Here is a 72089-nt window from a genome sequence, read left to right on the forward strand (position 1 = left end):
TAGTGTATTTGAGTTTGTTCTGTCGTTTCTGGATGATTTAATTGAAATTGCAACCAACTTTCTATGGCTTGTTTTAGATATAGTGATATTTGAGAGATTATTTCATTTCAAATAACTGAAAGTGAGAGGTTGTAATTTGAATAAAGGGGGGAATTGCCATTACTGAACATGTGGTGATTAGAACAAAAGATTTTACTCTTGACTTTGGCGAATATTATCGCGCGGCAGTGTCCTAATGCCTGCGCGCAGTGGACTATTGGCATCGTTCGCCATAGCAGGCTGACATTAGATTAGAACATAAGATTTCACTATTGACTTCAGCGACTATTATTGCGCATAAAGGGCCGGCAGTGTACTTTTGCGCGCACATTGTGCTTTTGCCTGCGCGCAGTGTGCAGTTGCATCCGCGCAGTGTACTATTGGCCTCGTTTGCCATAGCAGGCTAGCATTAAATTATAACACAAGATTTCACTCTTGACTTCAGCGACTATTATTGCGCATAAAGGGCCGGCAGTGTACTTTTGCGCGCACATTGTGCTTTTGCCTGCGCGCAGTGTGCAGTTGCATCCGCGCAGTGTACTATTGGCCTCCTTTGCCATAGCAGGCTAGCATTAAATTATAACACAAGATTTCACTCTTGACTATGGCGACTATTATTGCGTGTAAAGGCCAGCAGTGATCTATTGTTTTGGGCGCGCAGTGTATTATTGCGGGCGCACGCAAAGTGTATTGTTTTTTGGCGTACAGTGTGTTTTATGGGCGCGCAGTGTATTGTTTTGGGTGCGCAGTGTACTGTTTTGGGTGCGCGGTCAAAAAAAAAGAGAAGCAAAGCATCCCTTCCGATAGCCGACAGAGGAGGCCTCCGTAACGGGCCAATCGGGGTGGTGGGGAGATGGTGTCCAATCAGCAGATGCCACTGCCGGCTTTATACATTTCACATGGGCATTTCGAGGCTATACTCCGACTGTCTAAGAATGAAGCTAGCGCCATGGCCAGAACCAAGCAAACCGCTCGCAAATCCACCCGTGGCAAAGCCTACAGGATGCAGCTCGCCGCCAAGGCTGCGCGCAAAGTCAACATGTAAGGAAAATCGTTGTGTACGAACCTGGGATATTTACGTTAAGGATTATGTTTACCAATCGATGACAGTATTGACTCAATACGGGGTTTAATTTCCGCTATCCGTAGCCGTTCAAATGTCTGACATATAACCGTGCTCGAGAAAACCACAGGTAGCATAATGTATTTCATCAGATTTCGTGCGTTTCTGTGTGAAAAGACACGAATTTATGTGCTACTTAATTCGTGCGAAAAGACAGCAATTTAACACACAACAACCATGAACGGATAGCCTATTTTTCTTTATTTTCTTTATTATGGCTAATTAAACGTTATGAATATACAGAAATGTTGTCTTTATTTAATAATGTTTCAAACATTGTAGTTGTATGCCTATGTACTGTTTGAGATTTTCTGAACATCATTTGTGAGAAAATACACACATTTACGTGCAACTTAATTCGTGGGAAAAATTGTTTTATTAATGCTAACGCTGTTTTCTATGCTTGATTTCGATTAATACTTTGGGATACTGGTGCACTTTTGGTCAGAAAGCCCCCTTTTCCGTGTAGGCAACAGTACACGATTTTCTTCATAATGCATTTCATATTTCGTAGAGTCTAAATTACACAATTTTCTTCATTATTCATTTAATACATGTTAAAGAGGTTAATGTAAAAATAATGAAATATGTCGGCTTTCACTTATGGCACTTCCAAGGCCTTTCTATTGTGGTTATGTCAATCATATTATATACTTAGGCTATTGTAACGCGTTCAACCAGTTAGCAAGTCAGAAATGTTCGTTTCCTAGTACCGACTAGCACTTGAATGCTGTATTATGCCAACTTCACATTCTCGTGGAAAATGGGAAGTTGTAACTCCCACATGATTGTGTTCAAGTGGTTTTGAAGTCGGAACAATTCTTAAACCAATAAGATTGGCAACAACATTTTCACTATTTCTCACTTGTAATTCCTACTTGGAGGGTCATTCAAGTGAAACTTCCCAGTCGGAACTAGGTATTTCCGATAACTCTGATAGCACCCTGAACACGACATTAATATGTGTGATCGACAACAGTAGGGTCTGGGTCCCGGCGTGTCCAGTCCCCATACCCATTCCATAGGAGTGAGTGTCAGTAGTCTACTATATGTCCGTGCTATGTGAAGTAAGTATGGTGATTATTATTAAGGTTCTGGTCGTCTGAGATACCAACAAGTAAGGCTATACAACATACAATATCAATAAATATATATTTTCTCCTATTAGTGTATTTGAGTTTGTTCTGTCGTTTCTGGATGATTTAATTGAAATTGCAACCAACTTTCTATGGCTTGTTTTAGATATAGTGATATTTGAGAGATTATTTCATTTCAAATAACTGAAAGTGAGAGGTTGTAATTTGAATAAAGGGGGGAAATACCATTACTGAACATGTGGTGATTAGAACAAAAGATTTTACTCTTGAGTTTGATGAATATTATCGCGCGGCAGTGTCCTAATGCCTGCGCGCAGTGGACTATTGGCCTCGTTTGCCATAGCAGGCTAGCATTAAATTATAACACAAGATTTCACTCTTGACTTCAGCGACTATTATTGCGCATAAAGGGCCGGCAGTGTACTTTTGTGCGCACATTGTGCTTTTGCCTGCGCGCAGTGTGCAGTTGCATCCGCGCAGTGTACTATTGGCCTCGTTTGCCATAGCAGGCTAGCATTAAATTATAACATACGATTTCGCTATTGACTATGGCGACTATTATTGCGTGTAAAGGCCAGCAGTGATCTATTGTTTTGGGCGCGCAGTGTATTATTGCGGGCGCACGCAAAGTGTATTGTTTTTTGGCGTACAGTGTGTTTTATGGGCGCGCAGTGTATTGTTTTGGGTGCGCAGTGTACTGTTTTGGGTGCGCGGTCAAAAAAAAAGAGAAGCAAAGCATCCCTTCCGATAGCCGACAGAGGAGGCCTCCGTAACGGGCCAATCGGGGTGGTGGGGAGATGGTGTCCAATCAGCAGATGCCACTGCCGGCTTTATACATTTCACATGGGCATTTCGAGGCTATACTCCGACTGTCTAAGAAGGAAGCTAGCGCCATGGCCAGAACCAAGCAAACCGCTCGCAAATCCACCCGTGGCAAAGCCTACAGGATGCAGCTCGCCGCCAAGGCTGCGCGCAAAGTCAACATGTAAGGAAAATCGTTGTGTACGAACCTGGGATATTTACGTTAAGGATTATGTTTACCAATCGATGACAGTATTGACTCAATACGGGGTTTGCTTTCCGCTATCCGTCGCCGTTTAAATGTCTGACATATAACCGTGCTCGAGAAAACCACAGGTAGCATAATGTATTTCATCAGATTTCGTGCGTTTCTGTGTGAAAAGACACAAATTTATGTGCTACTTAATTCGTGTGAAAAGACAGCAATTTAACACACAACAACCATAAACGGACAGCCTATTTTTCTTTATTTTCTTTATTATGGCTAATTAAACGTTATGAATATACAGAAATGTTGTCTTTATTTAATAATGTTTCAAACATTGTAGTTGTATGCCTATGTACTGTTTGAGATTTTCTGAACATCATTTGTGAGAAAATACACACATTTACGTGCAACTTAATTCGTGGGAAAAATTGTTTTATTAATGCTAACGCTGTTTTCTATGCTTGATTTCGATTAATACTTTGGGATACTGGTGCACTTTTGGTCAGAAAGCCCCCTTTTCCGTGTAGGCAACAGTACACGAGTTTCTTCATAATGCATTTCATATTTCGTAGAGTCTAAATTACACAATTTTCTTCATTATTCATTTAATACATGTTAAAGAGGTTAATGTAAAAATAATGAAATATGTCGGCTTTCACTTATGGCACTTCCAAGGCCTTTCTATTGTGGTTATGTCAATCATATTATATACTTAGGCTATTGTAACGCGTTCAACCAGTTAGCAAGTCAGAAATGTCCGTTTCCTAGTACCGACTAGCACTTGAATGCTGTATTATGCCAACTTCACATTCTCGTGGAAAATGGGAAGTTGTAACTCCCACATGATTGTGTTCAAGTGGTTTTGAAGTCGGAACAATTCTTAAACCAATAAGATTGGCAACAACATTTTCACTATTTCTCACTTGTAATTCCTACTTGGAGGGTCATTCAAGTGAAACTTCCCAGTCGGAACTAGGTATTTCCGATAACTCTGATAGCACCCTGAACACGACATTAATATGTGTGATCGACAACAGTAGGGTCTGGGTCCCGGCGTGTCCAGTCCCCATACCCATTCCATAGGAGTGAGTGTCAGTAGTCTACTATATGTCCGTGCTATGTGAAGTAAGTATGGTGATTATTATTAAGGTTCTGGTCGTCTGAGATACCAACAAGTAAGGCTATACAACATACAATATCAATAAATATATATTTTCTCCTATTAGTGTATTTGAGTTTGTTCTGTCGTTTCTGGATGATTTAATTGAAATTGCAACCAACTTTCTATGGCTTGTTTTAGATATAGTGATATTTGAGAGATTATTTCATTTCAAATAACTGAAAGTGAGAGGTTGTAATTTGAATAAAGGGGGGAAATACCATTACTGAACATGTGGTGATTAGAACAAAAGATTTTACTCTTGAGTTTGATGAATATTATCGCGCGGCAGTGTCCTAATGCCTGCGCGCAGTGGACTATTGGCATCGTTCGCCATAGCAGGCTGACATTAGATTAGAACATAAGATTTCACTCTTGACTTCAGCGACTATTATTGCGCATAAAGGGCCGGAAGTGTACTTTTGCGCGCACATTGTGCTTTTGCCTGCGCGCAGTGTGCAGTTGCATCCGCGCAGTGTACTATTGGCCTCGTTTGCCATAGCAGGCTAGCATTAAATTATAACACAAGATTTCACTCTTGACTTCAGCGACTATTATTGCGCATAAAGGGCCGGCAGTGTACTTTTGCGCGCACATTGTGCTTTTGCCTGCGCGCAGTGTGCAGTTGCATCCGCGCAGTGTACTATTGGCCTCGTTTGCCATAGCAGGCTAGCATTAAATTATAACACACGATTTCACTCTTGACTATGGCGACTATTATTGCGTGTAAAGGCCAGCAGTGATCTATTGTTTTGGGCGCGCAGTGTATTATTGCGGGCGCACGCAAAGTGTATTGTTTTTTGGCGTACAGTGTGTTTTATGGGCGCGCAGTGTATTGTTTTGGGTGCGCAGTGTACTGTTTTGGGTGCGCGGTCAAAAAAAAAGAGAAGCAAAGCATCCCTTCCGATAGCCGACAGAGGAGGCCTCCGTAACGGGCCAATCGGGGTGGTGGGGAGATGGTGTCCAATCAGCAGATGCCACTGCCGGCTTTATACATTTCACATGGGCATTTCGAGGCTATACTCCGACTGTCTAAGAAGGAAGCTAGCGCCATGGCCAGAACCAAACAAACCGCTCGCAAATCCACCCGTGGCAAAGCCTACAGGATGCAGCTCGCCGCCAAGGCTGCGCGCAAAGTCAACATGTAAGGAAAATCGTTGTGTACGAACCTGGGATATTTACGTTAAGGATTATGTTTACCAATCGATGACAGTATTGACTCAATACGGGGTTTGCTTTCCGCTATCCGTCGCCGTTTAAATGTCTGACATATAACCGTGCTCGAGAAAACCACAGGTAGCATAATGTATTTCATCAGATTTCGTGCGTTTCTGTGTGAAAAGACACGAATTTATGTGCTACTTAATTCGTGTGAAAAGACAGCAATTTAACACACAACAACCATAAACGGACAGCCTATTTTTCTTTATTTTCTTTATTATGGCTAATTAAACGTTATGAATATACAGAAATGTTGTCTTTATTTAATAATGTTTCAAACATTGTAGTTGTATGCCTATGTACTGTTTGAGATTTTCTGAACATCATTTGTGAGAAAATACACACATTTACGTGCAACTTAATTCGTGGGAAAAATTGTTTTATTAATGCTAACGCTGTTTTCTATGCTTGATTTCGATTAATACTTTGGGATACTGGTGCACTTTTGGTCAGAAAGCCCCCTTTTCCGTGTAGGCAACAGTACACGAGTTTCTTCATAATGCATTTAATACATGTTAAAGAGGTTAATGTAAAAATAATGAAATATGTCGGCTTTCACTTATGGCACTTCAAAGGCCTTTCTATTGTGGTTATGTCAATCATATTACATACTTAGGCTATTGTAACGCGTTCAACCAGTTAGCAAGTCAGAAATGTCCGTTTCTTGGTACCGACTAGCACTTGAATGCTGTATTATGCCAACTTCACATTCTCGTGGAAAATGGGAAGTTGTAACTCCCACATGATTGTGTTCAAGTGGTTTTGAAGTCGGAACAATTCTTAAACCAATAAGATTGGCAACAACATTTTCACTATTTCTCACTTGTAATTCCTACTTGGAGGGTCATTCAAGTGAAACTTCCCAGTCGGAACTAGGTATTTCCGATAACTCTGATAGCACCCTGAACACGATATTAATATGTGTGATCGACAACAGTAGGGTCTGGGTCCCGGCGTGTCCAGTCCCCATACCCATTCCATAGGAGTGAGTGTCAGTAGTCTACTATATGTCCGTGCTATGTGAAGTAAGTATGGTGATTATTATTAAGGTTCTGGTCGTCTGAGATACCAACAAGTAAGGCTATACAACCTACAATATCATTAAATATATATTTTCTCCTATTAGTGTATTTGAGTTTGTTCTGTCGTTTCTGGATGATTTAATTGAAATTGCAAACAACTTTCTATGGCTTGTTTTAGATATAGTGATATTTGAGAGATTATTTCATTTCAAATAACTGAAAGTGAGAGGTTGTAATTTGAATAAAGGGGGGAAATACCATTACTGAACATGTGGTGATTAGAACAAAAGATTTTACTCTTGAGTTTGATGAATATTATCGCGCGGCAGTGTCCTAATGCCTGCGCGCAGTGGACTATTGGCATCGTTCGCCATAGCAGGCTGACATTAGATTAGAACATAAGATTTCACTCTTGACTTCAGCGACTATTATTGCGCATAAAGGGCCGGCAGTGTACTTTTGCGCGCACATTGTGCTTTTGCCTGCGCGCAGTGTGCAGTTGCATCCGCGCAGTGTACTATTGGCCTCGTTTGCCATAGCAGGCTAGCATTAAATTATAACACAAGATTTCACTCTTGACTTCAGCGACTATTATTGCGCATAAAGGGCCGGCAGTGTACTTTTGCGCGCACATTGTGCTTTTGCCTGCGCGCAGTGTGCAGTTGCATCCGCGCAGTGTACTATTGGCCACCTTTGCCATAGCAGGCTAGCATTAAATTATAACACAAGATTTCACTCTTGACTATGGCGACTATTATTGCGTGTAAAGGCCAGCAGTGATCTATTGTTTTGGGCGCGCAGTGTATTATTGCGGGCGCACGCAAAGTGTATTGTTTTTTGGCGTACAGTGTGTTTTATGGGCGCGCAGTGTATTGTTTTGGGTGCGCAGTGTAATGTTTTAGGTGCGCGGTCAAAAAGAAAGAGAAGCAAAGCATCCCTTCCGATAGCCGACAGAGGAGGCCTCCGTAACGGGCCAATCGGGGTGGTGGGGAGATGGTGTCCAATCAGCAGATGCCACTGCCGGCTTTATACATTTCACATGGGCATTTCGAGGCTATACTCCGACTGTCTAAGAATGAAGCTAGCGCAATGGCCAGAACCAAGCAAACCGCTCGCAAATCCACCCGTGGCAAAGCCTACAGGATGCAGCTCGCCGCCAAGGCTGCGCGCAAAGTCAACATGTAAGGAAAATCGTTGTGTACGAACCTGGGATATTTACGTTAAGGATTATGTTTACCAATCGATGACAGTATTGACTCAATACGGGGTTTGCTTTCCGCTATCCGTCGCCGTTTAAATGTCTGACATATAACCGTGCTCGAGAAAACCACAGGTAGCATAATGTATTTCATCAGATTTCGTGCGTTTCTGTGTGAAAAGACACGAATTTATGTGCTACTTAATTCGTGTGAAAAGACAGCAATTTAACACACAACAACCATAAACGGATAGCCTATTTTTCTTTATTTTCTTTATTATGGCTAATTAAACGTTATGAATATACAGAAATGTTGTCTTTATTTAATAATGTTTCAAACATTGTAGTTGTATGCCTATGTACTGTTTGAGATTTTCTGAACATCATTTGTGAGAAAATACACACATTTACGTGCAACTTAATTCGTGGGAAAAATTGTTTTATTAATGCTAACGCTGTTTTCTATGCTTGATTTCGATTAATACTTTGGGATACTGGTGCACTTTTGGTCAGAAAGCCCCCTTTTCCGTGTAGGCAACAGTACACGATTTTCTTCATAATGCATTTCATATTTCGTAGAGTCTAAATTACACAATTTTCTTCATTATTCATTTAATACATGTTAAAGAGGTTAATGTAAAAATAATGAAATATGTCGGCTTTCACTTATGGCACTTCAAAGGCCTTTCTATTGTGGTTATGTCAATCATATTATATACTTAGGCTATTGTAACGCGTTCAACCAGTTAGCAAGTCAGAAATGTCCGTTTCTTGGTACCGACTAGCACTTGAATGCTGTATTATGCCAACTTCACATTCTCGTGGAAAATGGGAAGTTGTAACTCCCACATGATTGTGTTCAAGTGGTTTTGAAGTCGGAACAATTCTTAAACCAATAAGATTGGCAACAACATTTTCACTATTTCTCACTTGTAATTCCTACTTGGAGGGTCATTCAAGTGAAACTTCCCAGTCGGAACTAGGTATTTCCGATAACTCTGATAGCACCCTGAACACGACATTAATATGTGTGATCGACAACAGTAGGGTCTGGGTCCCGGCGTGTCCAGTCCCCATACCCATTCCATAGGAGTGAGTGTCAGTAGTCTACTATATGTCCGTGCTATGTGAAGTAAGTATGGTGATTATTATTAAGGTTCTGGTCGTCTGAGATACCAACAAGTAAGGCTATACAACATACAATATCAATAAATATATATTTTCTCCTATTAGTGTATTTGAGCTTGTTCTGTCGTTTCTGGATGATTTAATTGAAATTGCAACCAACTTTCTATGGCTTGTTTTAGATATAGTGATATTTGAGAGATTATTTCATTTCAAATAACTGAAAGTGAGAGGTTGTAATTTGAATAAAGGGGGGAAATGCCATTACTGAACATGTGGTGATTAGAACAAAAGATTTTACTCTTGACTTTGGCGAATATTATCGCGCGGCAGTGTCCTAATGCCTGCGCGCAGTGGACTATTGGCATCGTTCGCCATAGCAGGCTGGCATTAGATTAGAACATAAGATTTCACTCTTGACTTCAGCGACTATTATTGCGCATAAAGGGCCGGCAGTGTACTTTTGCGCGCACATTGTGCTTTTGCCTGCGCGCAGTGTGCAGTTGCATCCGCGCAGTGTACTATTGGCCTCGTTTGCCATAGCAGGCTAGCATTAAATTATAACACAAGATTTCACTCTTGACTTCAGCGACTATTATTGCGCATAAAGGGCCGGCAGTGTACTTTTGCGCGCACATTGTGCTTTTGCCTGCGCGCAGTGTGCAGTTGCATCCGCGCAGTGTACTATTGGCCTCGTTTGCCATAGCAGGCTAGCATTACATTATAACACAAGATTTCACTCTTGACTATGGCGACTATTATTGCGTGTAAAGGCCAGCAGTGATCTATTGTTTTGGGCGCGCAGTGTATTATTGCGGGCGCACGCAAAGTGTATTGTTTTTTGGCGTACAGTGTGTTTTATGGGGGCGCAGTGTATTGTTTTGGGTGCGCAGTGTACTGTTTTGGGTCCGCGGTAAAAAAAAAAGAGAAGCAAAGCATCCCTTCCGATAGCCGACAGAGGAGGCCTCCGTAACGGGCCAATCGGGGTGGTGGGGAGATGGTGTCCAATCAGCAGATGCCACTGCCGGCTTTATACATTTCACATGGGCATTTCGAGGCTATACTCCGACTGTCTAAGAATGAAGCTAGCGCCATGGCCAAAACCAAGCAAACCGCTCGCAAATCCACCCGTGGCAAAGCCTACAGGATGCAGCTCGCCGCCAAGGCTGCGCGCAAAGTCAACATGTAAGGAAAATCGTTGTGTACGAACCTGGGATATTTACGTTAAGGATTATGTTTACCAATCGATGACAGTATTGACTCAATACGGGGTTTGCTTTCCGCTATCCGTAGCCGTTCAAATGTCTGACATATAACCGTGCTCGAGAAAACCACAGGTAGCATAATGTATTTCATCAGATTTCGTGCGTTTCTGTGTGAAAAGACACGAATTTATGTGCTACTTAATTCGTGCGAAAAGACAGCAATTTAACACACAACAACCATAAATGGATAGCCTATTTTTCTTTATTTTCTTTATTATGGCTAATTAAACGTTATGAATATACAGAAATGTTGTCTTTATTTAATAATGTTTCAAACATTGTAATTGTATGCCTATGTACTGTTTGAGATTTTCTGAATATCATTTGTGAGAAAATACACACATTTACGTGCAACTTAATTCGTGGGAAAAATTGTTTTTTTAATGCTAACGCTGTTTTCTATGCTTGATTTCGATTAATACTTTGGGATACTGGTGCACTTTTGGTCAGAAAGGCCCCTTTTCCGTGTAGGCAACAGTACACGAGTTTCTTCATAATGCATTTCATATTTCGTAGAGTCTAAATTACACAATTTTCTTCATTATTCATTTAATACATGTTAAAGAGGTTAATGTAAAAATAATGAAATATGTCGGCTTTCACTTATGGCACTTCCAAGGCCTTTCTATTGTGGTTATGTCAATCATATTATATACTTAGGCTATTGTAACGCGTTCAACCAGTTAGCAAGTCAGAAATGTCCGTTTCTTGGTACCGACTAGCACTTGAATGCTGTATTATGCCAACTTCACATTCTCGTGGAAAATGGGAAGTTGTAACTCCCACATGATTGTGTTCAAGTGGTTTTGAAGTCGGAACAATTCTTAAACCAATAAGATTGGCAACAACATTTTCACTATTTCTCACTTGTAATTCCTACTTGGAGGGTCATTCAAGTGAAACTTCCCAGTCGGAACTAGGTATTTCCGATAACTCTGATAGCACCCTGAACACGACATTAATATGTGTGATCGACAACAGTAGGGTCTGGGTCCCGGCGTGTCCAGTCCCCATACCCATTCCATAGGAGTGAGTGTCAGTAGTCTACTATATGTCCGTGCTATGTGAAGTAAGTATGGTGATTATTATTAAGGTTCTGGTCGTCTGAGATACCAACAAGTAAGGCTATACAACATACAATATCAATAAATATATATTTTCTCCTATTAGTGTATTTGAGTTTGTTCTGTCGTTTCTGGATGATTTAATTGAAATTGCAAACAACTTTCTATGGCTTGTTTTAGATATAGTGATATTTGAGAGATTATTTCATTTCAAATAACTGAAAGTGAGAGGTTGTAATTTGAATAAAGGGGGGAAATACCATTACTGAACATGTGGTGATTAGAACAAAAGATTTTACTCTTGACTTTGATGAATATTATCGCGCGGCAGTGTCCTAATGCCTGCGCGCAGTGGACTATTGGCATCGTTTGCCATAGCAGGCTGACATTAGATTAGAACATAAGATTTCACTCTTGACTTCAGCGACTATTATTGCGCATAAAGGGCCGGCAGTGTACTTTTGCGCGCACATTGTGCTTTTGCCTGCGCGCAGTGTGCAGTTGCATCCGCGCAGTGTACTATTGGCCTCGTTTGCCATAGCAGGCTAGCATTAAATTATAACACAAGATTTCACTCTTGACTTCAGCGACTATTATTGCGCATAAAGGGCCGGCAGTGTACTTTTGCGCGCACATTGTGCTTTTGCCTGCGCGCAGTGTGCAGTTGCATCCGTGCAGTGTACTATTGGCCTCCTTTGTCATAGCAGGCTAGCATTAAATTATAACACAAGATTTCACTCTTGACTATGGCGACTATTATTGCGTGTAAAGGCCAGCAGTGATCTATTGTTTTGGGCGCGCAGTGTATTATTGCGGGCGCACGCAAAGTGTATTGTTTTTTGGCGTACAGTGTGTTTTATGGGCGCGCAGTGTATTGTTTTGGGTGCGCAGTGTACTGTTTTGGGTGCGCGGTCAAAAAAAAAGAGAAGCAAAGCATCCCTTCCGATAGCCGACAGAGGAGGCCTCCGTAACGGGCCAATCGGGGTGGTGGGGAGATGGTGTCCAATCAGCAGATGCCACTGCCGGCTTTATACATTTCACATGGGCATTTCGAGGCTATACTCCGACTGTCTAAGAAGGAAGCTAGCGCCATGGCCAGAACCAAGCAAACCGCTCGCAAATCCACCCGTGGCAAAGCCTACAGGATGCAGCTCGCCGCCAAGGCTGCGCGCAAAGTCAACATGTAAGGAAAATCGTTGTGTACGAACCTGGGATATTTACGTTAAGGATTATGTTTACCAATCGATGACAGTATTGACTCAATACGGGGTTTGCTTTCCGCTATCCGTCGCCGTTTAAATGTCTGACATATAACCGTGCTCGAGAAAACCACAGGTAGCATAATGTATTTCATCAGATTTCGTGCGTTTCTGTGTGAAAAGACACAAATTTATGTGCTACTTAATTCGTGCGAAAAGACAGCAATTTAACACACAACAACCATAAATGGATAGCCTATTTTTCTTTATTTTCTTTATTATGGCTAATTAAACGTTATGAATATACAGAAATGTTGTCTTTATTTAATAATGTTTCAAACATTGTAATTGTATGCCTATGTACTGTTTGAGATTTTCTGAATATCATTTGTGAGAAAATACACACATTTACGTGCAACTTAATTCGTGGGAAAAATTGTTTTTTTAATGCTAACGCTGTTTTCTATGCTTGATTTCGATTAATACTTTGGGATACTGGTGCACTTTTGGTCAGAAAGGCCCCTTTTCCGTGTAGGCAACAGTACACGATTTTCTTCATAATGCATTTCATATTTCGTAGAGTCTAAATTACACAATTTTCTTCATTATTCATTTAATACATGTTAAAGAGGTTAATGTAAAAATAATGAAATATGTCGGCTTTCACTTATGGCACTTCCAAGGCCTTTCTATTGTGGTTATGTCAATCATATTATATACTTAGGCTATTGTAACGCGTTCAACCAGTTAGCAAGTCAGAAATGTCCGTTTCTTGGTACCGACTAGCACTTGAATGCTGTATTATGCCAACTTCACATTCTCGTGGAAAATGGGAAGTTGTAACTCCCACATGATTGTGTTCAAGTGGTTTTGAAGTCGGAACAATTCTTAAACCAATAAGATTGGCAACAACATTTTCACTATTTCTCACTTGTAATTCCTACTTGGAGGGTCATTCAAGTGAAACTTCCCAGTCGGAACTAGGTATTTCCGATAACTCTGATAGCACCCTGAACACGACATTAATATGTGTGATCGACAACAGTAGGGTCTGGGTCCCGGCGTGTCCAGTCCCCATACCCATTCCATAGGAGTGAGTGTCAGTAGTCTACTATATGTCCGTGCTATGTGAAGTAAGTATGGTGATTATTATTAAGGTTCTGGTCGTCTGAGATACCAACAAGTAAGGCTATACAACATACAATATCAATAAATATATATTTTCTCCTATTAGTGTATTTGAGTTTGTTCTGTCGTTTCTGGATGATTTAATTGAAATTGCAAACAACTTTCTATGGCTTGTTTTAGATATAGTGATATTTGAGAGATTATTTCATTTCAAATAACTGAAAGTGAGAGGTTGTAATTTGAATAAAGGGGGGAAATACCATTACTGAACATGTGGTGATTAGAACAAAAGATTTTACTCTTGACTTTGATGAATATTATCGCACGGCAGTGTCCTAATGCCTGCGCGCAGTGGACTATTGGCATCGTTCGCCATAGCAGGCTGACATTAGATTAGAACATAAGATTTCACTCTTGACTTCAGCGACTATTATTGCGCATAAAGGGCCGGCAGTGTACTTTTGCGCGCACATTGTGCTTTTGCCTGCGCGCAGTGTGCAGTTGCATCCGCGCAGTGTACTATTGGCCTCGTTTGCCATAGCAGGCTAGCATTAAATTATAACACAAGATTTCACTCTTGACTTCAGCGACTATTATTGCGCATAAAGGGCCGGCAGTGTACTTTTGCGCGCACATTGTGCTTTTGCCTGCGCGCAGTGTGCAGTTGCATCCGTGCAGTGTACTATTGGCCTCCTTTGTCATAGCAGGCTAGCATTAAATTATAACACAAGATTTCACTCTTGACTATGGCGACTATTATTGCGTGTAAAGGCCAGCAGTGATCTATTGTTTTGGGCGCGCAGTGTATTATTGCGGGCGCACGCAAAGTGTATTGTTTTTTGGCGTACAGTGTGTTTTATGGGCGCGCAGTGTATTGTTTTGGGTGCGCAGTGTACTGTTTTGGGTGCGCGGTCAAAAAAAAAGAGAAGCAAAGCATCCCTTCCGATAGCCGACAGAGGAGGCCTCCGTAACGGGCCAATCGGGGTGGTGGGGAGATGGTGTCCAATCAGCAGATGCCACTGCCGGCTTTATACATTTCACATGGGCATTTCGAGGCTATACTCCGACTGTCTAAGAAGGAAGCTAGCGCCATGGCCAGAACCAAGCAAACCGCTCGCAAATCCACCCGTGGCAAAGCCTACAGGATGCAGCTCGCCGCCAAGGCTGCGCGCAAAGTCAACATGTAAGGAAAATCGTTGTGTACGAACCTGGGATATTTACGTTAAGGATTATGTTTACCAATCGATGACAGTATTGACTCAATACGGGGTTTGCTTTCCGCTATCCGTCGCCGTTTAAATGTCTGACATATAACCGTGCTCGAGAAAACCACAGGTAGCATAATGTATTTCATCAGATTTCGTGCGTTTCTGTGTGAAAAGACACAAATTTATGTGCTACTTAATTCGTGCGAAAAGACAGCAATTTAACACACAACAACCATAAACGGATAGCCTATTTTTCTTTATTTTCTTTATTATGGCTAATTAAACGTTATGAATATACAGAAATGTTGTCTTTATTTAATAATGTTTCAAACATTGTAGTTGTATGCCTATGTACTGTTTGAGATTTTCTGAACATCATTTGTGAGAAAATACACACATTTACGTGCAACTTAATTTGTGGGAAAAATAGTTTTATTAATGCTAACGCTGTTTTCTATGCTTGATTTCGATTAATACTTTGGGACACTGGTGCACTTTTGGTCAGAAAGCCCCCTTTTCCGTGCAGGCAACAGTACACGATTTTCTTCATAATGCATTTCATATTTCGTAGAGTCTAAATTACACAATTTTCTTCATTATTCATTTAATACATGTTAAAGAGGTTAATGTAAAAATAATGAAATATGTCGGCTTTCACTTATGGCACTTCCAAGGCCTTTCTATTGTGGTTATGTCAATCATATTATATACTTAGGCTATTGTAACGCGTTCAACCAGTTAGCAAGTCAGAAATGTCCGTTTCCTAGTACCGACTAGCACTTGAATGCTGTATTATGCCAACTTCACATTCTCGTGGAAAATGGGAAGTTGTAACTCCCACATGATTGTGTTCAAGTGGTTTTGAAGTCGGAACAATTCTTAAACCAATAAGATTGGCAACAACATTTTCACTATTTCTCACTTGTAATTCCTACTTGGAGGGTCATTCAAGTGAAACTTCCCAGTCGGAACTAGTTATTTCCGATAACTCTGATAGCACCCTGAACACGACATTAATATGTGTGATCGACAACAGTAGGGTCTGGGTCGCGGCGTGTCCAGTCCCCATACCCATTCCATAGGAGTGAGTGTCAGTAGTCTACTATATGTCCGTGCTATGTGAAGTAAGTATGGTGATTATTATTAAGGTTCTGGTCGTCTGAGATACCAACAAGTAAGGCTATACAACATACAATATCAATAAATATATATTTTCTCCTATTAGTGTATTTGAGTTTGTTCTGTCGTTTCTGGATGATTTAATTGAAATTGCAAACAACTTTCTATGGCTTGTTTTAGATATAGTGATATTTGAGAGATTATTTCATTTCAAATAACTGAAAGTGAGAGGTTGTAATTTGAATAAAGCGGGGAAATAACATTACTGAACATGTGGTGATTAGAACAAAAGATTTTACTCTTGACTTTGATGAATATTATCGCGCGGCAGTGTCCTAATGCCTGCGCGCAGTGGACTATTGGCATCGTTCGCCATAGCAGGCTGACATTAGATTAGAACATAAGATTTCACTCTTGACTTCAGCGACTATTATTGCGCATAAAGGGCCGGCAGTGTACTTTTGCGCGCACATTGTGCTTTTGCCTGCGCGCAGTGTGCAGTTGCATCCGCGCAGTGTACTATTGGCCTCGTTTGCCATAGCAGGCTAGCATTAAATTATAACACAAGATTTCACTCTTGACTTCAGCGACTATTATTGCGCATAAAGGGCCGGCTGTGTACTTTTGCGCGCACATTGTGCTTTTGCCTGCGCGCAGTGTGCAGTTGCATCCGCGCAGTGTACTATTGGCCTCCTTTGTCATAGCAGGCTAGCATTAAATTATAACACAAGATTTCACTCTTGACTATGGCGACTATTATTGCGTGTAAAGGCCAGCAGTGATCTATTGTTTTGGGCGCGCAGTGTATTATTGCGGGCGCACGCAAAGTGTATTGTTTTTTGGCGTACAGTGTGTTTTATGGGCGCGCAGTGTATTGTGTTGGGTGCGCAGTGTACTGTTTTGGGTGCGCGGTCAAAAAAAAAGAGAAGCAAAGCATCCCTTCCGATAGCCGACAGAGGAGGCCTCCGTAACGGGCCAATCGGGGTGGTGGGGAGATGGTGTCCAATCAGCAGATGCCACTGCCGGCTTTATACATTTCACATGGGCATTTCGAGGCTATACTCCGACTGTCTAAGAAGGAAGCTAGCGCCATGGCCAGAACCAAGCAAACCGCTCGCAAATCCACCCGTGGCAAAGCCTACAGGATGCAGCTCGCCGCCAAGGCTGCGCGCAAAGTCAACATGTAAGGAAAATCGTTGTGTACGAACCTGGGATATTTACGTTAAGGATTATGTTTACCAATCGATGACAGTATTGACTCAATACGGGGTTTGCTTTCCGCTATCCGTAGCCGTTTGTCACGATCGTCAAGCATAGAGGAGGACCAAGGCGCAGCGTGTGCAAAATACATCTCTTTAATTTTGGAAGAGAGAAAAACACGAAACCGAACACTATCCAAAACTTACAAAAACAACAAACGACCGTGAAGCTAAATAACGTAAGTGCACAGACAAGCAACAAACGTTCAACATAGACAATTACCCACAAACACATGATGCCCATGGCTGCCTTAAATATGGCTCCCAATTAGAGACAATAAACCACAGCTGTCTCCAATTGAGAACCAATCTAGGCAGCCATCAACATACAAACACCTAGACAAGACATTACCCCATAAACCTACAAACCCCTAGACAAACCAAAACACATACTTCACCATGTCACACCCTGACCTAACTAAAATATTAATGAAAACAAAAATAACTAAGGCCAGGGTGTGACATAACCCCCCCCTTAAGGTGCGAACTCCGGGCGCACCAGCATAAAGTCTAGGGGAGGGTCTGGGTGGGCGTCTGTCCACGGTGGCGGCTCTGGCACTGGTCGTGGTCCCCACCCCACCATAGTCACTACCCGCTTTCGTAGCCTCCTCCAAATGACCACCCTCCAACTTAACCCCACTGGATTAAGGGGCAGCACCGGACTAAGAGGCAGCACCGGACTAAGGGGCAGTACCGGACTAAGGGGCAGCACCAGGATAAGGGGCAGCACCAGGATAAGGAGCAGCACCAGGATATGGGGCAGCACCGGGATAAGGGGCAGCACCGGGCTAAGGGGCAGCACCGGACTAAGGGGCAGCACCGGACTGAATGGCGGATCCTGGCTGGCTGGCCCTGGCGGATCCTGGCTGGCTGGCGGATCCTGGCTGGACGGCTCTGGCGGATCCCGGCTGGACGGCTCTGGCGGATCCTGGCTGGACGGCTCTGGCGGATCCTGGCTGGACGGCTCTGGCGGATCCTGGCTGGACGGCTCATGGCTGGCTGACGGATCTGGCTGCTCATGGCTGGCTGACGGATCTGGCTGCTCATGGCTGGCTGACGGATCTGGCTGCTCATGGCTGGCTGACGGATCTGGCTGCTCATGGCTGGCTGACGGATCTGGCTGCTCATGGCTGGCTGAAGGATCTGGCTGCTCATGGCTGGCTGACGGATCTGGCTGCTCATGGCTGGCTGACGGATCTGGCTGCTCATGGCTGGCGGAAGGCTCTGGCTGATCCTGTCTGGCAGAAGGCTCTGGCTGATCCTGTCTGGCGGAAGGCTCTGGCTGATCCTGTCTGGCGGAAGGCTCTAGCGGCTCCTGTCTGGCGGAAGGCTTTAGCGTCTCCGGTCTGGCGGACGGCTCTGAAGGCTCATGGCAGACGGGCGGCTTAGCAGGCTCAGTACAGACGGGCAGTTCATGCAGCGCTTGGCAGACGGACAGTTCAGACGGCGTTGGGCAGACGGGCAGTGCAGGCGCCGTTAGGCAGACGGCAGACTCTGGCCGGCCGAGACGCCCTATAGGCCTGGTGCGTGGTGCCGGAACTGGAGGTACCGGGCTGAGGACACGCATCTCAGGTCTAGTGCGGGGAGAAGGAACAGGGCATGCTGGACCCTGGGGACGCACATAAGGCCTAGTGCGTGGTGCCGGAACTGGTGGTCCCGGGCTGAGGACACGCATCTCAGGGCTAGTGCGGGGAGCAGCAACAGGACGCACAGGACTCTGGGGACACACAGGAGGCTTGGTGCGTGGTGTAGGCACTGGTGGTACTGGGCTGGAGCGGGGAGGTGGCGCCGGAAATACCGGACCGTGCAGGCTTACTGGCTCCCTTGAGTACTGAGCCTGCCCAACCTTACCTGGTTGTATGCTCCCCGTCGCCCGACCAGTACGGGAAGGTGGAATAACCCGCACCGGGCTATGTAGGCGAACCGGGGACACCATGCGTAAGGCTGGTGCCATGTAAGCCGGCCCGAGGAGACACACTGGTGGCCAGATGCGTTGGGCCGGCTTCATGACATCCGGCTCAACGCTCAATCTAGCCCGGCCGATACGTGGAGCTGGAATGTACCGAACCGGGCTATGCACGCGTACAGGAGACACCATGCGCTCTACTGCGTAACACGGTGTCTGCCCGTACTCTCGCTCTCCACGGTAAGTACAGGGAGTAGGCGCAGGTCTCCTACCTGACTTCGCCACACTCCCTTTAAGGCCCCCCCCAAGAAATTTTTGGCTAGTGCTCACGGGCTTCCAGCCTTGCCTCCGTGCTGCCTCCTCATATCGCCTCCTCTCGGCTTTAGCTGCCTCCAGCTCTTCACAAGGACGGCGAACTTCTCCCGGTTGTGCCCAAGGACCCTTTCCATCCAGTATCTCCTCCCATGTCCATGAATCCTGTGTAGGTGGGTCCTGTTGCCGCTTGACACGCCGCTTGGTCCTAGATTGGTGGGTAATTCTGTCACGATCGTCAAGCATAGAGGAGGACCAAGGCGCAGCGTGTGCAAAATACATCTCTTTAATTTTGGAAGAGAGAAAAACACGAAACCGAACACTATCCAAAACTTACAAAAACAACAAACGACCGTGAAGCTAAATAACGTAAGTGCACAGACAAGCAACAAACGTTCAACATAGACAATTACCCACAAACACATGATGCCCATGGCTGCCTTAAATATGGCTCCCAATTAGAGACAATAAACCACAGCTGTCTCCAATTGAGAACCAATCTAGGCAGCCATCAACATACAAACACCTAGACAAGACATTACCCCATAAACCTACAAACCCCTAGACAAACAAAAACACATACTTCACCATGTCACACCCTGACCTAACTAAAATATTAATGAAAACAAAGATAACTAAGGCCAGGGTGTGACACCGTTCAAATGTCTGACATATAACCGTGCTCGAGAAAACCACAGGTAAAATAATGTATTTCATCAGATTTCGTGCGTTTCTGTGTGAAAAGACACGAATTTATGTGCTACTTAATTCGTGCGAAAAGACAGCAATTTAACACACAACAACCATAAACGGATAGCCTATTTTTCTTTATTTTCTTTATTATGGCTAATTAAACGTTATGAATATACAGAAATGTTGCCTTCAGGGACGGCTTGTTCAATAGGGCGATATGGGCGACGCACTGCCAAACGGGAAAAGGAAGGGATTTTTTTTCTAATCAATTATATCACGGCAACAGTAGTTATCAGTGTTCACGTCTGATCTGCCAGCCACTAAATGTCAAATCAGGCTAAAGTCGTGCTTCAAATGGCCCCGCCCGTTTTTGGGGCGATTTCAGTCAAGTTGAAAATCGCCCAGAAGTCTCTCATAGCCTGTCATGTAAAATCTATTTTTTTCAAATTTCAAAGCTTTCAATACATTCTCTATGGGTGTCTGTGGGCTTGCACTTACGCGCTTTCGTCATACGTGACGTAACCATGAACGTAACTAAGACAATAGCGGCTAGCAGCGTCTCTGTTGCGACCTGCAGTGTGGCGTTATTTTATGTTTTTAATTTGTAGACTTAGTTTACAAACATTCTGCCAACCATGGATTTCCAGTGGTTGGTTTTGGACTGATCTTGTTGATCGTGTACATACCCGCTACGAACGGACTAAATAATGAAAACGCTGCTGGCAGCGGAATCCCAATACAGCTGGGAGACTTGGCTGGATGACAGAGTCCCGGACAGAGAAGTGGAGCCGGCCGGCTTCACCCTGGTCAGAGCGGACCGCGATCCTGGTAAGAGAGCGACTCTGTACCCCGACATTGAACTGCTTTCTGTGTCATTGCGACCTTACTATCTGCCCCGTGAGTTCCCCCAATTGTTTGTTACCGTTGTGTACTGTTGATAATCACAAGTTTACTGGAGAACTGAGACCAAGTAGAGACTTTGGACAGGGTGGATATGGTATAATAAAGGCAGTTTATTCAGAGGTAAAGATATCTGGAATCGCGTGCACGGACTTGTTCGTCAAACTCTTAGGGAGAAGAGAGCCCCGAAAACATTGTGTGCAGACATTTTATACAATAAATGATGTAGGTTGAATCTAGTAGTTCTGATCTTCTGATTGGTCCTGATGAGTTGGGCGAGGACCCCTCCACTGTTGCATTGGCTCTGAGTCGGTTTCTCTGTCTTCAAATGTTCAGCCTAAAGAGAGGGGATTTTTGTGTGTGTGTGTGTGTGTGTGTGTTTAACAGTGATGATGTGTGTGTGTGTGTGTGTGTGTTATCAGTGATGATGTGTGTGTGTGTGTGTGTGTGTGTGTGTGTGTGTGTGTGTGTGTCCTCAGAGCAAGAACTCGTGAGTTGGAAGAACTGAGAGACCTATGGCGTGGGTGTTGTCCTTAGCCACCTGCTGACAAGGCTGACAAGATAGGACTCTTTTGTCCATTGTTATAGGATAGGAACAGCATTGATTGAAAACAAACGCCCAACACAAAATGGGTCATGCACAAGATTTTAGTCAGACCAAGCTATAACATTATATATTTACTACGACAGTACATTCAACCAAAAGCTAATATAACAAAGGCATCAGAGATTATTTATAATCTGTCACAGAAACTGGAATCCATCTCCCCAGATCAGTCAATAAATGCTTCTGGTATTGACTTATATGCTGCCCCTGTCTTCATGTTGTTGCTGGACATATCTTTTTTTAAATGGGTGTAGGTCACCTAAATCATCAGAAAAATTGCCCCTCCTGAGAATTTTTTCAGGAGCCGCCACTGGTTGCCTTTATTTAATAATGTTTCAAACATTGTAGTTGTATGCCTATGTACTGTTTGAGATTTTCTGAACATCATTTGTGAGAAAATACACACATTTACGTGCAACTTAATTCGTGGGAAAAATTGTTTTATTAATGCTAACGCTGTTTTCTATGCTTGATTTCGATTAATACTTTGGGACACTGGTGCACTTTTGGTCAGAAAGCCCCCTTTTCCGTGTAGGCAACAGTACACGATTTTCTTCATAATGCATTTCATATTTCGTAGAGTCTAAATTACACAATTTTCTTCATTATTCATTTAATACATGTTAAAGAGGTTAATGTAAAAATAATGAAATATGTCGGCTTTCACTTATGGCACTTCCAAGGCCTTTCTATTGTGGTTATGTCAATCATATTATATACTTAGGCTATTGTAACGCGTTCAACCAGTTAGCAAGTCAGAAATGTCCGTTTCTTGGTACCGACTAGCACTTGAATGCTGTATTATGCCAACTTCACATTCTCGTGGAAAATGGGAAGTTGTAACTCCCACATGATTGTGTTCAAGTGGTTTTGAAGTCGGAACAATTCTTAAACCAATAAGATTGGCAACAACATTTTCACTATTTCTCACTTGTAATTCCTACTTGGAGGGTCATTCAAGTGAAACTTCCCAGTCAGAACTAGGTATTTCCCATAACTCTGATAGCACCCTGAACACGACATTAATATGTGTGATCGACAACAGTAGGGTCTGGGTCCCGGCGTGTCCAGTCCCCATACCCATTCCATAGGAGTGAGTGTCAGTAGTCTACTATATGTCCGTGATATGTGAAGTAAGTATGGAGATTATTATTAAGGTTCTGGTCGTCTGAGATACCAACAAGTAAGGCTATACAACATACAATATCAATAAATATATATTTTCTCCTATTAGTGTATTTGAGTTTGTTCTGTCGTTTCTGGATGATTTAATTGAAATTGCAACCAACTTTCTATGGCTTGTTTTAGATATAGTGATATTTGAGAGATTATTTCATTTCAAATAACTGAAAGTGAGAGGTTGTAATTTGAATAAAGGGGGGAAATGCCATTACTGAACATGTGGTGATTAGAACAAAAGATTTTACTCTTGACTTTGGCGAATATTATCGCGCGGCAGTGTCCTAATGCCTGCGCGCAGTGGACTATTGGCATCGTTCGCCATAGCAGGCTGGCATTAGATTAGAACATAAGATTTCACTCTTGACTTCAGCGACTATTATTGCGCATAAAGGGCCGGCAGTGTACTTTTGCGCGCACATTGTGCTTTTGCCTGCGCGCAGTGTGCAGTTGCATCCGCGCAGTGTACTATTGGCCTCGTTTGCCATAGCAGGCTAGCATTAAATTATAACACAAGATTTCACTCTTGACTTCAGCGACTACTATTGCGCATAAAGGGCCGGCAGTGTACTTTTGCGCGCACATTGTGCTTTTGCCTGCGCGCAGTGTGCAGTTGCATCTGCGCAGTGTACTATTGGCCTCGTTTGCCATAGCAGGCTAGCATTAAATTATAACACAAGATTTCACTCTTGACTATGGCGACTATTATTGCGTGTAAAGGCCAGCAGTGATCTATTGTTTTGGGCGCGCAGTGTATTATTGCGGGCGCACGCAAAGTGTATTGTTTTTTGGCGTACAGTGTGTTTTATGGGCGCGCAGTGTATTGTTTTGGGTGCGCAGTGTACTGTTTTGGGTGCGCGGTCAAAAAAAAGAGAAGCAAAGCATCCCTTCCGATAGCCGACAGAGGAGGCCTCCGTAACGGGCCAATCGGGGTGGTGGGGAGATGGTGTCCAATCAGCAGATGCCACTGCCGGCTTTATACATTTCACATGGGCATTTCGAGGCTATACTCCGACTGTCTAAGAAGGAAGCTAGCGCCATGGCCAGAACCAAGCAAACCGCTCGCAAATCCACCCGTGGCAAAGCCTACAGGATGCAGCTCGCCGCCAAGGCTGCGCGCAAAGTCAACATGTAAGGAAAATCGTTGTGTACGAACCTGGGATATTTACGTTAAATATTATGTTTACCAATCGATGACAGTATTGACTCAATACGGGGTTTGCTTTCCGCTATCCGTCGCCGTTTAAATGTCTGACATATAACCGTGCTCGAGAAAACCACAGGTAGCATAATGTATTTCATCAGATTTCGTGCGTTTCTGTGTGAAAAGACACAAATTTATGTGCTACTTAATTCGTGCGAAAAGACAGCAATTTAACACACAACAACCATAAACGGATAGCCTATATTTCTTTATTTTCTTTATTATGGCTAATTAAACGTTATGAATATACAGAAATGTTGTCTTTATTTAATAATGTTTCAAACATTGTAGTTGTATGCCTATGTACTGTTTGAGATTTTCTGAACATCATTTGTGAGAAAATACACACATTTACGTGCAACTTAATTCGTGGGAAAAATTGTTTTATTAATGCTAACGCTGTTTTCTATGCTTGATTTCGATTAATACTTTGGGACACTGGTGCACTTTTGGTCAGAAAGCCCCCTTTTCCGTGCAGGCAACAGTACACGATTTTCTTCATAATGCATTTCATATTTCGTAGAGTCTAAATTACACAATTTTCTTCATTATTCATTTAATACATGTTAAAGAGGTTAATGTAAAAATAATGAAATATGTCGGCTTTCACTTATGGCACTTCCAAGGCCTTTCTATTGTGGTTATGTCAATCATATTATATACTTAGGCTATTGTAACGCGTTCAACCAGTTAGCAAGTCAGAAATGTCCGTTTCCTAGTACCGACTAGCACTTGAATGCTGTATTATGCCAACTTCACATTCTCGTGGAAAATGGGAAGTTGTAACTCCCACATGATTGTGTTCAAGTGGTTTTGAAGTCGGAACAATTCTTAAACCAATAAGATTGGCAACAACATTTTCACTATTTCTCACTTGTAATTCCTACTTGGAGGGTCATTCAAGTGAAACTTCCCAGTCGGAACTAGTTATTTCCGATAACTCTGATAGCACCCTGAACACGACATTAATATGTGTGATCGACAACAGTAGGGTCTGGGTCCCGGCGTGTCCAGTCCCCATACCCATTCCATAGGAGTGAGTGTCAGTAGTCTACTATATGTCCGTGCTATGTGAAGTAAGTATGGTGATTATTATTAAGGTTCTGGTCGTCTGAGATACCAACAAGTAAGGCTATACAACATACAATATCAATAAATATATATTTTCTCCTATTAGTGTATTTGAGTTTGTTCTGTCGTTTCTGGATGATTTAATTGAAATTGCAAACAACTTTCTATGGCTTGTTTTAGATATAGTGATATTTGAGAGATTATTTCATTTCAAATAACTGAAAGTGAGAGGTTGTAATTTGAATAAAGGGGGGAAATACCATTACTGAACATGTGGTGATTAGAACAAAAGATTTTACTCTTGACTTTGGCGAATATTATCGCGCGGCAGTGTCCTAATGCCTGCGCGCAGTGGACTATTGGCATCGTTCGCCATAGCAGGCTGACATTAGATTAGAACATAAGATTTCACTCTTGACTTCAGCGACTATTATTGCGCATAAAGGGCCGGCAGTGTACTTTTGCGCGCACATTGTGCTTTTGCCTGCGCGCAGTGTGCAGTTGCATCCGCGCAGTGTACTATTGGCCTCGTTTGCCATAGCAGGCTAGCATTAAATTATAACACAAGATTTCACTCTTGACTTCAGCGACTATTATTGCGCATAAAGGGCCGGCAGTGTACTTTTGCGCGCACATTGTGCTTTTGCCTGCGCGCAGTGTGCAGTTGCATCCATGCAGTGTACTATTGGCCTCCTTTGTCATAGCAGGCTAGCATTAAATTATAACACAAGATTTCACTCTTGACTATGGCGACTATTATTGCGTGTAAAGGCCAGCAGTGATCTATTGTTTTGGGCGCGCAGTGTATTATTGCGGGCGCACGCAAAGTGTATTGTTTTTTGGCGTACAGTGTGTTTTATGGGCGCGCAGTGTATTGTTTTGGGTGCGCAGTGTACTGTTTTGGGTGCGCGGTCAAAAAAAAAGAGAAGCAAAGCATCCCTTCCGATAGCCGACAGAGGAGGCCTCCGTAACGGGCCAATCGGGGTGGTGGGGAGATGGTGTCCAGTCAGCAGATGCCACTGCCGGCTTTATACATTTCACATGGGCATTTCGAGGCTATACTCCGACTGTCTAAGAAGGAAGCTAGCGCCATGGCCAGAACCAAGCAAACCGCTCGCAAATCCACCCGTGGCAAAGCCTACAGGATGCAGCTCGCCGCCAAGGCTGCGCGCAGGAGAGCCTCCCCGTTACAGGCCTGGCACCGTGTCTCAGAGAGATCCGTCGTTACCAAAGCTCCACTGAGCTGCTCATCCGCAATGTGCCCTTCCAGCGCCTGGGGAGAAAAATCGCCCTGTTCTTCAAGACCGACCTGCGCTTCCAGAGCTCCGCCGTGATGGCCCTGCAGGAGGCCAGCGAGGCTTACCTGGTCGGTCTGTTTGAGGACATCAAACTGTGTGCCATCCACGCAAAGAGGGTGCATATCGTGCCCTAGGACATCGAGCTGGCCCGCCTTATTTGCAGAGAGCGCGCGTAAATTATGAAGTGATCTCCAAAATCCCACCTCAATATTTCCATCAAAAAGGCATAATTGATCTATTTATACGTGGTCCTCTGTAGCTCAATTGGTAGAGCATGGCGCTTGTAACGCCAGGGTAGTGGGTTCCATCCCTGGGACCACCCATACGTAAACATGTATGCGCACATGACTGTAAATCGCTTTGGATAAAAGCGTCTGCTAAATGGCATATTATTATTATATACGCGCACGTCTACATTTCCAACCACTTCGCCGGGAAAGAGCGACGCTACCGGCTACGGAAGAGACACCAACGGCCGGGTGAGTCCATTCAAAGCTACGTGGCTAATCTGAGGGATTTGGCTAGCTCTTGTAACTACGGGACACTTCAGGACGAGATCATAAGGGATCAGTTGATAGAGGGGACGTTATGTGAAAAGACATAGGAGAAACTGCTTTTGGAATCGGATAATTTACAACTAGATGGAGCTATTAAAATAGCACTCCAGGTTGAAGCGGCGTTGGAATGCTCTTCAATGCTAACAGACAGCTCTGCAGCATACACTCGGCCCCCAGCCATTCTCACACAGCAGCTTCAGCCCGAGCAGGCGCACTACAACGATCACGCGCTGCGCACGCCCTCCCACGTCGATAGCTGCATGGACACAGACACCGGCATGCCCGTGCAGCAGGCACACAGACAAACCAACAGAAGTAGCTGTGGCAACTGTGGGGCTAGCTCTCACAATTCAAGGGCTTCAAACTGCCCAGCCCGTGGGAAAATATGCAAGAACTGTTCAAAATACAATCACTTTGCGAAAGTGAGTGTGTCGTTCGGCCCCTGCTACTAGCTCTAAGTTGTCGATCATCCAAGTGTCAGACTGGGTCCGAGCCCGACGGCCTCAGCAGTACAACAAAATGCCCTCATTCTGGTCGGACCCCTTGCAGGTCAGTCGACAACTGGGGCCCGCCATACTTCATGATGAGCAATGGATCACGCTGGCACGCCAGCCGCCTCAGAAAAGTTCCTGCCCCTCGAGGAACACAAAGGCACACAAAACAGACATGCAGGCCAGAGACGCCACCGGATGGACCTCCTCCACCACTACCACCCGAGCCCCAGCCTCTGTGGTCTCCCCAAGGGCCAGATCCACAAGCGGTGGCGGATGAAGAAAGGCCTATGCGGGCACGAACTCGCCCTGCTTATCTGGGGGACTACTTAACCTCTTTTCATTCTTAGGCTCCGTTAGGTGTCTTAGTCAACCTCCAGGTTAATGGACTGAACTGGCTAGTTTGGAGAGTCCATCCGTTTAAGGGTTAATGTTTATTTCTTACAGGTATCACTCTAGGTTCTTGCCCTATGGACATTTTATATATGGTACCAGTCCCTGGTTTTGGAAAGGGGGGGAAATGTTATGTGTGGTACGACGTGCTGTACGTCGTACTGTACGTTGTTATGGTTTACGATAGTGTGCTGCTTTACGGATGAATGGGTTGTCAGAATGTGTGGCACATTCATTAAACGACAGAGTGATGTACAATGTGAAACTGTGCAGATGTCCGTTCTTCTACAGCTAGGCTAGATATAACAAATATGACTCAAGTAAAAGTAGTCATCCAAATAATTACTTGAGTAAGAGTAAAAAAGTACTTGGTGAAAAAACTACTCAAGTACTGAGTAACTGTTGAGTTACTTGAGTTTATTTTTTAACACAAGGCAACAATCAGACAGACAAAAATACAAAATAATCATCTTTAGGCAAATTATAGTTCATCCAACAATAAAATAAATTAAAATGAATTACAAAATAGCTTAAATTAAAATAATTCCGGTAAATTCAAGTACTTATCAAATAAATAAAAAATAATAAAAAAATAAGCACAAGTAACACACATTTCCAAACCTTTATACTTTTTTTTACCAGGCAGAACTAGAATGAGGCAGCCCATAAACTCTCATAAACTGTGTATGTGTGTGTCTCCACAGTGACAGAACAACAGAAGGAAACACAAACATTTCATACCAGGTATGCTGAGCAGAAAACTGCACACCAGAAGGAAGCGGTCAACATAAAATAATCAATAGGTGTTGATTAGGCCTACTCAGTACCTTTGTATTGCATGGCAAGCAACAGCCCTTTTTCTGTGTGCCTAGAAATTAATACTCTGATCTGTGATTAGGCCACACTGCACATCTCACTGAGCAGAGGAAAAGAGCAGCAATACACATCAACTGAAAAAGCACCAGTCCATGATAGATGGCCAAATAAAACAATATTGCAGGCCTAGTATCCCAGAACACAAATTAAGCTGAATGCATGTTCTCTAAAAGGCATCAGAGGAGAGTGATGTAGTTGTAGATGGGGCATTATGTTTACTTCCAGCTCCAATATCTAACAAGAAAAGTCAGCAAAAAAAAAAAGTCACACTTGTCCCCACCCCCCCAAGATAAGCAGCATAAAGCATGTATGATGTGTCTTTACAATGGAGTTATACATTAATAGCTCTGTGCTCTCTAGCACAACCATTACACAGTTAAGGGGATTACACGCTTTGCTCAAAAGCAGCTGAGAGAGGAGCAGCTTCCCCCATCTAGACTCCCACAGGCAGACAACAGATTTGGCAATATTCCAACCTTTAGGCTGACACTGGCCCATTGACTGGTTGACTTCAGTCAACACTCCAGGAACTCTTTGGCACAGTAACATGAAAACCCTTTTATATTGAAGGCCCCACTGGGAGTTTGTGTGTGTGTGTCAAAACATGCAGAAACAAACTATTTCATCAAAGAATCGCTCAGTGATGTCACTATTAAGCTTCAACAGTAGCTGGCTCTCAAGGTTCTTGCTGTGAAGCTGTGATCGTTTAGCAGTGAACAGGAGTCCTGCATGACTGAAAAGTCTCTCACAGGCTGCAGATGCAGGAAGACCTGTGTTGACTTTGAGTGACAGCTTCTTGATGCGAGGAAAGGTGTGGAGTAGATCCATACCTGCAGGGGACAGACATGAAAGGTACCTCTCCAGCTCTCCTACTTGTGATTTTCCCAACTCCATGGATGCAAAGAAGTCGTCTTCATCAGAGAGGCCGCTGTTTGCGCTGGTGACATCATCCAAGTCGGTGTTGAGGTGATTTCTGATGTAGTCAAGGCCTGTGGGTTTTAGGGCAAGATAAATCGTTTTTCAAACGAATTAAGTCTGCACATTATTCTTACCCTTCTACTGTATAGGCTGTCAAGCTGCTGATGTTTGACATTAAAAGCTACCTGAGCTTCTAACTATATTGCCACCCTGTGGTTTGTCACTGACACACTATAATCCTAAATTACAGTAATATTATACATAGTTATATAGGTCAATGTCTACTGGTTCACATTTGAATTGATAAACAATTATATTTACCAGCATTTAAGATGTTCTCCTCTGTGGTCCAGGATGTTCTGAATCTTGGTAGGAGTATTGCTGCTGCAATCAGCTCAGGCTCTTTCATGACGTCTCCAAAACGTTTCTGGATCCCTTGCTGCAGGGCGTGAACAAGAGGTGTACACATTTTGCAAGTTGACTTCAACCTCTTCAGCTTGTCCCGCAACTGGTAAGGTGTTGGCAGCAGGAGGCCCATATGCACAGATGATTCCCCTTGGAGGATATTAAGGACCATGGCAACAGGCTTCATCACAGCAGCATACTCGACCAAAAACCCAATTTCAGCTGGATTGAACCTATAAAAGATGTAACGATAAAAAAATTACTTATAGCTATTTCTGGTACAATGTGTTTATTATGCATTGTACATGTTAAATTCACAAATAAATAAAAAATAAAATAAATTAGTTAAATGATTTCATTCAAGTCATCCACAATTGTCACACCACCATGCAAAGAAAACTTAGTTACTTGAGACAAGTGGAATCACCCATTAATCAGCAAGGCTTATTTATTTTTATTATTCTTTTAAAACAAAATATACATTTTGTCAACTTACATCTTTATCTTTAATGCTGGCAGACATTGCGAATTGCTTGTTCTCCTTGCTCTCGGTGAATGCGCACAATCCTTTCTACAGCGAGGAACAGGGAAATCCAGCGTGTCTGATTGGGTCGGAGAAACAGCAGCTTGCATTCACGTTCCACTGTTTCATGAGCCATGGTTGACCTGCTGGTTTTATTCCAAAGAGCATGACACTTTGCAAAAGCAGACCGAGACAGCCTCTTGTAGGTTTCGTTTGCAGCTCCTCCTGCAGCAGTGGCATCAACTGTGGATATAAGATTGAGGAGATGGCATGCACACTTTTGGTGCCTTGGAAGTTGGTACTCAAGGCCTGTGTTGTCATCCAGAATAGCAGACACATCTTGACACTCCACCTCTGACTCACTCTGATCTTCTGTTGCATCATCAAGGGTGGAGTCACTCTCCTCTTGTACATTGATGGCTTCCTCCTTTTTCTCCTCACCATATAATCGAAAGGCCTTCAGGAAGTTTGAGCCACTGTCTGTTGTCGCCATGGTCACTTTTTCCCTGATGTGGTACTCAGAATGTATTTCCTCTAATGCAGCAGCACGGACATCAAACGTGTGCGAGCCTTTGACAGGTCTACAAGCCAATGCAGTGGAGTGCATCTCCAGTGAGGTGTTGTCTATCCAGTGACAGGTGACACCTAAGTAGCTACGTTGTCTGGCAGACCAGCAGTCTGTTGTGGTAGCAACATAGTTCACAGCACTCAGCTTTTTGATGATTATGCTCTTCTTGTGTTTTGCAGCTTCTTGTATTCTTGTGCATAACGTTTTCCTTGTCATTACTGTTTGAGGTTGCAAGGTTTCTATCAAAGTCTTGAAGGATGGCGTCTCAACCACAGAAAATGGTTGGTTGGCCTCACATACAAAACTTAGCACCAGCTTGTCAAGCGTTGCTTGTGTTACCCGTCCTGGGGCAGCGAAGGCTGTGATTTTTGCATTTTTCACAAGAGTATCACTGGAAGAGGAGGACTTACGCTTTCTGTGGTTCTCTAGTAAGTCTGTGTACTTTGCCAGTTTGTTGGGGAGAACCCTCTGTGGATGAAAAAAAATCTGTAATTTTCATCATACACGTCAACTATGACAGACAAATTGAGAAATTTGTTTCCAGAAAATCACATTGTAGGATTTTTTATGAATTTATTTGCAAATTATGGTGGACAATAAGTATTTGGCCACCTACAAACAAGCAAGATTTCTGGCTCTCACAGACCTGTAACTTCTTCTTTAAGAGGCTCCCCTGTCCTCCACTCGTTACCTGTATTAATGGCACCTGTTTGAACTTGTTATCAGTATAAAAGACACCTGTCCACAACCTCAAAACAGTCACACTCCAAACTCCACTATGGCCAAGACCAAAGAGCTGTCAAAGGAACCAGAAACAAAATTGTAGACCTGCACCAGGCTGGGAAGACTGAATCTGCAATAGGTAAGCAGCTTGGTTTGAAGAAATCAACTGTGGGAGCAATTATTATGAAATGGAAGACATACAAGACCACTGATAATCTCCCTCGATCTGGGGCTCCACGCAAGATCTCACCCCGTGGGGTCAAACTGATCACAAGAACGGTGAGCAAAAATCCCAGAACCACACGGGGGGACCTAGTGAATGACCTGCAGAGAGCTGGGACCAAAGTAACAAAGCCTACCATCAGTAACACACTACGCCGCCGGGGACTCAAATCCTGCAGTGCCAGACGTGTCCCCCTGCTTAAGCCAGTACATGTCCAGGCCCGTCTGAAGTTTGCTAGAGTGCATTTGGATGATCCAGAAGAGGATTGGGAGAATGTCATATGGTCAGATGAAACCAAAATATAACTTTTTGGTAAAAACTCAACTTGTCGTGTTTGGAGGACAAAGAATGCTGAGTTGCATCCAAAGAACACCATACCTACTGTGAAGCACGGGGGTGGAAACATCATGCTTTGGGGCTGTTTTTCTGCAAAGGGACCAGGACGACTGATCCGTGTAAAGGAAATAATGAATGGGGCCATGTATCGTGAGATTTTGAGTGAAAACCTCCTTCCATCAGCAAGGGCATTGAAGATGAAACGTGGCTGGGTCATTCAGCATGACAATGATCCCAAACACACCGCCCGGGCAACGAAGGAGTGGCTTCGTAAGTATCATTTCAAGGTCCTGGAGTTGCCTAGCCAGTCTCCAGATCTCAACCCCATAGAAAATCTTTGGAGGGAGTTGAAAGTCCGTGTTGCCCAGCGACAGCCCCAAAATATCACTGCTCTGGAGGAGATCTGCATGGAGGAATGGGCCAAAATACCAGCAACAGTGTGTGAAAACCTTGTGAAGACTTACAGAAAATGTTTGACCTGTGTCATTGCCAACAAAGGGTATATAACAAAGTATTGAGAAACTTTTGTTATTGACCAAATACTGATTTTCCACCATAATTTGCAAATAAATTTATTAAAAATCATACAATGTGATTTTCTGGAGAAAAAAAATCTCATTTTGTCTGTCATAGTTGACGTGTATCTATGATGAAAATTACAGGCCTCTCTCATCTTTTTAAGTGGGAGAACTTGCACAATTGGTGGCTGACTAAATACTTTTTTTCCCCACTGTATATTACTTTGGTCATTTTTCCTTTAACCCATTAATGTTGTAGGTGCGCCTTTTTTCAACAGTTCCTAATAGAAATCTGTACCGCACCTGCTGCTATTTCAACCTCTAAATGGCCGCCTATGAAAAGCCAAGTGAAATTTACTCCTGATGTACCGACTGACCTGTTGCAACCTCTACAACCACTGTGCTTATTATTTGACCCTGCTGGTCATCTATGAACGTTTGAACATCTTGGAGAGAAATGTGCCCTTAATGGCCACGTACTGTTGTAATCTCCACCCGGCACAGGCAGAAGGGCACTGGGCACCCCTCAGAGCCTGGTTGTTCTCTAGGTTTGTGCCTTTCTAGGCAGTTTTTCCTAGCCACCGCGTTTCTACATCTGCATCGCTTGCCGTTTGGGGTTTTAGGCTGGGTTTCTGCATAGCACTTTGTGACATCTGTTGATGTAAAAAGGGCTTTATAGATCCACTTCATTGATTGATTGATTGATGGTAGAATTGTCAAAATACCAGTGGTAAAAGGTGTGTACCTTGATGAAACCTCAAAATGGTACGTACAACGGATTCAAAAATGGACATTTCAAACCGCAACTGTATGGGAACAAAATGGACATTACATTTTACAATGACATCCTTCATTAAAAACACCTATTTGGTATCTCTTGTATACAAAAACACAATGGAAAATACAGTGGCAGTGACCCTTTAAAACACACCTTGCAGAATAAACGTGTCTTCCTTACCCTCTAACCTCTTTAGCCTAGATGACCGCCACGGGCCCATCGGGGACGGGGTCCCAGACCACAATGTGCTCGAGCCCCGCCTCTCGGTGACCATCCCCCGGTAGGCAGAGGTTGGTCCCAGCACAGATTCTGTGCCCCAGGCGGCTTCACCAACAACAAGCGGGCCTGTGGTAGAGGACACCGTTCCTGACCTGCTACCAGAAAAAATGAAGGGAGAGAAGAGTTCCAAAAGGCACCTCAGCGTTTAACTACGAAGGTGTTACAAAGTAACCCTGACATTCAGTCTATGACAATTGTCCTCTGGCCTGGCATTTTGCTTAAGACAGTCATTTGTTCTTGAGGCCTGTCATCTTGACATTGAGCTTTGAGCAGTCCAGCTTCACAAACACTTTCTTGAATGCCTTGAACGTGTACTCCGGCTTTTGGGGGTGGCTGAGATTCAGAGCATACAGTGAGGGGAAAAAGTATTTGATCCCCTGCTGACTTTGTACGTTTGCCCACTGACAAAGACATGATCAGTCTATAATTGTAATGGTAGGTTTATTTGAACAGTGAGAGACAGAATAACAACAAAACAATCCAGAAAAACGCATGTCAAAAATGTTATAAATTCATTTGCATTTTAATGAGGGAAATAAGTATCTTATCCCTGACATCCTTGGAGAGGTCTTTGGTCTTGGCCACGGCGGAGAGTATGGAATCTGATTGATTGATTGCTTCTGTGGACCGGTATCTTTTATACAGGTAACACGCTGAGATTAGGAGCATTCCCTTTATGAGTGTGCTCCTAATCTCAGCTCGTTACCTGTATAAAAGACACCTGGGAGCCAGACATCTTTCTGATTGAGAGGGGGTCAAATACTTATTTCCCTCATTAAAATGCTAATCAATTTATAACATTTTGGACATGCGTTTTTTTCTGGAAGTTTTTGCTGTTATTCTGTCTTTCACTGTTCAAATAAACCTACCATTCAAATTATAGACTGATCATTTCTTTGTCAGTGGGCAAACGTACAGAATCAGCAGGGGATCAAATACTGTTTTCCCCTCACTGTATGTCATGCCAAGAAGAATGGCAGAAGCCTTTGCAAAACTCAGACCGGTGATCACTTAAGGATGACGCCTACCTCCTCTGGACCATCACTCGCCACGGCACCCTCCTCGTTGATCGCATAGATTTGCTTTACATGTTGCGCAAGGTCTTGCAGGAAATGACCCCCCTCAGCTTCCTGTAGAATAAATAACACACAAATACAGACATTCTGTCAATGTGGGGAACACATTTTATTCCACCTGGATTACGACATGCCCTTATTTGTTATCAGATTGCAGTGAACATTCTCTCCCTCTCTCACACACTCACACACGTGATCGAATATCCATGGATGAAAATGCTTTATTGCCCCCACACGGTAGTCTTTAATGAGGCCACCTCCAGTAAAGCTGAACAATAATTCCTCACTGAACTCACATCATGACCCTGATATAGAATAAAATCACTGATCTCATTGGATTCAATCTGTGCATGTGAAATCTATGAAATCACAGACCCAAGTATCCTATATTAGCAAAAGGTGTACAATAGCACAGTGGGGCCCGTGGCTTAAATTGCAGCACCGAACATCAGCCAGCTAAATACAAAACAGTGCATTTTTCCTGAGGATACTTTACCATCCAGCATGACCCGCAATCTGTCTGAAAATACTCCTGCCTTGGAATGGAATAAGGACAGCAGCTTAGGGGTGTCCTGCATAAACCTTGCCTCAAGATGCTTTGCGGTGAGCCTGTGGAATTGTTCATTGATCTGAAAGACAAATACTGAAATATCATCAAGCAAGGCTAATAACAAAGAGGTTTGTCATAGTGAAGACATCATTTGGCATTTTCTTTTTTTGCCTGCCGACTCACCTGAGAGGCTTCTAAACAGAGCAGGCTATCTGTCTCAACACGGTTGATACGCTACTAGCTAGTTCGCGCTAATACAGACAAACCTAAATTAGCTAACGTTAGCTTAGCTTAGAAAGTAACCTAGCTAGCTACCTACTAGCTAAAAGGTAGTATGACACAAATAAGGGGACGCGGAAACGTAGCGTGGGACGCCGTATTCTCGGCATATTCAACAGCGTTTAAATAATGCATTACCTTCAACAATGTTATCTTGTGATCAAGCCATCAATGTTAGGTGATTTTTGGTGATGTCAAAATGTTAGCAATTAGCAAGTTTGAAATTTCAGTGAAAATACTATTTTCAGCTTTTTGATGAGCGGTTTTGAGAAAAAAAACCTCACGTATTATCGCCATTCGGGCCCCAGTTGTTGGCCACCTTACTATTCAGTTCCATTACAAGATATATCCGTTCAATTTTGTTCAAGAGACACACGGCCCGCGTACCGGAAGTGTTTGACTAGTTGGCTAGGCTTCCGGTAAAAAATAATGAATTTCCTGTCCAGTTTTCATTGCGTGGCCCGGTGCGCCCTCTTGAGGACGATTAAAAAATGGTCCATCAGCTACAATGTCTCATCATTTGTCTTATAGATTCATCTTATGTTTTGAGAAAGTAGATAACAGTTTAAATCTAAAATATGAGTATTAATAATTTACATCAAATAAACCTTTATTTTCAGTGATGTGCATTGACATAAACAATGAAAACACTTGGAGTTTGTTGCAGAGATGCACTTGGAAAGTAAAGGAAGAACTACACAAGAGTGGTTCCATATATATATATATATATATATATATATATATATATATATATATAGCATTTTAGACTTATTTTTTTGTACAAATAAATAATTTCTTATGAACACAAACAATTAAATCTCGACCTCCATCCTTATATTGTCACAAAAATCACAATAATATTCCAGCTCCACCGCTACCTCTTGATCCCACTGCACACACCTGCAGTGGAACCAGTGCTGGCAGAAGTCACAGCACAACCATGGCACCTCGGATCTACACTCCTGAGAGGAGCTTGCAGGCGGATCACGCTCCCCGCAGCGAGCACAGCAGGTGGTCTTCTTTTATACCAAATAATAGATGGATTAATATGGTTTTACAAAATGTAGAAGTTCTTCAGCAACAATAGTAATTGATACAACTGAGAGAGAGAGAGAGAGAAAAAAACAGATGAAGTACCTGAGAGCGGTGCCATGGGTGGCGTGACCGACGTGACCGGTGGAGCTTTTCTCTTCCTTTTCTGTGCTGCAGTTTGAGAAAAAGTACTGTTAGACAGAGCATGTTTCATGAAAACCCTTTTCCACTTTTTTACACCAACACCTCTGGAGGAAGCCGCAGAGGTTTTGGAGGAGGTGGAGATGACTTGAGGGCTGGTGCTATGCACTGTAGATATGTAAAGAGATATTCTGTTGTTTACATTGCTGTTGTATAAAACAGATAACAAACAGTCATTTTTATGTAATTTAACACGCGTTTACCTGTGGAGGTGGCGGTATTCAAATTGCAGGGGGCCAGGGACACCAGATGAGGCCGCTACGGTGGTGTGACCAGGGGAGTCTGAGGAGGCAGTTGGTCCAGAGGAGGCCGTGTTGGTGGTGACAGACAGGGTGGGTGGTGTGCATCGCGGTGGCGGTGGACAAAACCGCCGACGATGGCTTGGAGGAGCCGGTGTTTGTAACGGTGGGGTTGAGGGGCCGACGACGGTGTGGCCGGGAGAGTAGGCACGTGGCCTTCTGCAGCTGGGGACTCCGGCGGCTCCTACAGGTGTTGCACACCGGGAGGCACTGGCAGTGGTGATACAGCTGTCAGGAGTGGTTCCGGCAGGGGGTCCCGCAGAGGCGATGGCGCCAATGGTCTCATCCACGGCAGGCCTCTCCTGTGCCCTCTGTGTTCTGAGGGCTGCCCGACGCTCTTTCTCCTCTGTCTCGGCCCTCTCCTTCTCACCCCTCTCCTGCCACCGGCGCGTGTATTCCTCCCCGGTGAGGCACGTGGCGACCACAGCGACTCTTCTGTATCGGTCCATCCGATACTTCAGGACAGTAAGGATGTGCGCCAGGTCCTTCGCTATCAGCCCACCCTCTATTAGGGGGTGCTCTTCAGGCACTGACAGATGGCACAGTGCTGCTGGTTCCAGGAGAGACGGTGGTGGGACACAGTAGGGACAGAGACAACATTAAACGGGACCCTTCAATGGCTGAAGGGTCAAAAAGGGAAGAGGCCACACTTATTAAACCCTTCCACCACATAGCGCATGTCCTTGCATCGCTGGTACGAGTAGCGGAATACTCTGGCAAATTCTGATTTGTTTACCATGTAGGAGTGGTCAAAATGGCTAAGGTCTCCAGCTACCTTGGAGAACTCAGCCTTTAAAGGGCCAAAGTATGCCACGTCCAGCGGCTGCAGGACACGGGTGCAGTGTGGTGGAAGACAAAGAAGTAGAACCCCTTCCCTTAGTGCCGCCGCGAGCACCTCCGGGTCCATGTGGCTATTGTGCCCATCGAAGAGGAGAAGGAGAGGGCGCTCCTTCACTGCATGCTTAATGAAGTGCAGAAACCACTTCCTGAACATGGTCCCCGTCAATGTAGCCACCGCTAGCCAAGGCTTGGGGGGGGGGCATCCAAGTGTGTAGTGGCCACCGGGGAAACACTTGGGGTAGATGATAAAGGGGGAGGGGGGAGGATTGGGGGGGGGACATCCTCCCCAGCTGCGTTGACGCAGGCCAGCACTGTGATGTGCTCCTTGGTCCCAGGAGCCTGCTGGTACACGTGTTTTGCGGGCCGGGGAGCAAGCACTTTGTGCCTGCTCTGGTCGCTACGAAACCCAGACTCATCGCAGTTATAGATTTGTCTGGGTTTCTCCCTCAACCCACTCTCCTTCAAGTGCTTCTCATAAGAAGCGAAGAAGGTGTCCATCGTCAGACGCGTGCCACACTCAGCACTCCCCCTGTCCTGGGTGTCCGGCCTCCTCACGCGCAGGTTCTCGTGGCTCCTCCTGAACATTTCCCACCACCGCTTCCCCAGTGGTGGGATTGTTTCCCCTGGGTGCCGAAACCTACAATAGAATAGAATACATATAAGTGTCCATCCAGGATGAAAATGTTTGTTTTGGCATCACCATACACATCCACATTTACATCACACACATTGAGAACAGTCAGTCCACCAGTCTACATACATAAATACAGAGAACACCAAATACCTGCATATTTTGTCGGCGTATTTCATCAGCCTCTGTCTGGTGAAGGGGATCCCACGGCCGACGCAGTAGATACAGTACTGCACCAGAGAATTTTCATCCTCTGGTGCAAGCAACGTGGGCGGTCCACTGCGACAACCACGGGTCACCAGGCCGCTCAGCCTGTCCGCCAGGGTCTGCCGAGGTACACCACGCACCTTGGTAGATAAGAAAACCAAAATGTTACTAGCAGATAAACATCACATACACACGGTAATTCTCCTAATAACAAAATAAGCCAACCTTGGCAGCCTGGGGGATAGCCATCCCTGCCCAGCAGTCCTCCATGGCACGGAACACGTCCACTGCTTCCTCTTGACTTTCTCCACGCTGTGGTGTTAATACATGTACCTAAATAACTTGGCATACTATACACATTTTGGAAAGATATCTGAATATGTATACACATTTACATTTCACAGCCAAGGCATTGAAAGGTGATGAACGTTTACACAATAACTAAAAGTGTACCCAAGTTTTTTGTGTGATGTTATCTGTAATGACAATTAGTGTCCCAATGAGTTTAATATTGATGGATACATTGTACAATTTGACTAAATACTACCTCGATGTAGCTGTTGTAAGACGAAACATACCCAACAGTGATAGGTGTCAAACAGTTCACGGGTCAAAGTTCCAAATACATTTTTGCAGATTGTGCAAAACGCCTCCGTCTGATACGATAAAGCTTGACCACATTCTGCTGTTTTCGTGATATGTATTATCTAACGCTTTAAATGTTTTCCCTTTTTGCTGTCTTAGCACTTCTATCAACATTTAGCAACTAAGCTAGTAACATTAGAAAATCCGTTAGCTATTTTTCAGAGGTAAACAGATGGATATTACATGATGTGTGGTCTGTCGCGCAGTCGAATTTTAGAATACGCAGCGTGTTCCACTAAATGTGTACATATAACTTATTTGAAAACGCTCAAAACCTGCCTTCACTTTCTCAAATTGCACTGAAAATGGGTGGTCAGCTAGCTAGAAGGGTGTCGTTAGAAGCAAAACGTACCGTTGAATTTAAACGTTGACCTCGCAGCGATTTAGTCATCCTACCGCTAGAGAGTGTCAGAGGTTTGGGGAAAATTAGCTACAAGTTAGCTAGCTAGTCTAGGCTAGGCTACGTTAGCTAGTAACACATGACCAAACGAGAGCTCGCTAACCATCGGTCACATACGACCCAACAAATGTGCAGACAAAACATGTCATCCAAAAAACTGTCATTCAGAGGCCCAAACTTTACAGTGGAGCACGGAGGCCATCTTGTGGTTAAATGTGGGTACTGCACCTCATGGTGATTCCCTTTCAGCATTTGCTCTTTAGGCCAGCGTTTCCCAAATGCGGTCCTGGGGTCCCCAAGGGGTGCGCGTTTTGCGTTTTGCCCTAGCACTCCACAACTGATTCTAATACTCCAGCTTGATGATGATGAGTTTATTATTTGAATCAGCTGTGTAGTGCTAGGGCAAAAACTCCCAAAACGTGGCCCGAGTTTGGGAAACCCTGCTTTAGGCTAATACTAGCCTATTAGGATGACTTGGTTCGATCGCTTTAATGGCAACTGCTGAACTCTTACTGCTGAATTACTTGTCCCAGGTCACCATTATGAATCCAATAGCAAAACAAATGTTTCAAAATTGCTCAATAGTGAAAAAAGGCCAGGAAACGATGGGTTCTCAGCAATATTTCACCAACAACCAATCACTATTCACGCATAGACATTAGGATCATCAACAAATATTCCTAAGTCATACTACAAAAGGGTTGTAACGAAATGGATTTGTCTGTTCAATGCAAGTTCAACGTCAAAGAAAAAGTGCATCACCACAACAAACGTGTCTTTAGATACACTGTAAAAAATGACTTTGTGGAATGTACTCAAGCTATTACAGTCAACAAGAGCACACGTCATATTGTTGAGTAGATCTTTTTGCTTGTTTTTATGAGTAGATAAGCTTGAGTAAGTTGAGTTGATGTGGTCCAATACATTGAGTAAAGATGATAGAGACGTAAAAATGATTATATTACGTTGATTCGACTCAAATAGACATTGTGTTATTTTACCTGAATGATTCATCCTATTATGTATTTAGACCAACTTACTTTGGATTCACTCAATCACATCCCTTAAGAGAAAAGGTATCCGGACACCGGGAATCCATTTATTTAAACATCAACGGTTTGCAAAACATCTGTTATTATGAGTTGACAAATTACTGAATTGCTATCAACACTGCAGGTAAATCCTGATTGCTGCAGGTAGGCAACACCGTAGAAATAGGAACTACAACACTAACAACAAGTGACATTTACTCCTGATGTACTGACTGACCTGTTGCAACCTCTACAACCACTGTGCTTATTATTTGACCCTGCTGGACATCTATGAACGTTTGAACATCTTGGAGAAAAATGTGCCCTTAATGGCCACGTATACTGTTATAATCTCCACCCGGCACAGGCAGAAGGGCACTGGGCACCCCTCAGAGCCTGGTTGTTATCTAGGTTTGTGCCTTTCTAAGGAGTTTTTCCTAGCCACCGCGTTTCTACATCTGCATCGCTTGCCGTTTGGGGTTTTAGGCCGGGTTTCTGTATAGCACTTTGTGACATCTGTTGATGTAAAAAGGGCTTTATAGATCCACTTAATTGATTGATGGTAGAATTGTCAAAATACCAGTGGTAAAAGGTGTGTGACCTTGATGAAACCTCAAAATGATACAACGGATTCCAAAAAGGAAATTTCAAACCGCAACTGTACGGGAACAAAATGGACATTACATTTCACAATGACATCCTTCATTAAAAACACCTCTTTTGTATCTTTCGTATACAAAAACGCAATGGAAAATACAGTGGCAGTGACCCTTTAAAACACACCTTGCAGAATAAACGTGTCTTCCTTACCCTCTAACTTCTTTAGCCTAGATGACCGCCACGGGCCCATCGGGGACGGGGTCCCAGACCGCAATGTGCTCGAGTCCCGCCTCTCGGTGACCATCCCCCGGTAGGCAGAGATTGGTCCCAGCACAGATTCTGTGGGCCAGGCGGCTTCACCAACAACAAGCGGGCCTGTGGTAGAGGACACCGTTCCTGACCTGCTACCAGAGAAAATGAAGGGAGAGAAGAGTTCCAAAAGGCACCTCAGCGTTTAACTACGAAGGTGTTACAAAGTAACCCTGACATTCAGTCTATGACAATTGTCCTCTGGCCTGTCATTCTGCTTAAGACAGTCATTTGTTCTTGAGGCCTGTCATCTTGACTGTGTGCTTTGAGCAGTCCAGCTCCACAAACACTTTCTGGAATGTCTTGAACGTGTACTCCGCCTTTTAGGGGTGGCTGAGATTCAGAGCATATGTCACGCCAAGAAGAATTGCAGAAGCCTTTGCAAAACTCCGACCGGTGATCACTTACGGATGACGCCTACCTCCTCTGGACCATCACTCGCCACGGCACCCTCCTCGTTGATCGCATACATTTCCTTTACATGTTGCGCAAGGTCTCGCAGGAAATGACCCCCCTCAGCTTCCTGTAAAATAAATAACACAAAAATACAGACATTCTGTCAATGTGGGGGACACAGTTTATTCCACCTGGATTACGACATGCCCTTATTCGTTATCAGATTGCAGTGAACATTCTCTCCCTCTCTCACACACACACACACACACACACACACACACACACACACACACACACACACACGTGATGGAATATTCATGGCTGAAAATGGTTTATTGGCCCCACATAGTAGTCTTTAATGAGGCCACCTCCAGTAAAGCTGAACAATATTTCCTCACTGAACTCACATCATGACCCTGATATAGAATAAAATCATTGATCTCATAGGATTCAATCTGTGCATGTGAAATCTATGAAATCACCGATCCAAGTATCCTATATTAGCAAAAGGTTGATCACTTCCTGTCTTTTGCCGTGCAAATGTCTAGCTAGCTAGCTAGTCTAGGCTACGTTAGCTAGTAACACATGGCCAAACGAGAGCTCGCTAACCATCGGTCACATACGACCCAACAAATGCGCAGACAAAACATGTAATCAAAAAACTGTCATTAAAATAATGTGCATTTGTCCAGCATAGATTTGACTTGCAAAAGCGGCTGATTTTTGCGCATCATTTCCTGTATTTATGTTAAATTATTTGGAATACATTCACAACACTAAATCATGTTCACACGCACAAACAAATAATTTACTTCAAGATTTAAAGTTTAAGAGAGTGAGTACTCAATTGGACGACATTTCATTGTTACATACCTAGTCTCGTCTCAGCTCAATTTATTATCAGACTTCTTGAGGTAGTGAAGTTTTTGTATTTCGCAGCAATAGTATCTCTTCTTCTGTCACTAACTTCGGGGTGCAGCGCATATGGTTCAGTGGCGCTCATCAGCGCCATCTACCGTCGGGGAGTTTGAAAAAGGAACGAACGAGTCTCTGATCTTGTCAACATCAGCATTTTGCTCTACTTACCGTGAAGTAAAATCATAATAGTCATCATCATAATAGTAGTACATTACAGTATATATTTGAGTAAAATAGTACAATTTAAAGGGAGTATGTCAGGGTCAATTACTGACAAATGAGAACACACTAATCCTCAGGGGTCATTTTGGGACAAAACGCACCACTTTGTGAAGGTTTTGTTTTGATTGAAGAGCAAGAAAAGTATTAATTGGTTCCACTTCTTTCCCTTCTAAATGCGTTTGCCTAAGGAAAGCCAGTATGCACATATCTAAATGTTATAAAACATTTTTTATTTTTTTTTGCCACTCAGAACACAGACATTTACCTTAAGGGGAGTTACCCTCATTTTAGACTTCCCAACCATACATTTTCATGACAGTGTTCCTAATCTGTAGTAGGCAAAGCAGTTGAAAATCGGTAGGTTAACACCAAACCGTGAAGTGATTATGAATTCAGAGCAGTCGGATTAGGTCATAGTCAAATACATTTGAACAAATGAACAACAATATCACATGGAAAGTGATGTGAGCATTGCATTGTGGAAAGCAATGACTTTACAAGAACATGTATTGCAATGCGAAGCATGTATTTCTAGATTAAACACTGATTCAGTGTGGTGAACAAGTATCTGTATGATTTGGTGTGCTCTACTTGAACATGTGCTTAGAGTTTTGAAACCACTGCCTATATGATGAGCTGTTGTATTTATTTTTTTACCACATACTTATGAAAATTGCACCGGTTGAGAGATGATGGCTCTCTGAGCCTACGGTAAAGAGTACTTCTGATCCAGCAGGTGGTGCTAAGATCCCTCCCTATATTACTTGAATGATGAGTTGACTTATTCCTTATAGCTCGCTCTCTGCCAATAAGGCGGGCCAGCTGGATGTCCTAGGACACGATGGTCACCCTCTTTGCGTGGATGGCACACAGTTTGGTGTCCTCGAACAGACCGACCAGGTAAGTCTCGCTAGCCTCCTGCAGGGCCATCACGGCGGAGCTCTGGAAGCGCAGGTCGGCGATTTTTCTCCACAGGTGCTGGAAGGGCACAATGCGGACGAGCATCTCAGTGGCCGACGGATCTCTCTGAGACACGGTGCCGGGCCTATAACTGGGAGGCGCTCCTGCGCGCAGACTTGGCGTTGAGCTGCTTCCTGTAGGCTTTGTCAAGGGTGGATTTGCAGTCGGAGTATAGCCTCGAAATGCCCATGTGAAATGTATAAAGACGGCAGTGGCATCTGCTGATTGGACACCATCTCCCCACCACCCCGATTGGCCCATTGCGGAGGACTCCTCTGTCGGTTACTGGAAGGGATGCTTTGCTTCTTTTTTTTAGGACCGCGCGCCCAACACAATACACTGGGCGCCCAAAACAATAGTCCACTAAGCGCGTGCGTACAATAGCACACTGCTGGCCCTTTGCGCGCAATAATAGTCGTCAAAGTCAAGAGTGAAATCTTGTGTTATATTTTAATGCTAGCCTGTTATGGCAAACGAGGCCAATGGTACACTGCCTGCACACAACTACACACTGCGCGCCGGCAAAAGCACACTGTGCGCGCGCAACAGCACACTGACGGCCCTTTATGCGGAATATTAGTCTCCAAAGTCCAGAGTGAAATCTTGTGTTCTAATCTAATGCTTGCCTGCTATGGCAAACGAGGCCTAGTAGGTGTTATTGTTCATTCATGGCCTCATATGGGAACATGATATAGTGCCATGTATGTAAGTAATAGTCGACATAATTGTGTATACACCCACTCAATTGGTTGGCTCTTAAAATAGCCTTTGGAGGTTGAGTTGTCAAGTTGAAGCCGCAGTAGCGAATTTACTTGGCTTTGACGGTCTTCTTGGCGAGTAGGTAATGGGGGCTTCTTGTATGCACGGGCAATGTCTCCGGCCAACTCCAGGATCTCAGCAGTCAGGCACTCGAGCACGGCAGCCAGGTAGACTGGTGCGACAGCGCCCAAACGCTCGGCATAGTTGCCTTTGCGCATCAGCCTGGGCATCTCGTAATCCATCTTGATTTAAATGTTCATGTAAAATTTGTTCCCAACATTGAAAAATGTCTGTGTTTGTGTGTAATTTTTTTTCCCAGCAAGATGAAGGGGGTGATGTCCTGCAGGACCTAGCACAACATGTAAGGAAAATCGTTGTGTACTAACCTGGGATATTTACGTTAAGGATTATGTTTACCAATCGATGACAGTATTGACTCAATACGGGGTTTGCTTTCCGCTATCCGTCGCCGTTTAAATGTCTGACATATAACCGTGCTCGAAAAAACCACAGGTAGCATAATGTATTTCAGCAGATTTCGTGCGTTTCTGTGTGAAAAGACACGAATTTATGTGCTACTTAATTCGTGCGAAAAGACAGCAATTTAACACACAACAACCATAAACGGATAGCCTATTTTTCTTTATTTTCTTTATTATGGCTAATTAAACGTTATGAATATACAGAAATGTTGTCTTTATTTAATAATGTTTCAAACATTGTAGTTGTATGCCTATGTACTGTTTGAGATTTTCTGAACATCATTTGTGAGAAAATACACACATTTACGTGCAACTTAATTCGTGGGAAAAATTGTTTTATTAATGCTAACGCTGTTTTCTATGCTTGATTTCGATTAATACTTTGGGATACTGGTGCACTTTTGGTCAGAAAGCCCCCTTTTCCGTGTAGGCAACAGTACACGATTTTCTTCATAATGCATTTCATATTTCGTAGAGTCTAAATTACACAATTTTCTTCATTATTCATTTAATACATGTTAAAGAGGTTAATGTAAAAATAATGAAATATGTCGGCTTTCACTTATGGCACTTCCAAGGCCTTTCTATTGTGGTTATGTCAATCATATTATATACTTAGGCTATTGTAACGCGTTCAACCAGTTAGCAAGTCAGAAATGTCCGTTTCTTGGTACCGACTAGCACTTGAATGCTGTATTATGCCAACTTCACATTCTCGTGGAAAATGGGAAGTTGTAACTCCCACATGATTGTTTTCAATTGGTTTTGAAGTCGGAACAATTCTTAAACCAATAAGATTGGCAACAACATTTTCACTATTTCTCACTTGTAATTCCTACTTGGAGGGTCATTCAAGTGAAACTTCCCAGTCGGAACTAGGTATTTCCGATAACTCTGATAGCACCCTGAACACGACATTAATATGTGTGATCGACAACAGTAGGGTCTGGGTCCCGGCGTGTCCAGTCCCCATACCCATTCCATAGGAGTGAGTGTCAGTAGTCTACTATATGTCCGTGCTATGTGAAGTAAGTATGGTGATTATTATTAAGGTTCTGGTCGTCTGAGATACCAACAAGTAAGGCTATACAACATACAATATCAATAAATATATATTTTCTCCTATTAGTGTATTTGAGTTTGTTCTGTCGTTTCTGGATGATTTAATTGAAATTGCAACCAACTTTCTATGGCTTGTTTTAGATATAGTGATATTTGAGAGATTATTTCATTTCAAATAACTGAAAGTGAGTGGTTGTAATTTGAATAAAGGGGGGAAATGCCATTACTGAACATGTGGTGATTAGAACAAAAGATTTCACTCTTGACTTTGGCTAATATTATCGCGCGGCAGTGTCCTAATGCCTGCGCGCAGTGGACTATTGGCATTGTTTGCCATAGCAGGCTGGCATTAGATTAGAACATAAGATTTCACTCTTGACTTCAGCGACTATTATTGCGCATAAAGGGCCGGCAGTGTACTTTTGCGCGCACATTGTGCTTTTGCCTGCGCGCAGTGTGCAGTTGCATCCGCGCAGTGTACTATTGGCCTCGTTTGCCATAGCAGGCTAGCATTAAATTATAACACAAGATTTCACTCTTGACTTCAGCGACTATTATTGCGCATAAAGGTCCGGCAGTGTACTTTTGCGCACACATTGTGCTTTTGCCTGCGCGCAGTGTGCAGTTGCATCCGCGCAGTGTACTATTGGCCTCGTTTGCCATAGCAGGCTAGCATTAAATTATAACACAATATTTCACTCTTGACTTTGGCGACAATTATTGCGTGTAAAGGCCGGCAGTGATCTATTGTTTTGGGCGCGCAGTGTATTATTGCGGGCGCACGCAAAGTGTATTGTTTTTTGGCGTACAGTGTGTTTTATGGGCGCGCAGTGTATTGTTTTGGGTGCGCAGTGTACTGTTTTGGGTGCGCGGTTAAAAAAAAAGAGAAGCAAAACCTTTTCCGATAGCCGACAGAGGAGGCCTCCGTAACGGGCCAATCGGGGTGGTGGGGAGATGGTGTCCAATCAGCAGATGCCACTGCCGGCTTTATACATTTCACATGGGCATTTCGAGGCTATACTCCGACTGTCTAAGAAGGAAGCTAGCGCCATGGCCAGAACCAAGCAAACCGCTCGCAAATCCACCCGTGGCAAAGCCTACAGGATGCAGCTCGCCGCCAAGGCTGCGCGCAGGAGAGCCTCCCCGTTACAGGCCCGGCACCGTGTCTCAGAGAGATCCGTCGTTACCAAAGCTCCACTGAGCTGCTCATCCGCAATGTGCCCTTCCAGCGCCTGGGGAGAAACATCGCCCTGTTCTTCAAGACCGACCTGCGCTTCCAGAGCTCCGCCGTGATGGCCCTGCAGGAGGCCAGCGAGGCTTACCTGGTCGGTCTGTTTGAGGACACCAAACTGTGTGCCATCCACGCAAAGAGGGTGCATATCGTGCCCTAGGACATCGAGCTGGCCCGCCTTATTTGCAGAGAGCGCGCGTAAATTATGAACTGATCTCCAAAATCCCACCTCAATATTTCCATCAAAAAGGCATAATTGATCTATTTATACGTGGTCCTCTGTAGCTCAATTGGTAGAGCATGGCGCTTGTAACGCCAGGGTAGTGTGTTCCATCCCTGGGACCACCCATACGTAAACATGTATGCGCACATGACTGTAAATCGCTTTGGATAAAAGCGTCTGCTAAATGGCATATTATTATTATATACGCGCACGTCTACATTTCCAACCACTTCGCCGGGAAAGAGCGACGCTACCGGCTACGGAAGAGACACCAACGGCCGGGTGAGTCCATCCAAAGATACGTGGCTAATCTGAGGGATTTGGCTAGCTCTTGTAACTACGGGACACTTCAGGACGAGATCATCAGGGATCAGTTGATAGAGGGGCCGTTATGTGAAAAGACATGGGAGAAACTGCTTTTGGAATCGGATAATTTACAACTAGATGGAGCTATTAAAATAGCACTCCAGGTTGAAGCGGCGTTGGAATGCTCTTCAATGCTAACAGACAGCTCTGCAGCATACACTCGGCCCCCAGCCATTCTCACACAGCAGCTTCAGCCCGAGCAGGCGCACTACAACGATCACGCGCTGCGCACGCCCTCCCACGTCGATAGCTGCATGGACACAGACACCGGCATGCCCGTGCAGCAGGCACACAGACAAACCAACAGAAGTAGCTGTGGCAACTGTGGGGCTAGCTCTCACAATTCAAGGGCTTCAAACTGCCCAGCCCGTGGGAAAATATGCAAGAACTGTTCAAAATACAATCACTTTGCGAAAGTGAGTGTGTCGTTCGGCCCCTGCTACTAGCTCGAAGTTGTCGATCATCCAAGTGTCAGACTGGGTCCGAGCCCGACGGCCTCAGCAGTACAACAAAATGCCCTCATTCTGGTCGGACCCCTTGCAGGTCAGTCGACAACTGGGGCCCGCCATATTTCATGATGAGCAATGGATCACGCTGGCACGCCAGCCGCCACAGAAAAGTCCCTGCCCCGAGGAACACGAAGGCACACAAAACAGACATGCAGGCCAGAGACGCCACCGGATGGACCTCCTCCACCACTACCACCCGAGCCCCAGCCTCTGTGGGCTCCCCAAGGGCCAGATCCACAAGCGGTGGCGGATAAAGAAAGGCCGATGCGGGCACGAACTCGCCTTGCTTATCTGGGGGACTACTTAACCTCTTTTCATTCTTAGGCTCCGTTAGGTGTCTTAGTCAACCTCCAGGTTAATGGACTGAACTGGCTAGTTTGGAGAGTCCATCCGTTTAAGGGTTAATGTTTATTTCTTACAGGTATCACTCTAGGTTCTTGCCCTATGGACATTTTATATATGGTACCAGTCCCTGGTTTTGGAAAGGGGGGGGAAATGTTATGTATGGTACGACGTGCTGTACGTCATACTGTACGTTGTTATGGTTTACGACAGTGTGCTGCTTTACGGATGAATGGGTTGTCAGAATGTGTGGCACATGTCATTAAACGACAGAGTGATGTACAATGTGAAATTGTGCAGATGTCCGTTCTTCTACAGCTAGGCTAGATATAACAAATATGACTCAAGTAAAAGTAAAAAGTAGTCATCCAAATAATTACTTGAGTAAGAGTAAAAAAGTACTTGGTGAAAAAACTACTCAAGTACTGAGTAACTGTTGAGTTACTTGAGTTTATTTTTTAACACAAGGCAACAATCAGACAGACAAAAATACAAAATAATCATCTTTAGGCAAATTATAGTTCATCCAACAATAAAATAAATTAAAATGAATTACAAAATAGCTTAAATTAAAATAATTCCGGTAAATTCAAGTACTTATCAAATAAAATAATAATAATAAAAAAATAAGCACAAGTAACACACATTTCAAAACCTTTATACTATTTTTTACCAGGCAGAACTAGAATGAGGCAGCCCATAAACTCTCATAAACTGTGTATGTGTGTGTCTCCACAGTGACAGAACAACAGAAGGAAACACAAACATTTCATACCAGGTATGCTGAACAGAAAACTGCACACCAGAAGGAAGCGGTCAACATAAAATAATCAATAGGTGTTGATTAGGCCTACTCAGTACCTTTGTATTGCATGGCAAGCAACAGCCCTTTTCTGTGTGCCTAGAAATTAATACTCTGATCTGTGATTAGGCCACACTGCACATCTCACTGAGCAGAGGAAAAGAGCAGCAATACACATCAACTGAAAAAGCACCAGTCCATGATAGATGGCCAAATAAGACAATATTGCAGGCCTAGTATCCCAGAAATCAGCTCTAGTTTCTGATTGGTTGATGCGATTTTGAAATCGAATGTGGATTTGAAAAGCAGAGAAGTAGGGGAAGATTTCATCATATGATACCATTTTCTCAAACTTGTTGCGTTAGTGGTCAAATCGGCAGTTGTTTGGGATGTAGTGAATCTGCTATTTTCTGACAAGATTTACAGCAGATAGTAACCCACCAACAGTGCCTTTCTAAAACAGCTCTAGTTTCTGATTGGTTGATGCGATTTTGAAATCGATTGTGGATTTGAAAAGCAGAGTAGTAGGGGAAGATTTCATTATATGATACCATTTTTCTCAAACTTTTTGCGTTAGTGGTCAAATCGGCAGTTGTTTGGAATGTAGTGAATCTGCTAATTTTTGACAAGATTTACAGCAGATAGTACCCAACCAACAGTGCCTTTCTAAAACAGCTCTAGTTTCTGATTGGTTGATGCGATTTTGAAATCGATTGTGGATTTGAAAAGCAGAGAAGTAGGGGAAGATTTCATTATATGATACAATTTTTCTCAAACTTAATGTGTTAGTGGTCAAATCGGCAGTTGTTTGGAATGTAGTGAATCTGCTAATTTTTGACAAGATTTACAGCAGATAGTAACCCACCAACACTGCCTTTATAAAACAGCTCTAGTTTCTGATTGGTTAATGCGATTTTGAAATCGATTGTGGATTTGAAAAGCAGAGTAGTAGGGGAAGATTTCATCATATGATACCATTTTTCTCAAACTTGTTGCGTTAGTGGTCAAATCGGCAGTTGTTTGGAATGTAGTGAATCTGCTAATTTTTGAGAAGATTTACAGCAGATAGTAACCCACCAACAGTGCCTTTCTAAAACAGCTCTAGTTTCTGATTGGATGATGCGATTTTGAAATCGATTGTGGAATTGAAAAGCAGAGTAGTAGGGGAAGATTTCATTATATGATACCATTTTTCTCAAACTTGTTGCGTTAGTGGTCAAATCGGCAGTGTTTGGAATGTAGTAAATCTGCTAATTTTTGACAAGATTTACAGCAGATAGTAACCCACCAACAGTGCCTTTCTAAAACAGCTCTAGTATCTGATAGGTTGATGCGATTTTGAAATCGAATGTGGATTTGAAAAGCAGAGAAGTAGGGGAAGATTTCATCATATGATACCATTTTCTCAAACTTGTTGCGTTAGTGGTCAAATCGGCAGTTGTTTGGGATGTAGTGAATCTGCTATTTTCTGACAAGATTTACAGCAGATAGTAACCCACCAACAGTGCCTTTCTAAAACAGCTCTAGTTTCTGATTGGTTAATGCGATTTTGAAATCGATTTTGGATTTGAAAAGCAGAGAAGTAGGGGAAGATTTCATCATATGATACCATTTTTCTCAAACTTGTTGCGTTAGTGGTCAAATCGGCAGTTGTTTGGAATGTAGTGAATATGCTAATTTTTGACAAGATTTACAGCAGATAGTAACCCACCAACAGTGCCTTTCTAAAACAGCTCTAGTTTCTGATTGGTTAATGCGATTTTGAAATCGATTGTGGATTTGAAAAGCAGAGAAGTAGCGGAAGATTTCATCATATGATACCATTTTTCTCAAACTTGTTGATTTAGTGGTCAAATTGGCAGTTGTTTGGAATGTAGTGAATCTGCTATTTTCTGACAAGATTTACAGCAGATAGTACCCACCAACAGTGCCTTTCTAAAACAGCTCTAGTTTCTGATTGGATGATGCAATTTTGAAATCTATTGTGGAATTGAAAAGCAGAGTAGTAGGGGAAGATTTCCTCATATGATACCATTTTCTCAAACTTGTTGCGTTAGTGGTCAAATCGGCAGTTGTTTGGGATGTAGTGAATCTGCTATTTTCTGACAAGATTTACAGCAGATAGTAACCCACCAACAGTGCCTTTCTAAAACAGCTCTAGTTTCTGATTGGTTAATGCGATTTTGAAATCGATTTTGGATTTGAAAAGCAGAGAAGTAGGGGAAGATTTCATCATATGATACCATTTTTCTCAAACTTGTTGCGTTAGTGGTCAAATCGGCAGTTGTTTGGAATGTAGTGAATATGCTAATTTTTGACAAGATTTACAGCAGATAGTAACCCACCAACAGTGCCTTTCTAAAACAGCTCTAGTTTCTGATTGGTTAATGCGATTTTGAAATCGATTGTGGATTTGAAAAGCAGAGAAGTAGCGGAAGATTTCATCATATGATACCATTTTTCTCAAACTTGTTGATTTAGTGGTCAAATTGGCAGTTGTTTGGAATGTAGTGAATCTGCTATTTTCTGACAAGATTTACAGCAGATAGTACCCACCAACAGTGCCTTTCTAAAACAGCTCTAGTTTCTGATTGGATGATGCAATTTTGAAATCTATTGTGGAATTGAAAAGCAGAGTAGTAGGGGAAGATTTCCTCATATGATACCATTTTCTCAAACTTGTTGCGTTAGTGGTCAAATCGGCAGTTGTTTGGGATGTAGTGAATCTGCTATTTTCTGACAAGATTTACAGCAGATAGTAACCCACCAACAGTGCCTTTCTAAAACAGCTCTAGTTTCTGATTGGTTAATGCGATTTTGAAATCGATTTTGGATTTGAAAAGCAGAGAAGTAGGGGAAGATTTCATCATATGATACCATTTTTCTCAAACTTGTTGCGTTAGTGGTCAAATCGGCAGTTGTTTGGAATGTAGTGAATATGCAAATTTTGACAAGATTTACAGCAGATAGTAACCCACCAACAGTGCCTTTCTAAAACAGGTCTAGTTTCTGATTGGTTGATAAGATTTTGAAACCGATTTTGGATTTGAAAAGCAGAGAAGTAGGGGAAGATTTCATCATATGATACCATTTTTCTCAAACTTGTTGCGTTAGTGGTCAAATCGGCATTTGTTTGGGATGTAGTGAATCTGCTAATTTTTGACAAGATTTACAGCAGATAGTAACCCACCAACAGTGCCTTTCTAAAACAGCTCTAGTTTCTGATTGGATGATGCGATTTTGAAATCGATTGTGGATTTGAAAAGCAGAGTAGTAGGGGAAGATTTCATTATATGATACCATTTTCTCAAACTTGTTGCGTTAGTGGTCAAATCGGCAGTTGTTTGGGATGTAGTGAATCTGCTATTTTCTGACAAGATTTACAGCAGATAATAACCCACCAACAGTGCCTTTCTAAAACAGCTCTAGTTTCTGATTGGTTGATGCGATTTTGAAATCGATTTTGGATTTGAAAAGCAGAGAAGTAGTGGAAGATTTCATCATATGATACCATTTTTCTCAAACTTGTTGCGTTAGTGGTCAAATCGGCAGTTGTTTGGAATGTAGTGAATCTGCTAATTTTTGACAAGATTTACAGCAGATAGTAACCCACCAACAGTGCCTTTCTAAAACAGCTCTAGTTTCTGATTGGTTGATGCGATTTTGAAATCGATTGTGGATTTGAAAAGCAGAGTAGTAGGGGAAGATTTCATTATATGATACCATTTTTCTCAAACTTGTTGCGTTAGTGGTCAAATCGGCAGTTGTTTGGAATGTAGTGAATCTGCTAATTTTTGACAAGATTTACAAGAGATAGTAACCCACCAACAGTGCCTTTCTAAAACAGCTCTAGTTTCTGATTGGTTGATGCGATTTTGAAATCGAATGTGGATTTGAAAAGCAGAGAAGTAGGGGAAGATTTCATCATATGATACCATTTTCTCAAACTTGTTGCGTTAGTGGTCAAATCTGCAGTTGTTTGGGATGTAGTGAATCTGCTATTTTCTGACAAGATTTACAGCAGATAGTAACCCACCAACAGTGCCTTTCTAAAACAGCTCTAGTTTCTGATTGGTTGATGCGATTTTGAAATCATTTGTGGATTTGAAAAGCAGAGTAGTAGGGGAAGATTTCATTATATGATACCATTTTTCTCAAACTTGTTGCGTTAGTGATCAAATCGGCAGTTGTTTGGAATGTAGTGAATATGCTAATTTTTGACAAGATTTACAGCAGATAGTAACCCACCAACAGTGCCTTTCTAAAACAGCTCTAGTTTCTGATTGGTTGATGCGATTTTGAAATCGATTGTGGATTTGAAAAGCAGAGAAGTAGGGGAAGATTTCATTATATGATACAATTTTTCTCAAACTTAATGTGTTAGTGGTCAAATCGGCAGTTGTTTGGAATGTAGTGAATCTGCTAATTTTTGACAAGATTTACAGCAGATAGTAACCCACCAACACTGCCTTTCTAAAACAGCTCTAGTTTCTGATTGGTTAATGCGATTTTGAAATCGATTGTGGATTTGAAAAGCAGAGTAGTAGGGGAAGATTTCATCATATGATACCATTTTTCTCAAACTTGTTGCGTTAGTGGTCAAATCGGCAGTTGTTTGGAATGTAGTGAATCTGCTAATTTTTGAGAAGATTTACAGCAGATAGTAACCCACCAACAGTGCCTTTCTAAAACAGCTCTAGTTTCTGATTGGATGATGCGATTTTGAAATTGATTGTGGAATTGAAAAGCAGAGTAGTAGGGGAAGATTTCATTATATGATACCATTTTTCTCAAACTTGTTGCGTTAGTGGTCAAATCGGCAGTGTTTGGAATGTAGTAAATCTGCTAATTTTTGACAAGATTTACAGCAGATAGTAACCCACCAACAGTGCCTTTCTAAAACAGCTCTAGTATCTGATAGGTTGATGCGATTTTGAAATCGAATGTGGATTTGAAAAGCAGAGAAGTAGGGGAAGATTTCATCATATGATACCATTTTCTCAAACTTGTTGCGTTAGTGGTCAAATCGGCAGTTGTTTGGGATGTAGTGAATCTGCTATTTTCTGACAAGATTTACAGCAGATAGTAACCCACCAACAGTGCCTTTCTAAAACAGCTCTAGTTTCTGATTGGTTGATGCGATTTTGAAATCGATTTTGGATTTGAAAAGCAGAGAAGTAGGGGAAGATTTCATCATATGATACCATTTTTCTCAAACTTGTTGCGTTAGTGGTCAAATCGGCAGTTGTTTGGAATGTAGTGAATCTGCTATTTTCTGACAAGATTTACAGCAGATAGTAACCCACCAACAGTGCCTTTCTAAAACAGCTCTAGTTTCTGATTGGTTAATGCGATTTTGAAATCGATTGTGGATTTGAAAAGCAGAGAAGTAGCGGAAGATTTCATCATATGATACCATTTTTCTCAAACTTGTTGATTTAGTGGTCAAATTGGCAGTTGTTTGGAATGTAGTGAATCTGCTATTTTCTGACAAGATTTACAGCAGATAGTACCCACCAACAGTGCCTTTCTAAAACAGCTCTAGTTTCTGATTGGATGATGCGATTTTGAAATCTATTGTGGAATTGAAAAGCAGAGTAGTAGGGGAAGATTTCCTCATATGATACCATTTTCTCAAACTTGTTGCGTTAGTGGTCAAATCGGCAGTTGTTTGGGATGTAGTGAATCTGCTATTTTCTGACAAGATTTACAGCAGATAGTAACCCACCAACAGTGCCTTTCTAAAACAGCTCTAGTTTCTGATTGGTTGATGCGATTTTGAAATCGAATGTGGATTTGAAAAGCAGAGAAGTAGGGGAAGATTTCATCATATGATACCATTTTCTCAAACTTGTTGCGTTAGTGGTCAAATCTGCAGTTGTTTGGGATGTAGTGAATCTGCTATTTTCTGACAAGATTTACAGCAGATAGTAACCCACCAACAGTGCCTTTCTAAAACAGCTCTAGTTTCTGATTGGTTAATGCGATTTTGAAATCGATTGTGGATTTGAAAAGCAGAGAAGTAGCGGAAGATTTCATCATATGATACCATTTTTCTCAAACTTGTTGATTTAGTGGTCAAATTGGCAGTTGTTTGGAATGTAGTGAATCTGCTATTTTCTGACAAGATTTACAGCAGATAGTACCCACCAACAGTGCCTTTCTAAAACAGCTCTAGTTTCTGATTGGATGATGCGATTTTGAAATCTATTGTGGAATTGAAAAGCAGAGTAGTAGGGGAAGATTTCCTCATATGATACCATTTTCTCAAACTTGTTGCGTTAGTGGTCAAATCGGCAGTTGTTTGGGATGTAGTGAATCTGCTATTTTCTGACAAGATTTACAGCAGATAGTAACCCACCAACAGTGCCTTTCTAAAACAGCTCTAGTTTCTGTTTGGTTGATGCGATTTTGAAATCGAATGTGGATTTGAAAAGCAGAGAAGTAGGGGAAGATTTCATCATATGATACCATTTTCTCAAACTTGTTGCGTTAGTGGTCAAATCGGCAGTTGTTTGGGATGTAGTGAATCTGCTATTTTCTGACAAGATTTACAGCAGATAATAACCCACCAACAGTGCCTTTCTAAAACAGCTCTAGTTTCTGATTGGTTGATGCGATTTTGAAATCGATTTTGGATTTGAAAAGCAGAGAAGTAGTGGAAGATTTCATCATATGATACCATTTTTCTCAAACTTGTTGCGTTAGTGGTCAAATCGGCAGTTGTTTGGAATGTAGTGAATCTGCTAATTTTTGACAAGATTTACAGCAGATAGTAACCCACCAACAGTGCCTTTCTAAAACAGCTCTAGTTTCTGATTGGTTGATGCGATTTTGAAATCGATTGTGGATTTGAAAAGCAGAGTAGTAGGGGAAGATTTCATTATATGATACCATTTTTCTCAAACTTGTTGCGTTAGTGGTCAAATCGGCAGTTGTTTGGAATGTAGTGAATCTGCTAATTTTTGACAAGATTTACAAGAGATAGTAACCCACCAACAGTGCCTTTCTAAAACAGCTCTAGTTTCTGATTGGTTGATGCGATTTTGAAATCGAATGTGGATTTGAAAAGCAGAGAAGTAGGGGAAGATTTCATCATATGATACCATTTTCTCAAACTTGTTGCGTTAGTGGTCAAATCTGCAGTTGTTTGGGATGTAGTGAATCTGCTATTTTCTGACAAGATTTACAGCAGATAGTAACCCACCAACAGTGCCTTTCTAAAACAGCTCTAGTTTCTGATTGGTTGATGCGATTTTGAAATCATTTGTGGATTTGAAAAGCAGAGTAGTAGGGGAAGATTTCATTATATGATACCATTTTTCTCAAACTTGTTGCGTTAGTGATCAAATCGGCAGTTGTTTGGAATGTAGTGAATATGCTAATTTTTGACAAGATTTACAGCAGATAGTAACCCACCAACAGTGCCTTTCTAAAACAGCTCTAGTTTCTGATTGGTTGATGCGATTTTGAAATCGATTGTGGATTTGAAAAGCAGAGAAGTAGGGGAAGATTTCATTATATGATACAATTTTTCTCAAACTTAATGTGTTAGTGGTCAAATCGGCAGTTGTTTGGAATGTAGTGAATCTGCTAATTTTTGACAAGATTTACAGCAGATAGTAACCCACCAACACTGCCTTTCTAAAACAGCTCTAGTTTCTGATTGGTTAATGCGATTTTGAAATCGATTGTGGATTTGAAAAGCAGAGTAGTAGGGGAAGATTTCATCATATGATACCATTTTTCTCAAACTTGTTGCGTTAGTGGTCAAATCGGCAGTTGTTTGGAATGTAGTGAATCTGCTAATTTTTGAGAAGATTTACAGCAGATAGTAACCCACCAACAGTGCCTTTCTAAAACAGCTCTAGTTTCTGATTGGATGATGCGATTTTGAAATTGATTGTGGAATTGAAAAGCAGAGTAGTAGGGGAAGATTTCATTATATGATACCATTTTTCTCAAACTTGTTGCGTTAGTGGTCAAATCGGCAGTGTTTGGAATGTAGTAAATCTGCTAATTTTTGACAAGATTTACAGCAGATAGTAACCCACCAACAGTGCCTTTCTAAAACAGCTCTAGTATCTGATAGGTTGATGCGATTTTGAAATCGAATGTGGATTTGAAAAGCAGAGAAGTAGGGGAAGATTTCATCATATGATACCATTTTCTCAAACTTGTTGCGTTAGTGGTCAAATCGGCAGTTGTTTGGGATGTAGTGAATCTGCTATTTTCTGTCAAGATTTACAGCAGATAGTAACCCACCAACAGTGCCTTTCTAAAACAGCTCTAGTTTCTGATTGGTTGATGCGATTTTGAAATCGATTTTGGATTTGAAAAGCAGAGAAGTAGGGGAAGATTTCATCATATGATACCATTTTTCTCAAACTTGTTGCGTTAGTGGTCAAATCGGCAGTTGTTTGGAATGTAGTGAATCTGCTATTTTCTGACAAGATTTACAGCAGATAGTAACCCACCAACAGTGCCTTTCTAAAACAGCTCTAGTTTCTGATTGGTTAATGCGATTTTGAAATCGATTGTGGATTTGAAAAGCAGAGAAGTAGCGGAAGATTTCATCATATGATACCATTTTTCTCAAACTTGTTGATTTAGTGGTCAAATTGGCAGTTGTTTGGAATGTAGTGAATCTGCTATTTTCTGACAAGATTTACAGCAGATAGTACCCACCAACAGTGCCTTTCTAAAACAGCTCTAGTTTCTGATTGGATGATGCGATTTTGAAATCTATTGTGGAATTGAAAAGCAGAGTAGTAGGGGAAGATTTCCTCATATGATACCATTTTCTCAAACTTGTTGCGTTAGTGGTCAAATCGGCAGTTGTTTGGGATGTAGTGAATCTGCTATTTTCTGACAAGATTTACAGCAGATAGTAACCCACCAACAGTGCCTTTCTAAAACAGCTCTAGTTTCTGATTGGTTGATGCGATTTTGAAATCGAATGTGGATTTGAAAAGCAGAGAAGTAGGGGAAGATTTCATCATATGATACCATTTTCTCAAACTTGTTGCGTTAGTGGTCAAATCTGCAGTTGTTTGGGATGTAGTGAATCTGCTATTTTCTGACAAGATTTACAGCAGATAGTAACCCACCAACAGTGCCTTTCTAAAACAGCTCTAGTTTCTGATTGGTTAATGCGATTTTGAAATCGATTGTGGATTTGAAAAGCAGAGAAGTAGCGGAAGATTTCATCATATGATACCATTTTTCTCAAACTTGTTGATTTAGTGGTCAAATTGGCAGTTGTTTGGAATGTAGTGAATCTGCTATTTTCTGACAAGATTTACAGCAGATAGTACCCACCAACAGTGCCTTTCTAAAACAGCTCTAGTTTCTGATTGGATGATGCGATTTTGAAATCTATTGTGGAATTGAAAAGCAGAGTAGTAGGGGAAGATTTCCTCATATGATACCATTTTCTCAAACTTGTTGCGTTAGTGGTCAAATCGGCAGTTGTTTGGGATGTAGTGAATCTGCTATTTTCTGACAAGATTTACAGCAGATAGTAACCCACCAACAGTGCCTTTCTAAAACAGCTCTAGTTTCTGATTGGTTGATGCGATTTTGAAATCGAATGTGGATTTGAAAAGCAGAGAAGTAGGGGAAGATTTCATCATATGATACCATTTTCTCAAACTTGTTGCGTTAGTGGTCAAATCTGCAGTTGTTTGGGATGTAGTGAATCTGCTATTTTCTGACAAGATTTACAGCAGATAGTAACCCACCAACAGTGCCTTTCTAAAACAGCTCTAGTTTCTGATTGGTTGATGCGATTTTGAAATCATTTGTGGATTTGAAAAGCAGAGTAGTAGGGGAAGATTTCATTATATGATACCATTTTTCTCAAACTTGTTGCGTTAGTGATCAAATCGGCAGTTGTTTGGAATGTAGTGAATATGCTAATTTTTGACAAGATTTACAGCAGATAGTAACCCACCAACAGTGCCTTTCTAAAACAGCTCTAGTTTCTGATTGGTTGATGCGATTTTGAAATCGATTGTGGATTTGAAAAGCAGAGAAGTAGGGGAAGATTTCATTATATGATACAATTTTTCTCAAACTTAATGTGTTAGTGGTCAAATCGGCAGTTGTTTGGAATGTAGTGAATCTGCTAATTTTTGACAAGATTTACAGCAGATAGTAACCCACCAACACTGCCTTTCTAAAACAGCTCTAGTTTCTGATTGGTTAATGCGATTTTGAAATCGATTGTGGATTTGAAAAGCAGAGTAGTAGGGGAAGATTTCATCATATGATACCATTTTTCTCAAACTTGTTGCGTTAGTGGTCAAATCGGCAGTTGTTTGGAATGTAGTGAATCTGCTAATTTTTGAGAAGATTTACAGCAGATAGTAACCCACCAACAGTGCCTTTCTAAAACAGCTCTAGTTTCTGATTGGATGATGCGATTTTGAAATTGATTGTGGAATTGAAAAGCAGAGTAGTAGGGGAAGATTTCATTATATGATACCATTTTTCTCAAACTTGTTGCGTTAGTGGTCAAATCGGCAGTGTTTGGAATGTAGTAAATCTGCTAATTTTTGACAAGATTTACAGCAGATAGTAACCCACCAACAGTGCCTTTCTAAAACAGCTCTAGTATCTGATAGGTTGATGCGATTTTGAAATCGAATGTGGATTTGAAAAGCAGAGAAGTAGGGGAAGATTTCATCATATGATACCATTTTCTCAAACTTGTTGCGTTAGTGGTCAAATCGGCAGTTGTTTGGGATGTAGTGAATCTGCTATTTTCTGACAAGATTTACAGCAGATAGTAACCCACCAACAGTGCCTTTCTAAAACAGCTCTAGTTTCTGATTGGTTGATGCGATTTTGAAATCGATTTTGGATTTGAAAAGCAGAGAAGTAGGGGAAGATTTCATCATATGATACCATTTTTCTCAAACTTGTTGCGTTAGTGGTCAAATCGGCAGTTGTTTGGAATGTAGTGAATCTGCTATTTTCTGACAAGATTTACAGCAGATAGTAACCCACCAACAGTGCCTTTCTAAAACAGCTCTAGTTTCTGATTGGTTAATGCGATTTTGAAATCGATTGTGGATTTGAAAAGCAGAGAAGTAGCGGAAGATTTCATCATATGATACCATTTTTCTCAAACTTGTTGATTTAGTGGTCAAATTGGCAGTTGTTTGGAATGTAGTGAATCTGCTATTTTCTGACAAGATTTACAGCAGATAGTACCCACCAACAGTGCCTTTCTAAAACAGCTCTAGTTTCTGATTGGATGATGCGATTTTGAAATCTATTGTGGAATTGAAAAGCAGAGTAGTAGGGGAAGATTTCCTCATATGATACCATTTTCTCAAACTTGTTGCGTTAGTGGTCAAATCGGCAGTTGTTTGGGATGTAGTGAATCTGCTATTTTCTGACAAGATTTACAGCAGATAGTAACCCACCAACAGTGCCTTTCTAAAACAGCTCTAGTTTCTGATTGGTTAATGCGATTTTGAAATCGATTTTGGATTTGAAAAGCAGAGAAGTAGGGGAAGATTTCATCATATGATACCATTTTTCTCAAACTTGTTGCGTTAGTGGTCAAATCGGCAGTTGTTTGGAATGTAGTGAATATGCTAATTTTTGACAAGATTTACAGCAGATAGTAACCCACCAACAGTGCCTTTCTAAAACAGCTCTAGTTTCTGATTGGTTGACACGATTTTGAAATCGATTGTGGATTTGAAAAGCAGAGAAGTAGCGGAAGATTTCATCATATGATACCATTTTTCTCAAACTTGTTGCGTTGGTGGTCAAATTGGCAGTTGTTTGGAATGTAGTGAATCTGCTATTTTCTGACAAGATTTACAGCAGATAGTAACCCACCAACAGTGCCTTTCTAAAACAGCTCTAGTTTCTGATTGGTTAATGCGATTTTGAAATCGATTGTGGATTTGAAAAGCAGAGAAGTAGCGGAAGATTTCATCATATGATACCATTTTTCTCAAACTTGTTGATTTAGTGGTCAAATTGGCAGTTGTTTGGAATGTAGTGAATCTGCTATTTTCTGACAAGATTTACAGCAGATAGTACCCACCAACAGTGCCTTTCTAAAACAGCTCTAGTTTCTGATTGGATGATGCGATTTTGAAATCTATTGTGGAATTGAAAAGCAGAGTAGTAGGGGAAGATTTCCTCATATGATACCATTTTCTCAAACTTGTTGCGTTAGTGGTCAAATCGGCAGTTGTTTGGGATGTAGTGAATCTGCTATTTTCTGACAAGATTTACAGCAGATAGTAACCCACCAACAGTGCCTTTCTAAAACAGCTCTAGTTTCTGATTGGTTAATGCGATTTTGAAATCGATTTTGGATTTGAAAAGCAGAGAAGTAGGGGAAGATTTCATCATATGATACCATTTTTCTCAAACTTGTTGCGTTAGTGGTCAAATCGGCAGTTGTTTGGAATGTAGTGAATATGCTAATTTTTGACAAGATTTACAGCAGATAGTAACCCACCAACAGTGCCTTTCTAAAACAGGTCTAGTTTCTGATTGGTTGATAAGATTTTGAAACCGATTTTGGATTTGAAAAGCAGAGAAGTAGGGGAAGATTTCATCATATGATACCATTTTTCTCAAACTTGTTGCGTTAGTGGTCAAATCGGCATTTGTTTGGGATGTAGTGAATCTGCTAATTTTTGACAAGATTTACAGCAGATAGTAACCCACCAACAGTGCCTTTCTAAAACAGCTCTAGTTTCTGATTGGATGATGCGATTTTGAAATCGATTGTGGATTTGAAAAGCAGAGTAGTAGGGGAAGATTTCATTATATGATACCATTTTCTCAAACTTGTTGCGTTAGTGGTCAAATCGGCAGTTGTTTGGGATGTAGTGAATCTGCTATTTTCTGACAAGATTTACAGCAGATAATAACCCACCAACAGTGCCTTTCTAAAACAGCTCTAGTTTCTGATTGGTTGATGCGATTTTGAAATCGATTTTGGATTTGAAAAGCAGAGAAGTAGTGGAAGATTTCATCATATGATACCATTTTTCTCAAACTTGTTGCGTTAGTGGTCAAATCGGCAGTTGTTTGGAATGTAGTGAATCTGCTAATTTTTGACAAGATTTACAGCAGATAGTAACCCACCAACAGTGCCTTTCTAAAACAGCTCTAGTTTCTGATTGGTTGATGCGATTTTGAAATCGATTGTGGATTTGAAAAGCAGAGTAGTAGGGGAAGATTTCATTATATGATACCATTTTTCTCAAACTTGTTGCGTTAGTGGTCAAATCGGCAGTTGTTTGGAATGTAGTGAATCTGCTAATTTTTGACAAGATTTACAAGAGATAGTAACCCACCAACAGTGCCTTTCTAAAACAGCTCTAGTTTCTGATTGGTTGATGCGATTTTGAAATCGAATGTGGATTTGAAAAGCAGAGAAGTAGGGGAAGATTTCATCATATGATACCATTTTCTCAAACTTGTTGCGTTAGTGGTCAAATCGGCAGTTGTTTGGGATGTAGTGAATCTGCTATTTTCTGACAAGATTTACAGCAGATAGTAACCCACCAACAGTGCCTTTCTAAAACAGCTCTAGTTTCTGATTGGTTGATGCGATTTTGAAATCATTTGTGGATTTGAAAAGCAGAGTAGTAGGGGAAGATTTCATTATATGATACCATTTTTCTCAAACTTGTTGCGTTAGTGATCAAATCGGCAGTTGTTTGGAATGTAGTGAATATGCTAATTTTTGACAAGATTTACAGCAGATAGTAACCCACCAACAGTGCCTTTCTAAAACAGCTCTAGTTTCTGATTGGTTGATGCGATTTTGAAATCGATTGTGGATTTGAAAAGCAGAGAAGTAGGGGAAGATTTCATTATATGATACAATTTTTCTCAAACTTAATGTGTTAGTGGTCAAATCGGCAGTTGTTTGGAATGTAGTGAATCTGCTAATTTTTGACAACATTTACAGCAGATAGTAACCCACCAACACTGCCTTTCTAAAACAGCTCTAGTTTCTGATTGGTTAATGCGATTTTGAAATCGATTGTGGATTTGAAAAGCAGAGTAGTAGGGGAAGATTTCATCATATGATACCATTTTTCTCAAACTTGTTGCGTTAGTGGTCAAATCGGCAGTTGTTTGGAATGTAGTGAATCTGCTAATTTTTGAGAAGATTTACAGCAGATAGTAACCCACCAACAGTGCCTTTCTAAAACAGCTCTAGTTTCTGATTGGATGATGCGATTTTGAAATCGATTGTGGAATTGAAAAGCAGAGTAGTAGGGGAAGATTTCATTATATGATACCATTTTTCTCAAACTTGTTGCGTTAGTGGTCAAATCGGCAGTGTTTGGAATGTAGTAAATCTGCTAATTTTTGACAAGATTTACAGCAGATAGTAACCCACCAACAGTGCCTTTCTAAAACAGCTCTAGTATCTGATAGGTTGATGCGATTTTGAAATCGAATGTGGATTTGAAAAGCAGAGAAGTAGGGGAAGATTTCATCATATGATACCATTTTCTCAAACTTGTTGCGTTAGTGGTCAAATCGGCAGTTGTTTGGGATGTAGTGAATCTGCTATTTTCTGACAAGATTTACAGCAGATAGTAACCCACCAACAGTGCCTTTCTAAAACAGCTCTAGTTTCTGATTGGTTGATGCGATTTTGAAATCGATTTTGGATTTGAAAAGCAGAGAAGTAGGGGAAGATTTCATCATATGATACCATTTTTCTCAAACTTGTTGCGTTAGTGGTCAAATCGGCAGTTGTTTGGAATGTAGTGAATCTGCTATTTTCTGACAAGATTTACAGCAGATAGTAACCCACCAACAGTGCCTTTCTAAAACAGCTCTAGTTTCTGATTGGTTAATGCGATTTTGAAATCGATTGTGGATTTGAAAAGCAGAGAAGTAGCGGAAGATTTCATCATATGATACCATTTTTCTCAAACTTGTTGATTTAGTGGTCAAATTGGCAGTTGTTTGGAATGTAGTGAATCTGCTATTTTCTGACAAGATTTACAGCAGATAGTACCCACCAACAGTGCCTTTCTAAAACAGCTCTAGTTTCTGATTGGATGATGCGATTTTGAAATCTATTGTGGAATTGAAAAGCAGAGTAGTAGGGGAAGATTTCCTCATATGATACCATTTTCTCAAACTTGTTGCGTTAGTGGTCAAATCGGCAGTTGTTTGGGATGTAGTGAATCTGCTATTTTCTGACAAGATTTACAGCAGATAGTAACCCACCAACAGTGCCTTTCTAAAACAGCTCTAGTTTCTGATTGGTTAATGCGATTTTGAAATCGATTGTGGATTTGAAAAGCAGAGTAGTAGGGGAAGATTTCATTATATGATACCATTTTCTCAAACTTGTTGCGTTAGTGGTCAAATCGGCATTTGTTTGGGATGTAGTGAATCTGCTAATTTTTGACAAGATTTACAGCAGATAGTAACCCACCAACAGTGCCTTTCTAAAACAGCTCTAGTTTCTGATTGGATGATGCGATTTTGAAATCGATTGTGGATTTGAAAAGCAGAGTAGTAGGGGAAGATTTCATTATATGATACCATTTTCTCAAACTTGTTGCGTTAGTGGTCAAATCGGCAGTTGTTTGGGATGTAGTGAATCTGCTATTTTCTGACAAGATTTACAGCAGATAATAACCCACCAACAGTGCCTTTCTAAAACAGCTCTAGTTTCTGATTGGTTGATGCGATTTTGAAATCGATTTTGGATTTGAAAAGCAGAGAAGTAGTGGAAGATTTCATCATATGATACCATTTTTCTCAAACTTGTTGCGTTAGTGGTCAAATCGGCAGTTGTTTGGAATGTAGTGAATCTGCTAATTTTTGACAAGATTTACAGCAGATAGTAACCCACCAACAGTGCCTTTCTAAAACAGCTCTAGTTTCTGATTGGTTGATGCGATTTTTAAATCGATTGTGGATTTGAAAAGCAGAGTAGTAGGGGAAGATTTCATTATATGATACCATTTTTCTCAAACTTGTTGCGTTAGTGGTCAAATCGGCAGTTGTTTGGAATGTAGTAAATCTGCTAATTTTTGACAAGATTTACAGCAGATAGTAACCGACCAACAGTGCCTTTCTAAAACAGCTCTAGTATCTGATAGGTTGATGCGATTTTGAAATCGAATGTGGATTTGAAAAGCAGAGAAGTAGGGGAAGATTTCATCATATGATACCATTTTCTCAAACTTGTTGCGTTAGTGGTCAAATCGGCAGTTGTTTGGGATGTAGTGAATCTGCTATTTTCTGACAAGATTTACAGCAGATAGTAACCCACCAACAGTGCCTTTCTAAAACAGCTCTAGTTTCTGATTGGTTAATGCGATTTTGAAATCGATTTTGGATTTGAAAAGCAGAGTAGTAGGGGAAGATTTCATCATATGATACCATTTTTCTCAAACTTGTTGCGTTAGTGGTCAAATCGGCAGTTGTTTGGAATGTAGTGAATATGCTAATTTTTGACAAGATTTACAGCAGATAGTAACCCACCAACAGTGCCTTTCTAAAACAGCTCTAGTTTCTGATTGGTTGATGCGATTTTGAAATCGATTTTGGATTTGAAAAGCAGAGAAGTAGGGGAAGATTTCATCATATGATACCATTTTTCTCAAACTTGTTGCGTTAGTGGTCAAATCGGCAGTTGTTTGGGATGTAGTGAATCTGCTATTTTCTGACAAGATTTACAGCAGATAGTAACCCACCAACAGTGCCTTTCTAAAACAGCTCTAGTTTCTGATTGGTTGATGCGATTTTGAAATCGATTGTGGATTTGAAAAGCAGAGTAGTAGGGGAAGATTTCATTATATGATACCATTTTTCTCAAACTTTTTGCGTTAGTGGTCAAATCGGCAGTTGTTTGGAATGTAGTGAATCTGCTAATTTTTGACAAGATTTACAGCAGATAGTACCCAACCAACAGTGCCTTTCTAAAACAGCTCTAGTTTCTGATTGGTTGATGCGATTTTGAAATCGATTGTGGATTTGAAAAGCAGAGAAGTAGGGGAAGATTTCATTATATGATACAATTTTTCTCAAACTTAATGTGTTAGTGGTCAAATCGGCAGTTGTTTGGAATGTAGTGAATCTGCTAATTTTTGACAAGATTTACAGCAGATAGTAACCCACCAACACTGCCTTTCTAAAACAGCTCTAGTTTCTGATTGGTTAATGCGATTTTGAAATCGATTGTGGATTTGAAAAGCAGAGTGGTAGGGGAAGATTTTATCATATGATACCATTTTTCTCAAACTTGTTGCGTTAGTGGTCAAATCGGCAGTTGTTTGGAATGTAGTGAATCTGCTAATTTTTGAGAAGATTTACAGCAGATAGTAACCCACCAACAGTGCCTTTCTAAAACAGCTCTAGTTTCTGATTGGATGATGCGATTTTGAAATCGAATGTTGATTTGAAAAGCAGAGAAGTAGGGGAAGATTTCATCATATGATACCATTTTTCTCAAACTTGTTGCGTTAGTGGTCAAATCGGCAGTTGTTTGGGATGTAGTGAATCTGCTATTTTCTGACAAGATTTACAGCAGATAGTAACCCACCAACAGTGCCTTTCTAAAACAGCTCTAGTTTCTGATTGGTTGATGCGATTTTGAAATCGATTTTGGATTTGAAAAGCAGAGAAGTAGGGGAAGATTTCATCATATGATACCATTTTTCTCAAACTTGTTGCGTTAGTGGTCAAATCGGCAGTTGTTTGGAATGTAGTGAATCTGCTATTTTCTGACAAGATTTACAGCAGATAGTAACCCACCAACAGTGCCTTTCTAAAACAGCTCTAGTTTCTGATTGGTTAATGCGATTTTGAAATCGATTGTGGATTTGAAAAGCAGAGAAGTAGCGGAAGATTTCATCATATGATACCATTTTTCTCAAACTTGTTGATTTAGTGGTCAAATTGGCAGTTGTTTGGAATGTAGTGAATCTGCTATTTTCTGACAAGATTTACAGCAGATAGTACCCACCAACAGTGCCTTTCTAAAACAGCTCTAGTTTCTGATTGGATGATGCGATTTTGAAATCTATTGTGGAATTGAAAAGCAGAGTAGTAGGGGAAGATTTCCTCATATGATACCATTTTCTCAAACTTGTTGCGTTAGTGGTCAAATCGGCAGTTGTTTGGGATGTAGTGAATCTGCTATTTTCTGACAAGATTTACAGCAGATAGTAACCCACCAACAGTGCCTTTCTAAAACAGCTCTAGTTTCTGATTGGTTAATGCGATTTTGAAATCGATTGTGGATTTGAAAAGCAGAGTAGTAGGGGAAGATTTCATTATATGATACCATTTTCTCAAACTTGTTGCGTTAGTGGTCAAATCGGCATTTGTTTGGGATGTAGTGAATCTGCTAATTTTTGACAAGATTTACAGCAGATAGTAACCCACCAACAGTGCCTTTCTAAAACAGCTCTAGTTTCTGATTGGATGATGCGATTTTGAAATCGATTGTGGATTTGAAAAGCAGAGTAGTAGGGGAAGATTTCATTATATGATACCATTTTCTCAAACTTGTTGCGTTAGTGGTCAAATCGGCAGTTGTTTGGGATGTAGTGAATCTGCTATTTTCTGACAAGATTTACAGCAGATAATAACCCACCAACAGTGCCTTTCTAAAACAGCTCTAGTTTCTGATTGGTTGATGCGATTTTGAAATCGATTTTGGATTTGAAAAGCAGAGAAGTAGTGGAAGATTTCATCATATGATACCATTTTTCTCAAACTTGTTGCGTTAGTGGTCAAATCGGCAGTTGTTTGGAATGTAGTGAATCTGCTAATTTTTTACAAGATTTACAGCAGATAGTAACCCACCAACAGTGCCTTTCTAAAACAGCTCTAGTTTCTGATTGGTTGATGCGATTTTTAAATCGATTGTGGATTTGAAAAGCAGAGTAGTAGGGGAAGATTTCATTATATGATACCATTTTTCTCAAACTTGTTGCGTTAGTGGTCAAATCGGCAGTTGTTTGGAATGTAGTAAATCTGCTAATTTTTGACAAGATTTACAGCAGATAGTAACCCACCAACAGTGCCTTTCTAAAACAGCTCTAGTATCTGATAGGTTGATGCGATTTTGAAATCGAATGTGGATTTGAAAAGCAGAGAAGTAGGGGAAGATTTCATCATATGATACCATTTTCTCAAACTTGTTGCGTTAGTGGTCAAATCGGCAGTTGTTTGGGATGTAGTGAATCTGCTATTTTCTGACAAGATTTACAGCAGATAGTAACCCACCAACAGTGCCTTTCTAAAACAGCTCTAGTTTCTGATTGGTTAATGCGATTTTGAAATCGATTTTGGATTTGAAAAGCAGAGTAGTAGGGGAAGATTTCATCATATGATACCATTTTTCTCAAACTTGTTGCGTTAGTGGTCAAATCGGCAGTTGTTTGGAATGTAGTGAATATGCTAATTTTTTACAAGATTTACAGCAGATAGTAACCCACCAACAGTGCCTTTCTAAAACAGCTCTAGTTTCTGATTGGTTGATGCGATTTTGAAATCGATTTTGGATTTGAAAAGCAGAGAAGTAGGGGAAGATTTCATCATATGATACCATTTTTCTCAAACTTGTTGCGTTAGTGGTCAAATCGGCAGTTGTTTGGGATGTAGTGAATCTGCTATTTTCTGACAAGATTTACAGCAGATAGTAACCCACCAACAGTGCCTTTCTAAAACAGCTCTAGTTTCTGATTGGTTGATGCGATTTTGAAATCGATTGTGGATTTGAAAAGCAGAGTAGTAGGGGAAGATTTCATTATATGATACCATTTTTCTCAAACTTTTTGCGTTAGTGGTCAAATCGGCAGTTGTTTGGAATGTAGTGAATCTGCTAATTTTTGACAAGATTTACAGCAGATAGTACCCAACCAACAGTGCCTTTCTAAAACAGCTCTAGTTTCTGATTGGTTGATGCGATTTTGAAATCGATTGTGGATTTGAAAAGCAGAGAAGTAGGGGAAGATTTCATTATATGATACAATTTTTCTCAAACTTAATGTGTTAGTGGTCAAATCGGCAGTTGTTTGGAATGTAGTGAATCTGCTAATTTTTGACAAGATTTACAGCAGATAGTAACCCACCAACACTGCCTTTCTAAAACAGCTCTAGTTTCTGATTGGTTAATGCGATTTTGAAATCGATTGTGGATTTGAAAAGCAGAGTGGTAGGGGAAGATTTTATCATATGATACCATTTTTCTCAAACTTGTTGCGTTAGTGGTCAAATCGGCAGTTGTTTGGAATGTAGTGAATCTGCTAATTTTTGAGAAGATTTACAGCAGATAGTAACCCACCAACAGTGCCTTTCTAAAACAGCTCTAGTTTCTGATTGGATGATGCGATTTTGAAATCGAATGTTGATTTGAAAAGCAGAGAAGTAGGGGAAGATTTCATCATATGATACCATTTTTCTCAAACTTGTTGCGTTAGTGGTCAAATCGGCAGTTGTTTGGAATGTAGTGAATATGCTAATTTTTGACAAGATTTACAGCAGATAGTAACCCACCAACAGTGCCTTTCTAAAACAGCTCTAGTTTCTGATTGGTTGATGCGATTTTGAAATCGATTTTGGATTTGAAAAGCAGAGAAGTAGGGGAAGATTTCATCATATGATACCATTTTTCTCAAACTTGTTGCGTTAGTGGTCAAATCGGCAGTTGTTTGGGATGTAGTGAATCTGCTATTTTCTGACAAGATTTACAGCAGATAGTAACCCACCAACAGTGCCTTTCTAAAACAGCTCTAGTTTCTGATTGGTTAATGCGATTTTGAAATCGATTGTGGATTTGAAAAGCAGAGAAGTAGCGGAAGATTTCATCATATGATACCATTTTTCTCAAACTTGTTGATTTAGTGGTCAAATTGGCAGTTGTTTGGAATGTAGTGAATCTGCTATTTTCTGACAAGATTTACAGCAGAGAGTACCCACCAACAGTGCCTTTCTAAAACAGCTCTAGTTTCTGATTGGATGATGCGATTTTGAAATCTATTGTGGAATTGAAAAGCAGAGTAGTAGGGGAAGATTTCCTCATATGATACCATTTTCTCAAACTTGTTGCGTTAGTGGTCAAATCGGCAGTTGTTTGGGATGTAGTGAATCTGCTATTTTCTGACAAGATTTACAGCAGATAGTAACCCACCAACAGTGCCTTTCTAAAACAGCTCTAGTTTCTGATTGGTTAATGCGATTTTGAAATCGATTTTGGATTTGAAAAGCAGAGAAGTAGGGGAAGATTTCATCATATGATACCATTTTTCTCAAACTTGTTGCGTTAGTGGTCAAATCGGCAGTTGTTTGGAATGTAGTGAATATGCTAATTTTTGACAAGATTTACAGCAGATAGTAACCCACCAACAGTGCCTTTCTAAAACAGCTCTAGTTTCTGATTGGTTGATGCGATTTTGAAACCGATTTTGGATTTGAAAAGCAGAGAAGTAGGGGAAGATTTCATCATATGATACCATTTTCTCAAACTTGTTGCGTTAGTGGTCAAATCGGCAGTTGTTTGGGATGTAGTGAATCTGCTATTTTCTGACAAGATTTACAGCAGATAATAACCCACCAACAGTGCCTTTCTAAAACAGCTCTAGTTTCTGATTGGTTGATGCGATTTTGAAATCGATTTTGGATTTGAAAAGCAGAGAAGTAGTGGAAGATTTCATCATATGATACCATTTTTCTCAAACTTGTTGCG

The 72089-nt window shown here is 41.7% G+C and overlaps 2 protein-coding genes across 7 annotated transcripts; both read right to left on the bottom strand.

Moving 5' to 3' along the window:
- Nucleotides 1-28197: 28197 nt before the first annotated feature.
- Nucleotides 28198-33953, bottom strand: LOC311106989 (uncharacterized protein). Of its 2 annotated transcripts, XM_084149414.1 has the most exons (5): nucleotides 33895-33953; nucleotides 33682-33742; nucleotides 30542-31604; nucleotides 29962-30278; nucleotides 28198-29711 (listed from the first exon to the last, which is right to left on the bottom strand). In XM_084149414.1, the coding sequence occupies exons 3-5, from the start codon at nucleotides 30676-30678 to the stop codon at nucleotides 29320-29322; spliced, it is 846 nt and encodes a 281-aa protein (XP_084005540.1). In that variant the 5' UTR covers nucleotides 30679-31604; nucleotides 33682-33742; nucleotides 33895-33953; the 3' UTR covers nucleotides 28198-29319. The 2 variants fall into 2 exon arrangements, with proteins under 2 accessions (XP_084005540.1, XP_084005539.1); XM_084149413.1 differs by lacking the exons at nucleotides 33682-33742; nucleotides 33895-33953 and having other exon boundaries at nucleotides 30542-31687.
- A 10-nt stretch (nucleotides 33954-33963) lies between these two features.
- On the bottom strand, nucleotides 33964-43447 carry LOC311106987 (uncharacterized protein). 5 transcript variants are annotated; one of them, XM_084149408.1, is made up of 10 exons: nucleotides 43363-43447; nucleotides 42502-42616; nucleotides 41995-42185; nucleotides 39334-39420; nucleotides 39055-39248; nucleotides 37335-38907; nucleotides 37036-37101; nucleotides 35566-35698; nucleotides 35022-35123; nucleotides 33964-34085 (listed from the first exon to the last, which is right to left on the bottom strand). In XM_084149408.1, the coding sequence occupies exons 6-10, from the start codon at nucleotides 37877-37879 to the stop codon at nucleotides 34041-34043; spliced, it is 891 nt and encodes a 296-aa protein (XP_084005534.1). In that variant the 5' UTR covers nucleotides 37880-38907; nucleotides 39055-39248; nucleotides 39334-39420; nucleotides 41995-42185; nucleotides 42502-42616; nucleotides 43363-43447; the 3' UTR covers nucleotides 33964-34040. The 5 variants fall into 5 exon arrangements, with proteins under 5 accessions (XP_084005534.1, XP_084005533.1, XP_084005537.1 ...); XM_084149407.1 differs by having other exon boundaries at nucleotides 33964-34088; XM_084149410.1 differs by lacking the exons at nucleotides 33964-34085; nucleotides 35022-35123 and adding an exon at nucleotides 36799-36917 and having other exon boundaries at nucleotides 35612-35698.
- Nucleotides 43448-72089: the final 28642 nt, after the last annotated feature.

This window comes from Coregonus lavaretus (assembly GCF_964263955.1).
Source record: "Coregonus lavaretus genome assembly, chromosome: 31".
In the NCBI taxonomy this organism is placed as follows: domain Eukaryota; kingdom Metazoa; phylum Chordata; class Actinopteri; order Salmoniformes; family Salmonidae; genus Coregonus; species Coregonus lavaretus.

Excerpts from the sequence above, each read along its gene's own strand:
- LOC311106989 (XM_084149414.1), bottom strand. The coding sequence starts at position 30,678 with ATGCAAGCTGCTGTTTCTCCGACCCAATCAGACACGCTGGATTTCCCT. Across the intron at positions 30,279-30,541 it reads CCAGCATTAAAGATAAAGAT|GTTCAATCCAGCTGAAATTG; the intron begins GTAAGTTGACAA and ends CATCTTTTATAG. Across the intron at positions 29,712-29,961 it reads GGAGAACATCTTAAATGCTG|GCCTTGACTACATCAGAAAT; the intron begins GTAAATATAATT and ends TAAAACCCACAG.
- LOC311106987 (XM_084149407.1), bottom strand. The coding sequence starts at position 37,879 with ATGGACCGATACAGAAGAGTCGCTGTGGTCGCCACGTGCCTCACCGGG. Across the intron at positions 35,124-35,565 it reads ATTGCGGGTCATGCTGGATG|GAAGCTGAGGGGGGTCATTT; the intron begins GTAAAGTATCCT and ends TTTATTCTACAG. Across the intron at positions 34,089-35,021 it reads CGAGTGATGGTCCAGAGGAG|CAGGTCAGGAACGGTGTCCT; the intron begins GTAGGCGTCATC and ends TTTTTCTGGTAG.